This window comes from Schistosoma haematobium, chromosome 2 (genome assembly GCF_000699445.3).
Source record: "Schistosoma haematobium chromosome 2, whole genome shotgun sequence".
Taxonomy (NCBI): Eukaryota; Metazoa; Platyhelminthes; class Trematoda; order Strigeidida; family Schistosomatidae; genus Schistosoma; species Schistosoma haematobium.
Window position 1 is genome coordinate 4,590,400 of NC_067197.1, and position 72,089 is coordinate 4,662,488.

The 72,089-nt window shown below is 35.9% G+C and overlaps 2 protein-coding genes across 5 annotated transcripts; one reads left to right on the forward strand and one right to left on the reverse strand.

Annotated features, from left to right (window-relative positions):
• Positions 1–3,778: 3,778 nt before the first annotated feature.
• DDX56_1 (putative ATP-dependent RNA helicase ddx56) lies at positions 3,779–19,588 on the forward strand (the record flags this gene model as incomplete). 2 transcript variants are annotated; one of them, XM_012938706.3, is made up of 12 exons in its annotated part: positions 3,823–3,876; positions 3,913–4,074; positions 4,105–4,259; positions 4,292–4,481; positions 6,136–6,278; positions 6,775–6,879; positions 9,606–9,794; positions 11,794–12,053; positions 13,131–13,207; positions 13,315–13,507; positions 15,752–15,909; positions 18,380–19,588. In XM_012938706.3, 12 exons carry the CDS (start codon positions 3,823–3,825, stop codon positions 18,434–18,436), a joined length of 1,743 nt encoding a protein of 580 aa, XP_012794160.1. In that variant the 3' UTR covers positions 18,437–19,588. The 2 variants fall into 2 exon arrangements, with proteins under 2 accessions (XP_051067310.1, XP_012794160.1); XM_051214164.1 differs by having other exon boundaries at positions 3,779–3,876; positions 6,775–12,053.
• Positions 19,589–21,235: 1,647 nt separating this feature from the next.
• WDR27_1 (WD repeat-containing protein 27) lies at positions 21,236–53,119 on the reverse strand. 3 transcript variants are annotated; one of them, XM_051208076.1, is made up of 18 exons: positions 50,422–53,119; positions 50,356–50,385; positions 50,240–50,315; positions 50,092–50,200; positions 49,831–50,061; positions 49,686–49,797; positions 49,521–49,650; positions 48,035–48,194; positions 46,042–46,175; positions 40,885–41,058; positions 39,247–39,327; positions 37,279–37,385; positions 34,246–34,577; positions 28,217–28,365; positions 26,053–26,150; positions 24,586–24,707; positions 23,133–23,525; positions 21,236–21,530 (listed from the first exon to the last, which is right to left on the reverse strand). In XM_051208076.1, exons 5-18 carry the CDS (start codon positions 50,035–50,037, stop codon positions 21,456–21,458), a joined length of 2,274 nt encoding a protein of 757 aa, XP_051067312.1. In that variant the 5' UTR covers positions 50,038–50,061; positions 50,092–50,200; positions 50,240–50,315; positions 50,356–50,385; positions 50,422–53,119; the 3' UTR covers positions 21,236–21,455. The 3 variants fall into 3 exon arrangements, with proteins under 3 accessions (XP_051067312.1, XP_051067313.1, XP_051067311.1); XM_051208077.1 differs by having other exon boundaries at positions 46,151–46,175; positions 50,240–50,385; XM_051208075.1 differs by lacking the exon at positions 34,246–34,577 and having other exon boundaries at positions 46,151–46,175; positions 50,092–50,385.
• Between the last annotated feature and the right edge of the window lie 18,970 nt (positions 53,120–72,089).

Below are 72,089 nucleotides of genomic sequence, written 5' to 3' on the forward strand. Positions count from 1 at the left end.
AGACTACTCTTATAACACATAAAAATCCTATTTTTTATTGGCCCCACGGATCATCATTATGCTTACATTTTAACTTTATACAATTCATTAATGTTAAATATACACTTGTATATACATGATATGAAACGTTTCAACCCACAAGCTGTTATTACAATTTTACGCTTACCCATCATATTGAGTTGTACTTTCATTTTAAAAACAGTTCCGTTCTTTATCTCTTTGTCGAACATAGATGTTAATCCAATTTTTTTTTGGTACATAAAAACATCAATGTTCTGGATGGGAGCTTATGTGGCAAGCCCATTTGGCCACTGTATCATCTGTCTATTCATTGTAACTCAGACTCTTAATTCACGATGTTAATTTCGGTGTGTATGACCGAAAGTATGTCTGTACATTACCGCTTAAGCTATCTTCCTATTGGTCTCAATGTTCAGATAATCGATAATCTATCCACACCCGATTAACTCTCAAATATATATGGATTTTTAACAGACTCACACACACTCTCTCTGTTTCATCGTGTGCTTGCTCACCGTACGCTTGTGGATTATTATTATTCATTATCAATAAACTATCTCTATAACTGGTGTTCAGGCTTTTTAATAATCTCGAGTAAATTCGCAATTCTACTAGGAGATTAAGCCTACCTAAAATACTCAGTTACGGGATATTATTATTTGGAGTCAGATATTGAGGACATCATCCTCAACAAATACCCATTGAAATTTATCCAGAAATGTTCAAAAAGCAATCCTCGCACAAAATACGATGGAGTAGAAAGGAAAACTTGCTTCTTACACTTACGTTTCAAAGGTGGTGAAATTGCTGGAATAATTAATCACAGAGTAAACTCTGCGTTGAAAGTCACCTACCCATCAGCAAAACTCATGACAGTATGGCAAACGAACTGCTCACTTCAACAAACAAAAATCGACAAGCTCTCTTTTCTTAGTAGCTCCAACTGCATCTACCAATTCAAATGTACGTGCCAAAGTACATACATTGGAAGAACTGAGAGAAGAGTGCATGTCCGCATTTCTGAGCAGGTTCCAAGAAACTTGAGGCTGCGAGGGAATAAGGCCTTCAACAGAGCGATAGCTCGACATCTACTTGACACCGGACACACCATCGACATTCCGCATGCCTTCACAATTATCAATAGACGAAGAAGTACGACCACCCTCCATTTTGCTGGAGCCATCATGATAAAAAAACTTAAACCTGACTTATGCATCCAAAAAGAGACTTTAATTAACTTATCACTACCCTGGTAACCTTTTTTTAATTTTATTTTTATTTATTTATTTTAAAATATTTATAATCCTCCCCTATTAAATAATTCTTAAACCACATTATTATTCACACATTTCCACCACTTGATCCTCTTAAATTATCTTAACTTTTAAAATTCTATTTAATTATTATTACTTAACCTATCTTGTGACTATTCAATTCCATTATTACACCACGCAGCCTGAATTATTTCCTTCTGACCTCTGACCTGTTCTAGCATATATATATAGTTATTACTGTAACCCAGTTATTTACACTCATCTATGTCAATTGTTTTCACTCTATCTCAATGTAAAAATTCTATCACATTTTTGGTTTGTAAGCAGCTGACGATAAACCTTGAAATAATATTAATTCATACTATTCTGCACCAATATTCGTTCTTGCTTTATTTAAAATCATTAGTTTATTCAAGCACCACAGCTTTTTTCTCTTAGCTGGATGGTTAGACCGTGGAGCTTTCATCGTTATTCTGTACGACGTCATCAGTACAAACTTCAGTTGCGGTTGATATTTTTCAGAAGAACGATGAAAGCCCCATGACCAAACCATAGTGCTCAGAGAGCCAGAATGACTTCTTTCTAATCTTGTGCACGCATACGGTACATGTGTCATATTTCTGGCTCTAAGCAGATTATACTTGATATTCTCAAGGGCATATGTGTCCGGTATATTGAGCACAACTGCATTGCTAGATTGTCTTATTCTTTCAAATACCTTTGGAGCAACACGATCTAGGAAATTATTTATGTCGTTTATTTGCTCCGAAACCTCTTCAAGGTTGGGGTTGGTGAGATATTCAGGCGAATTAAGAAACTTCCTTATATCATCCATATGATTGCAATCGTGATTATCATCATTGTTTACCAACAGAGTCTTCGGTATGTCTGGAATGGAGACAACTACTATTAGCTTGTCTGAAGATGAACGGAGTAGCTCGTCTCGTTGAAACTGTCAGAAGTCGTGTCGGTAGTAGTGTTACATAGTGTCATTTTCTTACATTTCACTGAACGCCTACAAGCAGGGGCCCTCATTTTTTGTGGCATGATAAGAAAGTGATAAGTAGCAGTTAGAGTGAAAAGTGTTGAAATGGGTGAAAAAATTAAGGCCAAGGGCTCAAGATAGTCTAAATCAAAACCTATGTTTGAAACAATAGTGGATGTATCATGAGGATGAGTGGTGTCAAAAACAAGACGGGAGAATGGCAGGAAGATCGTAGTAGAGATTTAGTATGTATGTCAGTACATGTGTGGAGGCAAAATAGGACATAAATCTGCTTATTGTGTAAATTTTAACATATGTATTACACGGAAAGATAGCCTTATATGATGATTTAATTTAGAACTGTCGATAATTAGTATCAAACAATCAAAGTGGGTGTGGTATGCGGCACATACATAAACTGAAAGCCTATATTAATTAAAATTGGGGGATGCAGAGATAAGTAGTTTCGAAGATTATTACCATATAAGATTATTATGATGCTTTACGCTTTATGGTGGAGTTATCGTGTGCATGAAAGACACCTCAACCATACGAACTGTCGAAACAATGACACACGACTTAGGGCCATGCGAACTGGCACGTTGCAGGCTGAAATATAAACGGCAAGATACTGAATTAGTTGTAGTGTAGCACAGTCAAGAACGTGTAGAAGATGACTTCCCCCTTAGCAAACTTAAGTCCTGGTGAAATAGAGGTAAAAGCCTCATAACAGACGACTTTGAGGCATCGTATATAAATTGGGTAAACTTAGAAGTAGGGTAATCAACAACGTTATTTGATTTTAAATCATTAGAAACCACAATCTCCCTAACCTAAAAAAACTCGTCTCCTTTGAACCTAATTTTCGTATACGGTGATAACGTTAGTTAAATAACTTCCCTCCCACCTCTACGGAGAAGGGATCATACGGTCACCTCGTTCAAGTTCATTTCTGAGGGGGCACGTTCAACTGCTGCACCAACCCGTCCTAACATATGGAAGGTAGATATGAAAGCTATCAACTCTGCACCATCGACCAAAAACTGGATGATTAACTCAGGGGAATCAGTAGAAAAGGCATGGACCCATTTCAGGCATATATATACCCTGGAGAGGGGTTTGACAAACACAGAGTGGTTTTAGAATCCAGACCTATTTACTCTGTCCAAACTCAGATTGAAAGGCTATCTGATTTTGAAGTATAGAATACTAAGGGATGATTTTGAACCTAATATATCCCCTCTTCTTCTTCCAAACAGATAAGGATATCTCAGAGGACATAGCAGGGGAGTAGAAAAGCCAAGAAGGAATAAAATACCCGTGGCATACAGATTTTCACACCGGGTTATCAATTCTTGGAACCTGTTATCTGAGGCAATGGTGTCCGCACCTCTGATTGACTCATTCAAGAGGAGATTAGGGACTTACAGGAACATACTATAAAAGGAATAACATAGACCATAGGCCTTCTGTCCTTACCACACAAATCTGAATCTATTGGACGTTGTAGACGGTGATTTGTACGTTGCGTTATATTTGGGCATGGAAAGCGTAGATGAGTTTCACCAGCTGAACCTCGACCAGAGAATCTTGAAGGTGATGGAATAATTAGTCGTGTATAATTTTTCATAGGCTATTTCTGATTTGAACTGGATAAAACCTACTGATATACAGCAGGTCGTTATACCGCTGGTTTTCGCCAAAAAGTGTTTGATAGTTCACGCGAAAACAGGATCTGGAAAGACTGCTGCATTTGCGATTCCGATTCTAAATGACCTTTTGCAGGAGAAACAGGTAGCACTACATTGTTTTTAACCTTCTTAGTTTGCTTTGTGCCAATCCACTTCAGTCGTTGTTCTTGCTCCAACAAAAGAGTTATGTTCGCAAGTTGCCAGTAATATCAAATGCCTTTGTAAATATGCTGCGAAGAGTATTTCATCGGTTGACATATCGACTGGTCATGACATTGATCAAATAAAGTAAATCAATTCATAGACATGTGTTCGTATAGGCCTCTCATATTAGAGAACCCTGATATAATTATCGGAACACCGTCTAGACTAATGAAAGTCTTACGTTCAGGCATCCTATCACTGAAGGACCTGCGGTGCATCGTCGTAGACGAGGCTGACCTTATATTTACATTTGGTTATGAAGCTGAGATACGTGATCTGAGATCTTATCTTCCTGCGAAGGTTCAAGTAAGTTCTTATTGTACAAAATACCTAATATAATGAAATCCACTTGTTTTGATAGTGAGTACGGACTTGAATATTTATACTGCTGGGATGCATCCGTATGTGTATACGTAGTCGGATAGGGGTAGCAGCAATAGGTTGCGTGGCATTTGAAGTGATGTTATTTAATTAATCCTTAGAACCTATAAAAATTTATTATTTGTTTATTCAAACACATAAAAGTTAGTACAAGGATGCACCGAATATATATGTGCCACAAAAATCATTTTATGTGTATGAGGGCTGTGACACGGTCCGGGGGCTCAAACCGAAGCAGGTAGTTTTCTTAAGGGGCACTGTCCTAGCCTTTGACCTAGAAGTCTAATCCACAAGGCGGTGAAGTGTCGTTAGGAGATTCAGTACCGTGGTAGCCGGTTACCAACAACAGGTTCGCACGCCATTTGTTTCTTTAAGATTCTGGAGTCCCTGTGCACCATCGGTTTGGAATCAGGGTTTTCCAACTTCCCCATGCGGATCCTCCATATCCATCAACCCGGTTAAAGCGCCGGACACTCTTTTTGCCCCTTCAATGGGAAGGCAGTGAGTAGTATACGCATGGCCACTTGAGAGTATTTCGAGAGGGAGAGCTGACTCTCCCCACTCTCGGCCGTACTAGGGCATTTAGGGGCGAACCTATAAGAAACCATTAGGGGTTTAAGTGAAAAGGTTAGTTTGTGTACTCTTGAATACTAGGCTTTTGGTTTTTAAAACACTGCACTGATTTCAAAAAATCTAAAAAGTCCTAAATATATGCATTCGGACTACTGGGATTGATTTCAGACTGACGTTTAAGATCTATAACTACCGTCTATCTTTGGTATTTGTCGTACCACTCAGAGCCAGTAGTTATCTTCAAAGAAAAGGGATAAAAGCTTCATCAGTTATGTAGATTTACTGTTCAGAAACGAATCCAGCCATTCACCTTATAATTGGTATTTGCCAAGAAGGAATAACAAGAAAAGTTGGTTACTCAAGGTTCCCATTATGCTGTTCCTGACTTCGACAAAGGTTTGCCTAGTCTAAATATTGTTATTCTTTTTGGATTGTAGTGGTTTTAGTAGCTGTAGGAATTCTGAAGGAAACGACATTGGGATACTTTTATTAGTGATTAACGTATTTATACTTATCATATTTCTTGGATATATGATTTGGAGTGAGGGATCATCTAGTTCGGTATATGGTCTGACAATAGTTATAGGATTTTCGTGTTGATTGGCTGTTTCGTATGTGTGTTACTATCTACCTACACTGCGTGATCGATATAGATCTGGTTTTGTATTACATACAAATCCTGTGGTTTAAAAGTTTTATCTCTAGCGTCCTAGTGATCTCTCTTACGGCTAGTTTATCCTGCAATATAATCATCCAAAGAACTATGTAGTTTTGCTTTGTGAAGTCGTTTGGATAGTCCATATTTTGAGCTCAGAAAATTTGTGAAGTTTTAAGCGTGAATTAGTTAGGTAAACAAAAGGTTTAATGATCGTACTTACTGTAAGTGTAGCCATCTGTTTCCGTATAATAATGAATTCGTAAGTGTAGGCGTAAACAAATAAGAAGTTTCTTACATGGGATGTATTTCCGGAGTAAACTGTAACATGATTTCTTGCTTTTTTTACAGGCCATTTTGATGTCTGCTACTCTGGATGACACATCTAAAGTCATAAGACGGTATTTGGTGAAAAATGCTGACTGGGTTCGTGTAGAGTTACCCGATGAAGCTTTTTTACCAGGAGACAGCCAACTAACACAATATATTATCAGGTATGTCGTCAGTTTGATTCCAATGTTTTTATTTTTTTCTTTATATTCACTGGAAAGCGTTTATGGTTGCTTTTCAAGTATCTTTTTTCTTGAAATTGTCTTCATAAAATCGGAGTTAACTTACATGTGGATAGTAAACATCACACATTACTAGCAATAAAATAAATCCGTGTGATCTATGAGCATAACCTGATACGTTTTGTTTGGAAAGATATTTATTCACGTGCTTACTCACATTTGTTTAAGAGAAAAGATGTGATATGCATCAGTCCTATTTGGTGTTGTACACCATGACGAGTAATTATGTTTTTCTGTACAAAGTAATGACAATTGACATCATTTTTATCCGCATCTAACCAATTTGGTGCACATAAACGTTCCATGCACAAAAGTATCGGCCGAAGCCGAGTACTTCTTACTTGTTTCAAACTGTTTATTAACTTTTCATACTCTGAATTTGTATACATTCACGTTAATATGTTCCCTTCTTTATAAGTGCTGAAGACAAGGACAAATATGCCATTTTAATTGCTTTATTCAAATTGAGGATAGTTCGTGGAAAAACACTGGTTTTCACTAACTCTGTTGACCGATGTTACAAGTAAGTTAATTAAATTATTATCTTTTAAATGGTTGTTTCGTAAGCTCTGTTTTACTTTCCTATCGAATCGTGAAGTAATTTGTTTTAAATGCTCTGAAATATAAACTATCAATAGTAATGTATTACTCATTTACTGTTTTTCCCAGAAGCTTTGTACACCATATACAGGTAAAGTTGTTTCTCTACCTTAATAATATTCAAAAGCAGTTGTTATTCAAATACTAGGATACTTTTTGTCAAATATGAGTACAATCAGTCAACAAGTATTGGTGTAAGAAAAGCTGGTATTATAGTTTATGTTGCAAAACTACTTTTTTATAGAATAAACGGTTAATATTAGTTGTAAAGGAACGTGCGTCTTAGCCAGCATAGCAAAAAGGGATCCAGGAAATGTATAAGTGGTAAAAAAGCAATAGTTATGTGTTTTAAAATGTCTATGTTGTAAGACGTATATTGTATTACTACTATTTCATTTGTACTAGTTGTTTACATCTTTACATTGATATTTAGAACTGAGATTGATCAGTTCCTTCTGGCGTATGCATTGAAACAATTATTAACATAGAATGCGGAATTATTAGCTTAGCGATCTTATGTATCAGTAGACCAATTTTCTACGTTACTGATGATGCTTTTCGATTTTCCGTACAAAAGTAGACCATGTGGGCTTAAATCTTTGATATAAAGGTTGGAAATCAAGTTCGTCCCCACTTCACCTACTGTAGTCCGAGAAAAGCAGTAACATCACTAGCCTTCAGACAAGACGTGTAACCGAAAGCCGAATTTACGGACTTATAATCAGTTATCGGATTTCACTAAGTTAAACTGAATCTGGTAAGAGTCAAATAATTAGACAATAGGTGATAACTTTTAAGTCACAGTAAACAAAGATGTTCATTTTGGATGACTACTGTAAGTGCACACCGAGTTATATACAAAATAGGAAAGATCGGTTCGGTGAATGCATTTTCAAAACTGTAGAATCGCAAATATATACTCATTCTTAACAATAATAATTATTATAGTAGTGATAATCAAACTCGGTTAAACATGGCAATAATAAGGTAAAGGAAGTAAAGGCATTAAAACGTTATTTTTTGACAAGGAAATTAATAATAGTTTTGTCGTTATGGGCTTGAATATTCATCATGTAGGGTTAAGAAAGGAAGGCTCAGCATGATAACATAAAATGTTGAAATTGAGATGAACTGTAATAAGGAGGACCATAGAAACTGAGAAGCCAGTTGGAGATGTGTGGTAGTGAGAGTGAAATATGACTTTCAGTTTGAGGTTGTAGAGATTGCTGAATTCAATTGAAATCATGAACTGATCTATGTTAGACCACCATTAAACACTTGGAAGCACTGGACAGCCGTTTCATCCCAGTGTAGAGCTCCTCAGTAGTGCATATCCACGATCCCGATCACTAGTAACTAGCTTCGAGAGGGAATTCTCAGAGTTCTAGTGAGGATCCGTGACCAGTGGAATTCAACCGTGTCGGGTATGAGGTAGTTAACCACCGATGACAATAGATGGTCGAGCGACATCGTGGGTTAGTTGAAGTTAGATATCAATACCGTTAGATGCCAGGTCAGTGACCCAGAGGTTAAGCGTTCGAGTGTGAAACCGAAGGTCCTAGGTTCAAATTCCGCGTGTGGAATCATGAATGCGCACTTTTGAGAAGTCCTATACTAGGATAAAACGGTTGTCCAGTAGTGCTTCCAGATGTTTAGTGGTGGTCTAACATTGATCGGTTCATGAATTCAATAAAATATGATTGGTCATCGAACGCAGAATAACACGCACTTAGCCTACGGACTATTGAATATTTGATTTCCTTATTGATTTCTACTCCGGACTGATTGAGAGTGCTTGTAATTGAGATGAATAAAGTATTGTCTAGTTTATACTCTGGGCCATGAATATGGATCTGATATAACGTGACTAGTCTTATTATCGTAGTAACGTATCATCGTAGTATTACTGAGAAAAAAATATTTAAAACTGTCATATCAGTCTATAGGGAAGATAGAAGGGATGCAAATAACTGTGAAGGAAGAGAAGTATGAAGGGAGAAGAATACGTGAGGTTAAAACTATGGTAGAATAAGAGATTATACCAGTTATTTTGAACACATAATTCTGGTTTTTCCAGATGTATGGCTAGTGCTTCGGAAATGTCCAAGACCACAACAACAAAACTATTATTAGTTTCCTTGTCAAAAAATAACGTTTTAATGCCTTTACTTCCTTTACCTTATTATTGCCATGTTTAACCGAGTTTGATTATCACTACTATAATAATTATTATTGTTAAGAATGAGTATATATTTGCGATTCAACAGTTTTGAAAATGCATTAGCCGAAGAGAGAACTCTTCACCTAACTAATCTTTCTTATTTAATGTCTGAGTGGGCTTATTTAGTTTATATACAAGGTCTTTAATGGTCTTCTGCAATATGTTAAAAACTAACTGAAAAATTTTCCACTAATTTTTTATCCCAACATTACGTCTGTATGAGGAGTTTGGTGTAAAGTCCACTCAGGAATTCGTAAAGTTCAGTATTTCATGGTTATCTGTGATATTGAGTACTTAGTTCCGGAATCTTAACGGTAAGTAATTATGTGTCTATTATAGAATAAACAATTCCAGCAAATTATTTTTTAAAATTCAAAATCATAATGAATTCCAGTTTACCAATTGCATTACAAGTGTCCTTTTTTCAGGCTCCGTTTATTTTTGGAAGAGTTTGGAATTAGAGCAGCACTGTTAAATTCAGAGCTACCAGTCAAGTCACGTTCTCATGTTATCGATCAGTTTAACAGAGGGCTATACGACTATTTATTAGCGACAGATGAGTCGCAAGCAGATTATAGTACTTCAAATAATGAAGGTGGTAAAAAGTCATTAAAAAAGTAAGTCTTGGTTAAATTTACTCATTAAAATCCATTCTTAATTTTCCTTTCTCACTACAATGATAACTTAAAAACATAAGTGTGGAGTACTAAGTAAAGATTACAGACGAGTTATCTTTCACGTATGGTCACTCCCGACTGTTGTTGCTACCTTGACGTGGTGGTCGAGCTTGCCTATTGTGATAAACCAATCGAGCTATACTGGCTGGAACAATCATTCCTCAAGGTCCTACCATGCCAGACAGGTCAGTTAAAGAGCGGTAGGACCAAAAGCAGCAAACCCAAGATCCGAAGGCGAAGTGGTACTGTTGACTTTACAGAGGTGTGACAGCAGTAAGGTGTTTTCTTCAGACAATCAGCATGACAGCGATGCTGCCTTCCAACAAGGAAGGATGCGGTTAGAAAAGGTTCACCCTAAAAATGCACACCTCGCCCTATCCCACGGATATCCGTCTCTGGCGGTTAGGTCTCAACTTTGACTGACTGACTGATATATGGTCACTTACCGTATACCTCGGTACACAATAATGTCTATCATATGAGTAGGTTGGAATTTAGTTAGGGTCGAGCAAATAAAGACATGGTTTCAGTTGTTGAGGTCAATGACCGTTGTTTTAAGTCGTTTTGGGTGTAAATTTCCTGTTTGGGGTTCACACTAACTATGGTGAGCGTTTGTGTACCTTGAGTGATATGGCTTAGGATTTACATCCCTTTGTCTTTCTCTTGATCTTGAGTTTCAATATTACTTTTCATTTTCGTTTCCGTACTTAATTTGTTCTTTTTACGCTATGTTCACCACTTTTAATTTTTACTACCATTTTTACAATTACAATTAAGGTTCCTTTACACTTCATTTGGTTAGTTTCCACTTTCGCTGTGTCGATGTGGTAAATAGTAACTTGGGTCGATCCACATATGTAAAATCTCATACTGCTTATGCAAGAATGATCGCTCTATTAGTTCGAATTATTGGTTTTTTCACCTGCGGAAATTCGAAGGAAGAACAAGGAAAAGAGCTAGAGTAAATTAGAAGTATTAAATTCGGGTTTTGGTGTTGCGACTATGCAGACCGATACCTTCAAGTATACACAGCGCTAAGGTCATGTCGGGTGCAGAGAGTGGTTGCAGTATTATATTCCAATTTTTCTGAGAAAAACAAATGGCCTTTAGGTATAGTGCAGAGAGCGAGCTGAAACTACAACCATCATAAAAAGTACAAGTATTTATAATCAATTGTGTTCACAAAATAATCAGTGTCCGTTAACCGTATACTATCAGCAAAATCCTATTGTGAGAGAGAACAAAGCAGCTTCCATCTAAAGAGGAATTTGTGAAGACACGATGGAGGTGGATAGGACATACATTTCGAAAATTACCAAACTGCATCACGGGACAAGTGCTAACTTGAAATCCTGAAAAGAAAAAAGAAGACTAAAGAACACAATGCACCGGGAATTGGAAGCAGACATGAAAAAATATAAATAGCAACTGGAAAGGATCGTCCAGGACAGAGTTCCGTGGGGAATCCTTGTGGGCGGCCTATGCTCCTCCACGAGAGGTAACAGGTGTAAGTAAGTACCACTAAGGTCAACCAGTGTCTATATGTGTCGTGTTTTATTACCTACACTCGTAATTATCGTCATTTAACTAATTCGAAAAATGAGATTACACTTTTCATTTACTGTAAGTTGTTACCGAGAGCATAGTCCTTTTCATCTTCGCACACTGCTGTTTCCGATGTAGTGGGACTACCATTCACTGGCGTGGACGATGTTTTACTTCCAATATGGTTTGATTCCACCTATCTAGTCTCACGACGAATTCATTTCAAAGTTATACGCTTTCTTGTTACATTGCTCTTTTCACTGTATTATAATATTCACTTCAAATTTACTCGTTTTGAATGCATTTTTCATGTTCTTGTCTTCATTTCCAAAGTTTATGTAGTTTTCTCCTATTTCTATACGCGGTATAGCATAAAATGTCCCTTTTTTACTAGATCACGATGTCGTGATGTTGAATATGGTGTATCTAGAGGAATCGATTTTCAATTGGTCAGTAATGTAATCAATTTCGACTTTCCACCAACACCTATCCTTTATGTACATCGCGTCGGACGGACAGCTCGAGCTGATCAAATGGGAACTGCTCTTTCATTTGTCAGTAAATTGGAAGAAAGTCGTTTAGCTGATGTTGAAGCGTTACTAAATCCGGCTGGTGCAGCTGCTGCAGTAAAATCAGGTGTAGCCAGTGAGAAAAGTGTGTTACTTTCTATTTAATTTTGTTGTTGTCACAGTTAATAGAAATAAATGAAAAAATTCATTCGATAATATTACCATTTACCAGTTGGCTTAATTAATCTTACTTTATTTAATCGATATTTTGCACATGGCTAATTAACAATTGGGATTGGTTATACTTAAAGGAACTGAAATATCTTTAAGTAGTATTCTTCATAAAATGTCTCGATTTTGTAGGATCATCACTATTCTGGTTGAGAATTGTCGTAATGATTTTCAGAGTTGTTTTTATTTTGAATAGACCAGTAAATTTAGCTACTGTTCTGTTTTAAAGTGGCTAGCTTTGTAGTAATATTCAATTCGTAAAAAGATCCAACTTTCTACAGCCTTGAATCACATAATCACTTAACATGAAAATGATTTGTGCTGTGATTTTGGATTATTTATATTAATGAGTACATGGAATCTGATCGATGAAACTCAATCAACATCAAGGATTAGATACAAATGTGACATTACGTACTATCCACCGATTGGTTATTGCGTTTCCTTCCCGACTACATCTCTGAGCTGTACCGGGTTCACACCATACGGGGAGCATCAGTTTCCATAATACTGTAGATACTGTTGATTTTGAGATGGTGAAGAAGATTTGTAGCTCAGGTCGATGGTTTTGATGGAGTTTTGTTCTCTGAGCTGGATGGTTTGGTCGTGGAGCTTTCATCGTTCTTCTGAACGACATCATCAGCACAAACTTCAGATAGATGTGATGATATCACTCAGAAGAACGATGAAAGCCCCACGACCAAACCATCCAGCTCAGAGAACAAAACTCCATCAAAATCGTCCACCTGAGCTACAAATCTTCACTGTAGATACTGTTTTCTAATAACTAACACGAAAACTAGATTCACAGTGTCCTCCCGATCGACTCACTCACATTAGATTTAATCGATATATTTTTATCAGCTCTATAGATTAAACAACATAACATCGATTTATTATCAACAACCAATCATCATAAACACTTGATCGTTTTTATAACATTATATATTATTACTGCATTGCTTAAATATTCTTCTCCCCTTAATTACAGAAGATTTTGCTTCGTCTATCTTCAGACCTTATCAGTTTCGTCTTTCTGAAGTAGATGGTTTCAGATATAGAGCAGCTGTAAGTTTCATATAAATGCATAATTGACATGCATTTCATTTTTTCTGGAAATTCTAAGTTTAGAGAAAGAATATAATACATTGTATTTGTTTGTTTGTTTATTGTAGGATGTGATGCGCCATATAACTCGTAAAGTTGTAAGAGAAGCACGTTTGAAAGAAATCAAACTTGAACTACTCAATTCTGAACGTTTGAAAGGTTACTTTCAAGATCATATACCCGATTTAGAGGCGCTTCGTCATGACAAACCACTCAAACATGTTGCTCAACCACATCTCAAAGATGTACCAGATTATCTAGGTAAGGTTCCAAATATAGCAGTTTGTGGATAATAATATACTGAGTTATTTGATCTACCAAACCAAATTAGATGGAGTGTCGTGTTTAGAAAGTTCAACCTAATGGTTTAAATTTGAACACTGATCACTTGACTGCTGGCTCGTTTTATATAGTCCAGGTCATTCGAACGGGGGCAATATTAAAGATCACGATTATGGTCCATAGCAAATCGGATAAAGAAATAATGTAAGAAAAGAGGGAATCAACCGTTTGTTACTGTTGGAGAACAAAGCAATTGTGTTATTGAAGCTAAAAAAATAACTGTTGTAGTTAAGATACACTAGCACATGAAATGAAACAAATCATAGGGAGTATCCTCAGACATTTCAAGTGATCATTTAAACATACTTGGAACAGTACCATAAAACAGTCCGGTAAAACTAACAAGTTCTTCAGTTTTATCACTGATTGCAGGTAATTACATGGAACAACAATAATACTGACTTCATCCTTCTAATCTAATGATCTACGATGAATGTGACTATCGTATGGTGAGTCGTAGAGACCACAGGTGTTTGCAGTTGGTAAAGATTGACGCTACTAATAAAATTGATTCTGCTTCTAGGATTTTAAGCGTTGAATATATTTAGTTAGGTGTGATCAAATTTCATCACAAAGAATGTAGTTACTTACAACAATAATGTAAGCTTTGCTGTTAAACCACTGAACTCGATAGCATCAAACGCCCTCACCTAAGTTACGCATTTTCTTTATTATTACAAAGCTAAACTATGCAATATGATTATTCAAACTAAAAATATAATATTCCATATACCTATTATCAAGTGGATTTCACTGTGTACTAGTAAAACTTAATTATTGCATTGACACCATGTATTGGCAGTCAAAACATTCATTTTTCAATTACTAATCAACATATCCGGACTCTGTTTCACGCACTTAAACTCGGTTATTTGAGTAGTAGTAGCAGTTTTACTAGTTCTTACACACAAGGTATGGCTCAGAGCTAGATACACAAACTTGTACTCGGTTACACTAGTGTTTTGTTAATGACATGTACAGTTTTTAGATCGGTTTCACGCGTACTGAAGGCTTTGTGATGTTAACTCATTTTTAATGAGCTATGGGATTAAATAATAAGAAATTAACACTTGGTCTTCAATAACAAGGGTACTGGTTCAAACTCTATCAACTTGATTTTGTGCAGTTGGTTAACATCAGTGACCTTTACACCCAAAGTATAACTTTATACTATATGGTGGTAAATAAACTATTTCAGTATACGAAACTATAAAGCTTCCTGCTAGTGACAGTACTTCCACATATATTACGGAATGCAAGAAACATGTCATACTTCATGAAGATTGAAATAGTGAATTTGAATCTTAATCGGTGTTTAAATCATAGTTTCTGTATTAATATATGCCTGGAAAATGGATACATGTATAAAGAATGAAGTATATATAATGTAATCAGATGACTACCCTCTTCAGTAATTCGAGTCGAAATTGATTCAAGCAATTCTGTTTTTTGACGTAAATACCATCGGTAAATATACATATGATTTTGTACGAGCCTTCTACATCTCCACACTTCTCTCGATTTTGATATAGAGGAAAAATAGGATTTTTAGGCATTCATTACTAAATGCAATCCTACTGTTGGAACACTAGGTTTCAGATACGAAATAGTACGACTCAGCAGGATCAATTGGACTTGGTCGTCAGACAATACAGTAGTTATTAAACTGGACACTAAACAGCCATTTAGATCACGTGTGTACAGATACTCAAAGTCCAACCAATGATTGAAAACCAGATTACACTGGGTGATAGTTTATTGATATAGATTACAAACAGTCAACATATGATGAAAACTGAGTAGAAATCAACAGTGAAGGGAAGTTACGGTATTATATAGTCTCATATGTTTAGCTTAGTCGTGTGTTGATCTTCTCTTATTAGCCAGTCATGTGTAATCTTCACCGAAACATCGGATTTACTGTCCTGTCTCAACAGTAGTTAGGATTTCTCTCCTAGTTGCAATCGTTTAGTTCACACTTGACCTTGTATTATTTAGTTCGTTATGAGTAATCAAATCAATCTTTCCGTTTAACTTAAACTATGGTGTTAGTAGTCTTTGTTCTACTTGTTTCTTTTTCGCTTGTATACGGTTCACTGTAATGTGCTTTTTTTTGCATGAAATATTTCATTGGATATATCATTTTATCATTCTTATTTTTAGTTCCTCAATCCTTAAAAGCTCTTATGCCAGGCAGCTGTCATAGTCGAAAAGCTACGCAAAGATGGAAAAGAAGAAATTTACACACTGATGATAAATCTAACACTTCATTTGTCGATCTTAAAAAGCGTTTACAAATTAAACATAAACAAGCTAAAAAAGTGAGTTGGTTTAGTCCATAGTTTAATCAACCTGCGTTTATTCAGTTGTTACGTCGTTTTTCATGTGTAAGGACCTTAAGCTATTCTGGTAATTCGTAACATTGCCTGTGGTTATAGAATATATCATGTTCTGATAATGATCATACACATGAATTCCAGAAATAATATCGAACACGAAAGTTAACACTGGAATAAGTTGCTTATGTACTGATGGTAGAAGAGTAGAGCATAGTAGATGTTCATTGATAGCAGACAGTCTTAGCGCATTAAACAAAACTACATACAAATTAACAAAATAATACTAAAACCTAAAGAATAAAAATGTTTGTCGAAGTTGTGTTAGTCAGTAGATTAATTGAAGGTAAGGATCATTTGATATTCCACCTGAGATACACATACGCTTGATATACCCGTTTCTTAGTGTTTAGCATAATTTTATTTATTTATTTTAACACATAGATATTGGTACTAAGAGGCACCAAATACATATGCGCCACACAAATCTCATTTGATATGTGTGAGGGCTGTGATACTGCCCGGGTGCCCAAACCGAAGCGGGTGGTTTTCTTAGAGGGCCACTCTCCGAGCCTTCGACCTGAAGGTTTGACCCACAAGGCAGTGGAGCATCGTAAGGAGATGCAGTCCCATGGAAGCCGGTGACCAACAATTGGTTCATACGCCATTTGTTCCCTCAGGATACTGGGGCCCATGCGCACCATTGGTTTGGAATCCGGTCAAAGCGCCGGACATTCGCTTTTCGTCCTCTCATTTTCGTAAACAACACCCCCGCCACGAAAAGGCAGTGAGTAGTACTTCCCTGGCAGAGGCTATATACGCGTGGCCGTGTGAGAGTATTTCGAGAGGGAGAGCGGACTCTCCCCACTCTCGGCCGTACCAGGGCATTCGGGGGCTTAGTATAATTTAGGAGAAAGTAATGATTAGTTTTTGGTAAATTGATCAGCAACAAATAATGTATATCATTGATCAAATGTAGTGATCAGTGCAAAGTCGAAAACCAACCTAGTTATTCTGATGAGTAATGACAAGCAGTAGAACGGACTGTTGTCACATAGTCATTCAAATTCCAGTGTTGATATATTCTTTTCCTTCGAACAGAAAAGTAAATTTTTTCGATAAATTGGTGCATCAGTGATTTATTTATTTCTAAGAAGTAGGTTTTATAAGTACTACCACCAACCGATATTTTTCCTTGAAATTATCTTTGATCCTTCCGTTGGTTTAGGCTTTTCTACGAAAATTTACTTATCAGCTGCTAAGTAAAGTGTGTAACGTATGACTTTTAAAGTTCTCTGACCTTTTTGTTGCTTTTCGAGATTTCAATATCTTCACAGTTTAGACGTTTGAGTCCGTTCAGGATCATCTGGCACAATAACGAAAAGTCTCATCAACCCATAATTATTCAAATTAAAGAAAAAGATCAATTAAATATCATCTAAAAACTATAGAGGTCATATCTATGGGAAAAACTACATTGAATAGAATAACTACCTTTTATCTTTGTTGATATGATTAACTAGCTATTGGATATCACGACATATTTCCACTCATATCAATACATATTTACAACTGTAGTACACAAATTCGACAGGGAAAATGTTGAAATTCTAATTAGAGTAGACTTAAAAAGGTTGAGGAGAACTTGTAAGAAACTTGGCACAGCAATCAACAGATAGATTGAAATGAACTCAATCTATCAATCAATGATGACTAACTGCTAGGTTGGAGATTAATTAATTTAAAGAAAAATGGTAATTAAAATATCCATGAGATAACGACGGGAAAAGCTATGGAGAAGTGCTAATAGCTCATATTCTACTGAATTCATTGGTACTGATGTTATTTATAAAGGGAATGAAAGATTGTTGACTAAGTTGTAGTGTGGCTTCGAGTCGCGGTTGACTATGATCACCACTACAGGAAGACTACGTGCCAGTTAACCGATAAGATCCCCCGTAAGCCAAATATCAGAAGGCAGTTGGTGGCCGTAGTCGAAATGTATTTGTTAGTGATCTCGTGGTATGGAAAGAATACCGAGATCGTGCCAAAGGAGTACAAGTGTGGTTACTGAGCGTAACCGAATTCGTGCAAGGTCACAATCAACGGAAGGAAGAATGTCAAACAAACAAGTACAATAAAACAATCACTGGTACAATTGGTTATAACAATAATTGTTTCCATTAAACCAATCGCGTTCTCTTGATAAAAGTAGGTCACTACAAAGTCATCTAAATGATAGAAGACTCTGTTATTAAAGTATCAAATTAGCTCTGGTAGTAAACGACTAGTAAGCAAATATGAAAAAATATATATATACTGTTTGTTTGGATCATAGTGCATATGTAGTAAAAGAAAAAAAACCGACGTAAAGCACTGTTTTCATTACTGGAAAGAACGTATTCATATAGAAGTTCACTTTTCATTATCTTTAATTGTTATCCTCTCCTTTCAGCGTAAATCTCAAAACCCATTATTTTCATTTGGACGAAAAAAATCTAAAGTTGGCTAACGCATTTAATGACTTTTCAATAATTATTCAATGAATACGAAAAAAACCCAGAAAAGAATCCATTATTTGTATTGTGAATCAATTGTTTCATTATTCTAAAGAATCAAATTATTTGACATTACTGTGTAATTGTTATTACTTTTACTAGTATGTATGATTGTAAATAATTATTGATGCATAATCATATATTTTTTTGTTTAAATGAAGTGGATTTTATGGAGACTGTTTTAATTTATAGTATACGCCACTAGCTGATCTTAGTTGATGGTACCGCCCCCAAATGCTGTGGTACAGCCGAGAGCGGGGAGAATCAACTCTTCCTCTCGAAATGCTCTCACATGGTCACGTGCATACAACCACTGCCAGGGAATTCCGACTCACTGCATTCTCGCGGCGGGGATGCTGTTTACAAAATTGAAAGGACGAAAAGCGAAACTGGAGCTTTAATCGGGTTGGTGGACACGGAGAGTCCACCTAGGGCAGTTGGAAAACTCTCATTCCAAACCAATGGTGCACATGGGCTCCAGTATCCTGAAGGAACAAATGGCGTATGAACCTATTGTTGGTCACCGGCTACCATGGGACTGCATCTCCTGACGTTGCTCCACTGCCTTGTGGATTAGACTTTTAGGTTGAAGACTCCGGTTGTGGCGTTCTAAGAAAACCATCTATTTCGGTTTGGGCGCCCAGGCAGTATCGCAATCCCCACACAAATCGAATGGTTTATGTGGCGCATATCTGTTTGGTGCCTCCGTGTACCAACGTTTATGTGTTTAAATAAATAAAACCGCTAACAAAACTAAGAAGTACTGGATGGCTATCTCATAATAATATAATATTTCTCAACTGAAATCATTCTGTGATGAATATCAACTACATCTTTGCTTATAATGATTGTGAATTAAGGAAATATTGAGGCGATCCGCACAGGATAGCCATATGCCAATATGAAACTGATCATTTACAGTTCTAAACATCGATAGGAATGAATTAAAACATCACCCCATTGCACAAGCTAGTGGCTATCTGTACTCAATAGCTAGGTGGATAAGACGATGGCGTCTGAACCGAATGGTGTTGGGTTCGAGTTTCGTAGTAAACATCAACTCTCCGATGCAGGTTGATTACCTCAAGTGGTGTTCGTCAGGGCTGTCCACTCTCCCCATTCTTGTTCAACTTTGTGGTCGACGTACTTTCAGAGATAACACTCTCCTCATCGAAATTTCCAGGGGTTGAACTTCTACCAGGAGGTTCACTTGTTGACTTAGAATATGCTGATGACATAGTTTTATTTGGCAAAGACGCTGACAAAATGCAGAGTCTTCTGACCACTCTAAGCAACAATGCAAGCATGTTCGGCATGCAATTATCCCCCTCGAAATGCAAAATGTTGCTTCAGGATTGGGTTACATCGACACCCGAACTAATGATAGGGAGTGAAGTAGTTGAGTGTGTCGACCGCTTCACTTATCTTGGAAGTCTCATCAGCCCTTGTGGTCTGGTGTGACGAAATCTCAGCACGGATACAGAAGGCTCGACTAGCTTTTGCCAACTTGCGTGATTTATGGCGTAGGCGAGATATCCGTCTACCAACCAAAGGACGGGTTTACTGCGCAGCAGTTCGTCCCGTCCTACTTTATGGCAGTGAAACATGGCCGGTAGGAGTAGAGGATATTCGTAGGTTACTAGTATTTGATCATAGGTGTCTTCGAAATATTGCTCGTATATCCTGGGACCATCGAGTAAGTAATGCAGTCGTTAAGAAACGTGTACTAGGTAAGGATGGCAAATCAATTGATGAAGTAGTGAAACTTCAGTTGAGATGGCTGGGACACGTGTTACGTATGCCCAACGACCGACTACCTCGACGTACTATGTTCAGTGGTATAGGAGTAGGTTGGAAGAAAGCTAGGGGCGGCCAGATCAAAACATGGCACAAATCCATGAAGTCATTAACAAGTGGACTGAGCCATGTTGGTAGGTGTAGACTACCTGGTTGGGGACCACGAGATGATAGCAACCGATGGTTAGAGACCCTGAATGACATGGCTCAAAATCGTTTGCAATGGCGCAGGTGCATCCACTCTTTGTGTTCTCCCAAATTCTAATCTTCTGAATTCTTCATGTCCCTTTTTTCCTCTTTCCAAATTTATTTCACTGGATTATACTCTTTAAATAACATCTCCAAACCCTAAACTTCCCGATTACTGCTTATACTCTTATTACCTCTACCACTACGGGATTTGAATCGACAACTGCATCTCTGTGCTAATGTGGTGTGGCAACTCGAACTGATGTACGTACGTACGAAGTTCTACGTTGTTACTGACTGACTGACTGCGATGCAGGTGCATCCAGATGATGAGTCTCAAATAGGACGAAACACTTGTTTTAGATTCCACTGGTAGTCACCATCCATCTTTGCTTATAAAGTATGAAAAGAGTTCAAAATACATATTCACTTGTAGGATTTATAAACATGTTAGTTCAAATATTTGAGAACTGTTAGTATAATTGATAGATTAGTTAAATCATTAGTTTTTTTCGTTTACCCTCAAAAGTTTAAAATCAGTATGTGTTATTGAGTTGTTTCTATTCCTGATATTAAACAATATACTCACATAAAATCTTGATTTTAATGACTATCCTTCAGTATCATAAATTCCACTGTCAATACGTGACAACCTAATAAAATATCCAGGATATAATGTATTTTTAAATAAACATCTACAAGAGCATGCATACTGTGAAAGTATACAACAACTATGTAGCATGTAAGAACTAGTCAATATACAAAGAGTACTATCGTTTCTATGATGAACTGTAGTTATCGAATGTTGATGATTACTTAAAATTGATATAAGATGAAGTTAAATTTCATGCATTCGACAATGAGTATGATACATATATACATATATTTCGATTCAAAAAGATATTTATTGATAACATTGTTATAAAACATTGGCCGGAAGGAAATTAAGTTTATGAAATAAGTTATAAAGCAATAAGAGTTTGTAAATTATGTCGTATCTTTGACTTTCGTTCTGTGAATTCCGTAGATTGAGAGTATACCATCATGAGATCCAGTAGATACCTATGGGTAAAAAAAAAGGAAAAGACTGCAATTTATGCTAAATTGTGACAATACTTTTGGTTTTTAAGCCTGTTTCAATTCTTCGTAGTGCTCCAACTAACGATACCTTCAAACAAGTGAGGAACTTAAGAAATTTCTTAGTGGAGTTTTGTTCTCTGAGCTGGACGGTTTGGTCGTGGAGCTTTCATTGCTTTTCTGAACGACATCATAATCAGTATTTCAATGTAGTTGTATGGAGAGAAATGTTTGTAAGGATGTGGTATTCTGTATTGAGTTAATCTCACTGTTCTAAGAACCATATCATAGGAGCAAATCCAATTAGAATTCAAACCATGCCTTTTCCTAATAGACAACTTGATTTTTTATAGTACTGTAAGCTCAGATAATTGTGTTTCCTTTAACTCATTATGTAAAATACTCTTTATAGAAGTTATTCGTAATAATTTTAAGAATATACAGCAAGTAGTTGTTATCATCAGATAAATGTACTGGTAAGTATTTCTTGTCGGGAAATAAAGCAATGGAGAAGATTCGCAGCTCAGGTGGGTGCTTTTGGTGGTGTTATGTTCAATGGACTGCATGGTTTAATAGAATAAGGTCTGGGTACCCGGGCAGTATCCCAGCCCTCACACAAATCGAATGATTTATGTGGCGCATATCTATTTGGTGCCTCCTTGTACCAATGTTTATGTGTTTAAATAAATAAATGTGGAGATTGTTAAGTTTTGAGTGAGACCATGAATCAGTCAATGTTAGACCACCGTTGACAACTTGGAAGCATTACATGGTTTAATTGTTAAGCTTTCATTGTCATTCTTGACATCTTCAGAGTCTACTTCATGTATAAGTGAGCTTTCCAGTTATTTCATAAACATTACATTAGTTTGTTCTGATGGAATTGTTTATGATCGACTGTTTTCGTACATTTTGTCAGCATTCATTTTCGCATTCATGTTGACTGTCTTGGTGCGTTGACTTCTGGCCGCTAGACTGATTGATCCTATCAAGTAATTTCTCGAAGCATGACATTCAGCAAAATTAACAGTCAATAGCCACGTTGACATAGAGCGAGCCTGTAAGCTCATATTGAGGAGATCAGTCAATCATGACGAAGCGAATAATTCAATTACGAGTGAAAATTTGTTAACTTGGTTTCGAATTACATTCTAAGTGTGAGAGATAATGTCACTACCAGATTGTTTAAATCGAATTATGTGAAGCGAGGTTCGAATCTACAAATTGAAAATTTAACGCCCTAACCACCAAGCCACTGGTGTGGACGTTAACCGACAAAGACAATCAACATAAATGTAAAAATGGGTGGTGACAACAAAATATACAAAGACAGTCGATCACAAGCAATTCCATCAGAACAAACTGATGTAATGTTTATGGAATAACTGGAACACTCATTTCTACATGAAGTAGACTCTGAAGATGTCGAGAATGACAATGAAAACTTAACAGTTAAACCACGCGCACCTCAGAAAATAAAACAAACAGAAATATCGAAGTGTTAAGGTTTAGAAATCGCGGTGTTTATCTGTGTTTCTAAATAAAAATACACAAAGACTTCACTATGACTTAATTATAAACTCTTACTTCAGGCTTTGACGGATGCCAATCCACTACGGTAGCTGGGCTATTATGAATTCGCAGTTCGTGGTTTAATATAGTCAGAGGATGTGAACAAGCTTTTCGTACATCATATATAACAGGTGATGATTGATTCACATCCATTGTACCTCCTACTAACAATTTTGTTCCACACGGACTAAACACTGCTGTTACAGGTGGAATAAGAGTATTTCTACTTGATCCACTTGAGTAGATTTCAGATGAAAGTTTGGTCAATTTCATTACAGGATGTCGACTTTCCCTAAGGTCCCATATTTGTACACAATCCTTTGGTGCCACTGTTGCATATACTGTATATCCCGTACCAAGTGTTGTAGTATTTTGTATTGAATCATTGAAGCTTGAATACAGCGATCCCTAAATATGATATTTATATAGATTCAGTTTATGATAAATGTAAAAGTAACCAAAAAATTAGCAAAGAGTAATAGTGTCGGTAGTGATATAAACAGCGAATCAATTAGTCACAAAGAAATAGGATATAATGGGTTTCAGATGCACAGAATTCCGACCAGTTATCTGATTTGGCTCAGGGCTGAAACATTGAGGTTTCCAGTATTTTGTTAGAAGTGTGATTCCTAGGTATCAGAAATAATAGTTCCTAAGTCCTATTTATGAACAGTGATTGTATATATGGAAGAGAACGAAGGTCAGGAAGCGTTGTCGACAAGACTATAAGAAAGTGTTAAGATGGACTTAAGTTTTCCTGGAAGTGTGTGGTTGGTTAATACCATCCGGTTGACAACACAGTCGAAAGATATGTTTTGAGGACTTCATTCAGAAACTGGGTTGATAACATAGATGCAGAATTTTATGAATGGCTCTTTGAACCTAACCATTCACCACCTTTATGCAAGTAGTGTTTAATTCTTTAGTTCTGTAATTTTTAAAGCATATTACCGTCTTTATAAAGCTATAGGACTATGGGCGTGTGGTATTTTTCAAGTTAACCTTATCTAAACACTTCCATTTCTAGGAAAACAAGATCGATGCAGATGTCCTTATCCGTGGAAAACAATCTGAATCCACTAAAGCCCAGAATAACAAGAAGCTTGACTTCGCTCGCGAAACTGGAAGCAGTTGGCTTTTAGTTTCATCGTTAAACTGTGGACTCTCATGATATAGTTAATATATCAAAAGGTAAAGTGTTCTAATCAAAAGAATTTGGTTGGTTCATCACGTTAGGCAAACCTGACCGCTCTTGTAAAGGTAGCAACAACAACCTGAGAATAGATAGATATACTGAACCCTAGTTTCGGTAATATGGAAAATTCTATGTTTTCTGATTTAACTGTTTTTTTTCACAGTATTTTATTGTATTTTGGTCAAGTGAATGATTCCAAAGAAAAATCTTGATACAGAATATTTAGTAAAAGTCTAAGCCAAGTATTGTTTATTGAATGAATATGATGTTTACCTGATTTAATGCAATTCCTGTTATACACTTAGTATGTGCAGATTGAATTTCCTGAATAACCTGTCCACAGTTTAAGTCTAAAATGGATAAACGTCGATCTGATCCGGCACACACCAACAAGTCTGTGATATCAAAAAAATACAAAAACGTTTCATATGTGGTTAAAAATAGGAGTAGGACTTTCATCCCCGTAAAAGTCTTTTTAACAATGGCCACCAGCGATCACATATGAAATCGAATCCATGATCATCAAGTTAAGTAGTGAGCACAATTTGATATACCTTGGTCCCTATATATATATAGCGTTATTGATGAGTCACTATTCCAACTACTAACTTCGTTAGTGTTTATCATCTGATTTAATTTCTTCAGTAAAAAACTGGATGCTCAGAAAGATTCACTATCAAGCATATATAAGAAATATAAGGAGATTTCACAGTTTCTCAAAACAGGTTTATATAACAAGTCACAAAAAGAAAACAAAGACAAGAAACAGTAAGACTACTTCTTGACAAACTAGTTTTCTTTTCCATTGTAGCTAGTATTGTATGGATTAGAAAAAAAACCTTATTATTAATTTCTAGCAATTTAAGCTCTATACATTAGATAGATGTATGGGGAAAAAACTTGGAGAACTACGAAAGCCATCATCCAGAAAATACAGGTGTTTATTAGTAGTTGTCTACGCAAAATACTTCGGATCCGTTGGCCGGATAATATTAGCAACAACCTACTATGGAAGAGAACAAACCAGATCCCAGAGGAGGAAGAAATCAGGAAGAAGCACTGGAAGTGGATAGGACACACATTGGGGAAAGCACCCAACTGCGTCACAAGACAAACCCTCACATGGAATCTTCAAGGCCAAAGAACACATTACGCCAGGAAATGGAAATAGACATGAGAAAAATGAACAAGAATTGGATGGAACTAGAAAAGAAGGCCCATGACAGAGTGGGTTGGAGAATGCTGGTCTGCGGCCTATGCTTCATTAGGAGTAATAGGCGTAAGTAAGTACATTAGATAGAGTGTACATAGGGTAGGAAATATGTAAATCTAGAAACGTATTCCACTATAGGAAACTACTATGTAACATCTGATTTACGGAGATAATTTTTAAGATTGCTAATAATTGGTAGTTCGGTGACTAGAAAGTTATGTGGATAAGATACGTTATTTACCTATATATGCAAGTGCTAAATTCTTTGGTTCGAATGGTATAATTTTATCATAACTCTCTAGTTGAGCTAAACTTGTGGTGAAACACTTCCTGAATTCCACCTCTCAGTTATGTCCTTTTTTATTCAATCATATATTAGATTAGTTGTAGGCTAAACAAAGAGATCTATGCATTTAGTTTAATTTACTATCTAACAGAAAATTGATAAAGTTTTATATCATTAACAATTAGTAGTACTATAATCCAACTTTTATTTTGATAAACAACTTTCTAAGTAGGTTGCTTACATGAATAGAAAATGTTTACAGATGCCACAGAAGTTAACTGATTACAAGTGGATATTGGAAATTCACCAACTAATTTATAACTGTTATTGGCACAACTTCTATAAATTAAAACAAGAATAAACAAACAGTTAAATGAAACCAATATGATAATTAGGTATTATTAAAAAAAATGTAATGGAAAACCAGCATCTAATTTGATAGCTTACTTAGATACTTATGCCTGTTACCGCTCGTGAAGGAGCATAGGCCGTTCACCAACATTCTTTATCCAACTCTGTCCTGAGTAATCCTTCCCAGTTCTTTCTAGTTGCTATTCATCCTTTTCATGTCTGTTTCTGATTCGCGACGCAATGTGTTCTTTGGTCTTCCTTCCGGTGGATTGAATGGAGCTGGCCTATTCAAGAGTTCTTCGAAGTGTTCCACCCATCTGTTACTCTGTACTTGAATCTTGGTGATTGTATTGCATTCTTTGTCTTTAACTGGTCTCTCTGGTTTATTATATTTCTCTATCAGTTTCTTCGTTGTGTCATATAGTTGTTTCATATTTCCTCCTCATCCAGTTTTTTCCCCTGTCGTTGTTAGGTGTCTTCCATATATTTCTGCTTGCCAACTCTAATGCTCCTCTTCACTTGCATGTTTGCCTTTGTGTATTCATAATTTGATAAGAATATATATATAACTTCATCACTAGGACTGAGATTTAGTGTTATTAATTTTACTACTCTTTACTTGATCTGCCTGGTACGGTGAGATCTTGAGGAACAAGTATCCCAGACAGTACAGCTCAGTAAGATCATCACAGTGGTTAAACACAGTTGTCACATCATAGTAATAGTTAGTCGAGGAAGTGACAAGTAAAAACAGGAGATCCTTGGTTGTTTTGTCAGCTTTACTTCCACCTCCGGTTGACCTTGACCTTTTCTAGTCTTTATTATTACAGTAGGATTATATCAATCAAGCACCAGTGTGACCAATAGACTAATTGATTATAGATATCATGCCGCATTTTGTTTGATATTTGATAACCGGTGGACATTGATATGAAACGCTTAAGCTTCATGCTAGTTGGTACTTGTCAGCAATGTAAGTATTCGATTTCAGCTCAGTTTCTGACATTGGGTAACACGAATTCGAATACAACCGGGAGCCTCAATTACATAAAGAATACAGGTATTAGTAACTGACAAGTGAGTACCAACCAATATGGGACTCGGGTCAAGCAAAGGATCCTTCTGATTGTCTCCTTAACCAACTAATATCAATGATAATCTATAAACTATAATAATTATTTCATAGTTTACATCACGGAAAAGTCTCAGACAATTATTGAAAACCAGAAAACATTGAACAACTGTTTCTTCTTAGCATAGGACTCCTCAACAGTGCATATCCAAGACCTTACTGGGGACTAAACGTAGAACCCTCAAGCCTCAGGGTAAGCGCTGGCATCTAGTACTTTAGATATCTAAATCTAATCAACTTTAAACATTCTGTAATTATTTTTCAACGCCATTCATGGGAGTTACCGCCTCATATCTTAAATGGTTGTCCAGCATTAGCTCATTTTTAATAGTTATCTAATCAAAACCGATCTGTTATATAAACTATGAAATTCAAAGACTTCCATAACTTCTGTACAATAATATCATTGTGATTAACGTACATAATTACTGCTTAACACAATAAAATAAGATCACTAATAATTCAGTCAGTCAGTCAGCTACAACGAAGGACCAGGCACATACATGCATCAGTCCAAGTTGCCATAACTCATTAACACAACAAGATAAACACCGAATCTATAGAACTAGTTAATTCAGAGGTGGCAATATATAAAAGAAAGATTGCAATAAGGATATAGTACAGGAAGAAAGAATTAGTTCGTAGAAAAAAAGATATAAAGCGATTTTAATCTCTTAGTTTAAGGGAAGACAGAGAGTGTATACACCGACGCCATTGTGATCGATTCTGAGCCATGTCACCAAGAGTCTTCAACCATTGGTTACGATAGTCACGCGGACCCCAACCAAGTAGTCTGCATCTACTACCATGGCTCAGACTACAAGTTAGTGACTTCAAGCACTGATGTCACGTTTTGGTTTGGCCGCCCCTAACTTTCTTCCAACCATCTCCAACACTAATAATTAAATATTGTTGAGCTTACTTTTTTAGAATATTCTCATTATTTGACAATGTATATGTGTATAAACGTATTATATTTTTACTAATCAAATATACAAATGAATCCATGTAATGAAAGTTCCCAATAGATATATTATCTTCAAATGGTACATAACCATAAGTATTCTTCTTCTAGAACAGATAAAAAAGAAAGAGAAGGTGAATCCTACATTTTATTCATTCAAATAAAAGTATATAGAATTTATATGATATTTGATCAGATTGAACGAATTGTTATCATTGTTTATTATTTCACAATTTTCAAATCAATCACATTAACTACTAATGAAATGATGATTGTCAGTTAGTGTTATAACGGTTGGTTTTCCACGTATGGGACGCTAATTTGCCTTAGACGAATATCTACACTAGATTCTCCTCCCAGTATCTATTCTACAGGACTTCAACACAAATCAGATGATCAAAAACATGTGATTAGCCTGACCACAACGTGTTATGACCTTGCGTCTCCCAATTATTTTGTTTTTGCCAAAATCCCCGTCGCCAATTGTTATGACCTTGGATGTCTTGTTTTGCTACCACGCGACCTATCGACCAATCCGAATACGACTTATACGAATCTTCGCACTAGGCCAACCAATGACGTTCAACCGGTGTGGGCAGTTTAGTGTCCTTATTGGTCCTATGTCCTACGAGCCCTTCCACTTGAGTCCAGAACAAGATACCAGCTTCCGAATCAGAGCAGATCAGACCAGAATCAGAGCAGATCGTTTATTTCAGGCATACTTAGTTTATATATCAATCACACAGACCGCAACGTACCATAAAATAGGAAATAATATTTGTACACAAATAAGCCCAAAAAGTGGCTGTGAATGTGGGAGGCAGTAGTTAGTAAACTGAACATAACTTAAGAACCGTAAATCGTACAATAATAAATTATAGGCCAAAATAAAGCTTGTCATAAGAGGGATATAAATATACATAGTGTAATTGTTGAGTAGTTATACAATAAGAATATCAGTCCATGAATAGTCCTCGGAAGTTACCTGTAACTTAATCTCCACTCGGATATAACACAACGTAAATATATTTCCATACCAAAACCCGACACAATCCAACAACAATGAACAATCAATAATAAGTGAGTAATAATAATAAGAACAGGGGAATATATCATTCATCTGAAACCTGTCAGACTATCTACCAACCACTATCATTCTCGCCCACACATCAGTTAGCGTAGTGGAAATTTAAAAGTCAATGAGAAGATAGTGATGATAATAGTTAAAATCATTTGTATGTTTTGCAGTACTGCAACGTAATGATGTTCATATTTTGTTGAATGAAAAATGTTTGAACATAAGAACTGAAATAATCAATGGTGTTGATCAGTTATTTTACGATATAAATCCGACATGAAGGGTATGTGACTAAAGGAGTCTTAACAGTGAATTTGATTATCGATGTCTACGAAGCATTGTTCATGTACGGTCGGATCGCCGAGTGATTATCCTTACGGTTTAAAATAACGTTTTTTTGTACAGGTCGTAGATCGATTGAAGAGTTTGTGAAGTTTTATCACCTTTGGTGGTTAAGACATATGTCAGGCACGTTTTACTACCACCCATCTGGACGCTCTCCATTGGATTGCACAAGAGTTAGGTGTGTGAGAAAAGAATGGTCTTGATAGAGTTTTGTTCTCTTCTCATCGTTCTTCTGAACGATGAAAGCCCCACGATCAAACCATCCAGCTCAGAGGGCAAAACTCCATCAAAATCATGCACCTGAGCCACAAATCTTTTCCACCATATCAAAATCATATGAGTGTAGTACGCTTCTCGTTGTTCGAAAGTGGGAGGATTTCGCCAAAAGACAGGCTTCTACTCAAGAACAACTGTATTTTCTCCACAAGTGTCTTCGTCAGCATGTTCTAAAAATAAGTATAAGATACAGACCTCCAATCAATTGCTCATTGGAATGGAGAATAGCTGAGCAAAGTGGAAGAAAAATGTTACACATAAAGAACGGTCAAACTAAGTTGTAGTGTAAATCCACGTAGTTATTTACCGTTGAAGTAAGATATTTCAAAGATGTAGGCTTTTCAGAGTAGGCCGGAAATGTAACCAACTTGGAGAGATTAAAGTGTTTTGAGCAGTTTTTAAATGCTCAGTCATTCACGATTTACGTATATTTCAGATGTGAAATAAACAAAGCTTCAAAATTATCATCACTGATCCTGGTATCTCAAATGATGAGGTGATTCACTTTCAGTGATGTAGATTAGATAGATGTTTATAACGGATGAGTTGTTTTCTCACTTCAAATCTACAAATACACTATTTAATCATTCCACTTTGGGATATTGTTCATATTTTGTCTGATTGAGAATGGTAACTGGTGAATTTTTTTTTTTTAAGTTCCCTGCTTAGATTTTGAAGCATAACAGGAGTTTGTTTAGATCTTGTTAAGGTTAACTAGTGTATTCGATTTATAGCTAGTGAAAGTAAGATGTGATTTGTCACTGAGCGTAAACTGACACGCACAGTTTACCGACTATTTAATCTGCGATTCTCTTTCCCATTACTGATTTGTACTCTGAACTTATCGAGCATAAACTGCTTGTAATTGTGTTTAACAAAGTATTGAGTAAAACATCTCCTGGTTTTCGATATTTGCTTGCCTTATCTTTGGGAATAAAATTCTGCGACATAAATGAAAAAGTTAACAAAATCAACACACATGTTCAATTCGAAAACTTAATCAAACAAACAAATGGTCTTAATCCAATTTCTGATCAAGAATTCCAACGTTTCAAATCTACTCTTCTTGACAGCTGCAACCAATATATTAGCACAAAAGTAACAGGCAAAAGTCTACTAACAAAAGAACATAGAAATCAGATAAAACTACTTAGAAATAATAAAGACTTGATCATAACACGTCCAGATAAAGGTGCTGGTTTAGTGCTGCTAGATCGCAAGGATTATGTTGAAAAAATGGCAACGTTGTTATCAGATGACACTGAATTCTCAAAACCCAACAATGAGAAAAACAAGACTGAAATTATAGAAAAGCAACTAATTGACGTCCTTAAGAAAATGAAAAAAGAGCAGTTAATCAACGAACAGGTATTTGAGCACATGAGACCAACAGCATCGATAATACCGCGATTATACGGTTTGCCAAAAATACACAAACCTGGCCTACCTCTTAGACCGATTCTCGATATGTCTGGATCCCCTTACCACCCTATAGCAAAGTGGTTGGCGAATCTCTTAGAACCCGTTAGAAAACTCATTTGTAAACATTCTGTACGTGATACTTTTGAATTTATCGAGCACATAAAAGAAGTGAATGTAAGTGGCAAAATTATGCTATCTCTGGATGTGGAATCATTATTCACTAATGTTACACTTACAGAGACCAATAATTTTATCCGCAAGTACATATATAATAATGAGATAAACATCGGAATACCGGATGTTTATTAGAAGAAACTATTACTACGTTGCACTTGCAATGTACAGTTCACATTCAACAACGTAATTTATAGACAGAAGGATGGTATAGCAATGGGATCCCCGCTTGGTCCATTACTGGCAGATTGCTTCATGGCCAGTTTAGAAAACAACCAACTTAAAAGAATTATAGAAAACCTCCACTTATATAAAAGGTATATGGATGATATCTTTATCATTTGTGATAACAAATGTAACTTAAGTGATCTCCTAAATACATTTAATAATTGTCACCCATCAATAAAATTCACAATTGAAGTTGAAAGCAAACAAAATATTCACTTCCTTGATGTAGATATAACAAGGAAACAAGATGGTACTTTAAAAAGACCTATCTACAGGAAACCCATGTGGAATGGCCAACTATCAAATTTCCACAGTTGGGTTCCCATCAGCCGAAAAAGAAACTTAATAATAACTCTCGCCACAAGAATACGAAGAATCTGTAGCCCTGAGGTCGTAGAGGAAGAATTGAGTTTTTTAAAAGAGATACTTATCAAAAACGGATATCCTTCTATATTCATTGGTAAGGACATGAAACCGAAAATGCCAAGACCACAAACAACTGCAGTAGAAAAGAAAATTTTATACATGAACATCGACTTCAAAGGTGATAGAGCCGCATATATCTTAAAGAGGAGAATTTCAGATTCTTTAAAAAGAACATTCTTCGCAGCAACATCGCGAATATTATTCTCCAGCCGATCACTGTTCGCCAATAATCTGAAAGATAAATTATCGCATCTGACCAATTCAATGTGCATTTACCAATTTACCTGCTCTTGTGGAGCTAGGTATATAGGTCGTTCGATGCGTACTTTATCCAAAAGAATTCAAGAACATTGTCCGGCGTGGCTAAGAAGAGGAGGCAGCGGCTCAATAAGAAGTTCTATAGTCGAACACCTTGTGAACACAGGTCACTCAATCAAGACAGACTCTGCGTTCAAAGTCATCTACAAGGTAAGTAGAAGCCTTCCTAAGACAATTAGACTACATCTCCTTTGCATTGCCGAGGCAATAGCCATACATTTTGAAAAACCAGAATTATGTGTACAAAAGAGACTGGTACAACCTCTTCTTTTACCGTGGTCTTAATGTATTAAAATTTTTTCTTTTTCTCATTACTCTTGTTCTTTTACAGCCACCTGCTTCACCTTCCATCTTCCCTTCAAATCTTGTACCCCCAACCGGTTTGTTTTTATTTCAACGATCATTCCGATTACATTTCATCTCTGTTTCAACATTTTATGTTATTTTATCATGCTGAGCTACTCTTACCCGATGAATATCTAAGCCATTAACTATCAAACTTTCCTTGTTTTTTAAAAAAAAATTTTTTCTAATAGCTTTGTTTATTTAACCTCACCGTCACCATGTATATCATAAGTTTATTATCAGTATTATTATCACCCTGTAAAAATAAGTATATATATTTGCGATTGTACAGCTTTGAAAATGAATTCGCCGAAAAGAGAACTCTTCGCTGAACTAATCTTTCTTTCTTATTTAATCGTGTATTTGTTGTAACGTGATCCAGAGTTTGTATAGAGGGTATCGATCGGGTATTCATTCTGGTGGTAGTGAGATCTCGGTCACTGGTCGTAAAATCGTAGAATAGTAGTTAAAGCAAAAAATATTTTTATTTGTCTGTTATAATAGTATTGTTTTCAGGTATTTTTCACTATTTCAACGAAGAACTGAGCAAAACAGGAATATATTAACGAAATTTTTATATTACTTTTCTGTGAATGACTTTGCCATAAATCTATAAATTACTAGGTTGAAATCATGAGTCGATTGAAGCTAGACCACCATGGGAAACCTGGAAGCACTAGACGGTTTTCCATGGTGGTCTGGCTTCAATCGACTCATGATTTCAACCTATGAAATTTCTAAAAAAACTCTCCACAAAACTCATTCTGACTATAAATTACTTTGTATCTTTCTCCAAAAAGTCACAAGTTAGAGAAACCATAAGGAATTTAAGAAATATTAAATGTTATAGTTTGCGTCACGGATTGACTTTAGTCAAACAAACATAAAAATCAAGAAGTACTGGACGAGTGTTTCGTCTTAGCTTGGAAGAGAGAGAGGCAGTTCTCGGAGTTATAGTGAGTAGCTATAATCAGTAGAAATCAGTCGTATTCAGCAACATATATTACCGATAAAAGGTGATAATAGTTGTGTAACGTCAGTGATAGATTGAACTTGAGAATGTGAACCATGAGATGATCTAAAGTCTAAGCGCTTGCTCGAACCTGAAGGTCCTAGGATAAACCTCATATGGAGTGGTAGATGAGTACTATAGTGATTCATATACCAAGGTGAACCAGTTGTTTAGTGATTGCTAGTTTTCAGTCGTTGCTCAGTCAGTCTGTAATATGAACTGCAAACTGGATTTTTAAAATCTATTCTGTCATATTTAAGTTAACCTACCATACATAAATCAATATATAAAATAGTTGGTTATTAAAATTTATTTGTGGTTTTGTAGCAAATTTTCTGTTAGAAAAAATAAAAACTAACAGACCTTCAGGCTAACTTTTTCTCCGTAATCATTTGTAGCTCCTTTGTGTATTGAATCGAATATAAGTTGAGTTACTGACCCGATTTTAGTGGTCACGTTTTTATTCAATCCTTTTACACCTATTCTCCAAATACGCGCAGTTCGGTCCGACGAACAAGTTAGCAACAAACAACTATCCGTCGACCAAGAAGCCCAGAGAAGAGGACCTAAATGGCCACGTAATGCTTCAGCTGAAGGAAATAACTTCTTTCGTTTTTCTTCCAATGTGTTTTGATCACGTCGAGTAATCAGACAAATCCCATTACCCAAACATGATGCCAAGCTACTGCCATTAGCTTTAACATTAAGTAAATGAGAGGAGAAAGATCGAAATGTGCTATCGTTTCGGACTGAAAATTGATAAAAGCTGAAGAGTAATAATTCAATTTTTAATGGCTTGGGTTATTCCATTGTTGATATTTCGACTAGAATTTAGTAAGTCTTGTTTGAAATACGTACATCCTGTGTAGATTGTTTCAATATGGTCATTGACACGTTTGTATAGAATAGAAGGAATGAAGCTAGCAGTGGATTGCAAGATGGGTTCTTATTAGTGACTTGTGCCTGCAACCCAGAATTGATGTACTTTCCGGGACTCAACCCAGTACCGTTCAATTCAAACGTCTCGGAAGCAAACCCAATCGACGTGTCGGAACATGGATTTCACTGCTAGCTACATCCCATCTATTATATAAACTTGACGAGTATGTTAGGGAAAAAACCACCTGTAGTTCTTCTCGGGTCACAACCGGTCCCAAGAACGGATAAAACTTTGGGGATGGGTTTAGCAACTTCATTCCGTAGAAGGGTGCCTCTCTAGAAAAACGCCAACTGGAGAGAAAGAAGGGTCGTACCATACTTGTTTATGATGAGGAAACTGATTCCGCACGAGAATTCGAGTAACACTAATCAACAATCATCTACTTCTTGTAGATGAGAGTAATTAATCAAAGCAAAATATGTCGACTAATCATAGATAACCTAAGATCTGCCACGAATGTTTATCTAATAAGGTTGCTACACATATCTGTATAACGAACAAGAAAACTAATAATATAAGAAATAGAGTGGGCAATAATATCACTTAGTCATATACATTGTATATACACATATATTAAAGTTGTAACACAATATCAGCGCAGTGACGTGGACTTATCAAGATAAATGCCAGAGTAGAAGAGAAAGTAACAGTATCAGGGGTAGTAGGAAAGACTAGAAGTAGACTATATAATTTGAGAATAATGAGTTTAGGCGATAAAAAGTATACATATTTTAAGACAAAGAATTAATGTATCTTTGCCATTGAGATCTGCTCCTCTGAAAATGCATTGAATGGTCTAGCGCCTTTAAGTGTATCTCATTCCACAAGTGATATTTTAGGAACCTTAAATGTTTAGCCATCTTTATTAGTGAATTCCCTTAGTAAAACCACCCACTTGATGTCAATATGTTAACACCGCCCCTAGCAATTTTAACTAATTTGAATAACATAAACAGTATATCACTGTGTCACATGACACACGCATTTAGGTAGACCGGATTGATATATTTTGGTAATTACTGCTTTGTTGTTCCGTGCTCTCTGTTTTCGTTTTAATTTCTCTAGTTGTAGATAATTATCATTATTTCGATCTGGCACACGAATTGACCTTAATTACACCGTTCATAAATCAACAGGCTGTCCATTTAAGAAATATTAAAAATTCCCGGCTGATGCATTGGATCGCTGTAATATATGTACTACTTAAACAACTACTGAACTAGTATACTTAAAACTTTCTTTTATCACATGTTTGTTCTGCACGTCTAACGTTATTATTTATATAAAATTGATCATGCCTGTAAACTGGCGTGAATTCTGTAATTATTATTTTTCAGAATATAAAATTGTTATTATTATTATTCTGAGCTGTGTAACACTTCGTGTCTAGCCACTGATCACAGTTATCACGAGAACCTTACCCAGGTAGTCTGGACCTACCAAGATGGTTCAGTCTAACAGTTAGTGACTTCATGAACTGGCGACAAATCTTGGTTTGGTTGCCACTTGCTTTCTTTGAACCTGCTGCTACTACACCAGCAAACCGCATTGAAAAATTGAGCAAGAGATATACAGTTGACAGAGAGGAAAAATAAAATTAGAAAATGAGAAGTATAGAATAGCACTATAGATTAGAATTTCCAAAGATAGAGAGTGAATAAGGCCGTGTGACTGCAGTTGATTTTATGATATATCATCCGACGTGTTCAATTGTAGGTCACATTTATTGCTATGGTTTTAAGAAGTACGTGAGAATCATAAATACAGAAATCGACAACAATTAAAGTTAAATATCCGCTCGGAGTATGAGACGAAGCTACTAACTGTCGATCATAGTAATGCCATGTAATCTGCACATTAGGTACCAAGCATATGATAGATACACTTACAACTAAACAGTTGTCTTGATCTTTTAGATATCTGACTACCAAATCCTGATGCTTAGTTGATATTGCTATAATAACAGATGATAATAATAATAATAATGTTTTGTCGATTCTCTCGACATTTGTGACAACTGTTATAATGAATATGGAGATAACGAACTGATCTATGTTAGACAGTTATTGAAAACCTGTAAGTACCAGACAACCATTTCTTCCTAGTACAGGTCTTTTCAACAACGGACATCCACGATCTTTTCACCGGAAATCGCACCCAAAACAGGCCCTGCACCCCAACACCTTAACTTCCAGACCTTCGAGTCAAGATTCAGTGGTGTACAAGTCTAAATTCAATCAGTCTGTGATATTGCTTAACCACAACCCTTTGTCTTCGATGGATACATTTTCTAACATCCGGCACGGTTGAAATCTACAACCCTCGTACTGTAATAATATATCTAGACATACATTATTGTTTGAAAATGTTGCACAAAATAATCTTCATATAATATTTTTCCGCTTGACTGTGTGTATTAGTTGAAATTACACTTAGTTTTCAAGTAAATTACTCACGTGAATAGGCAACTTTATAGATTGGTGTAGTACAAGAGTCGACATATCCACTTATTTGAAGAACATTTGGAAGTTCATCAGTATTCGGATAAGATTTAGTTAATTTTCTGTTTTGAGTAAAAGAAATATAGAGAAATTGTACACTTTGTAAACTATACAGAACAATATACTTTTATGAAGAACAACATTTTGAAGTGATTATAATGGGATTGTAATAAATTGAATGTCTTCAGTGAAAAACAAAATGTTTTGTTTAATTTTAAAGTTTTTTTTCAACATCATCTCAATTTCTATGTAGAATGAATTGTGTCGGGTAAATGAGGAGATGTAAGATTACAAATAGCGACAGTGGTTTAAATTTGACAACAAATGACATGAATTGACTCTATTTAAAGTTAGTTCACTTAATTCTCAATGACATGAACAATATCGAAATTTAGAATCAGTTCATCTAGTATTATATCTGGTACCTAGATGCGCCATATTGACTTTCTAACCACATTTTGGTCCCCCGAGAAATATCCCACACTCAAGACCAAAACAGAAGACAAAATGCCAAAAGAATGGACGGGAGCTCTGTTTACAATGTCAAATTAGGTATAGAACACAAGGATACATACATGTTTGTGTAACCTTGGTGTTCGAGAAGCTTCCGAAAACATGCTAAATTTAATAACAAGGTCCATAACTATCCAATCAGAGCATAACACTTAACCCAGTGTTTTTCGACAAGGTCTCTAGGAAATTCCCATTCAACGCTGATTTTCAACTTTTCCTCAGCTTCTGAGGATTTTGACGGGGAGTCCTCGAGGGTTCCAATACTAAAAAGGTATATTTATCATACAATAACTGATATGAAAGGATAAGATGACATTGTGTAGGTCAATATTTTTCGTATGAATTCCAGCCAGGGTGACAAGTGAGAACTTTGTTCAGTGTAACGTTTTGAGATCAATATTTTCTGATATCAATTCGGTACAAACTCTGTTCTATATGGCAAGTGTGAACTCTCATTCATCGTGACACCTTTATTCCTTGTATTGAGAGTCAGATGAACTATATTTATTGTTTTTTTTACAGTAACTATAACTATTCTCGCCACATGTGATGCCACAAAGGGTGCTTGAAATGTGGTATATAAATGATTGTATTGTAGGCTAATGATGATATGATTTTGGGACTTGTTTTTAAGGAGTCAATAGATTTTCATTGCATCAGTTTTTCATGTTCTCACTTTGCATTGTGGGAACCGTAATGGTCTCCGTTTACCAGTATAAGCGGTAAAATCGAGGGATTGGAGTGGTTTCTGATCGTTAAGTAGAAGCAATAAGGATGGGGACTCGACAGAGTTGATACGTTAATAGCAGTGACAATTCATCAAATATAACAGTTTGTTACCCAATTACAACAGTGCCGATAAACCCAATTTACTAGTCATATTAGTAGCGATTCTGGGATATAACAGTAACATCATCTGAAGACGAGGAGTCGCTTGATAATACTGGCCTAATAATTCCAAGTCATAGCTTATGAAGCTAACTAAGCTGGAATTTTGATTATTATCTACCGATAATATTGGATTGTAGAGACTTTATGCTCCAAATTGTCTGTAGTTAAACTTCGAAATTTCAGTATAAATGGTGATTAGTATCTTGTTCTTTAGAAAATCTGGACGTATTATTGAGTTTGTGCGTGGGCTTCCAAATAATCCAAACTATAAAAATAGCTGTCCAGTTCTAACTAGTTCTTAATAGTTTGCCAACTTGAGAAGTATTGTTATGGAACAGATTTCATTCATAGTTTATTTACTACAACAATCAAGACACATGAGAAAGTGGAGATGGGTAATATCGATTTCTTTTTATACATTAATTCTTTTGTATCAAAATTCATTAAAAAAAAATAACAAACTTATAAGTTCATTTTAATGACTAGTAACAGAGGATTAAGAAAAAGGAGAAAACTTACGTAAGCTTCTCTTCATTCCCTAAGTTTAAAGCATTTCTTTGTTTTGAACGTTCATAAATCAAGGGATGAAACATTTTACGCCTAAAAGAAGAAGTTTTACCGCTAGATCTCAATCATCTTTTAATTGTTTAGTATTTAAATGAATGTTTATATTGAAGTACTCACTTTTTACGAAAACTATTCAAGAGGAATTATTGTCGTATGTAGAAAAGTTCAAGTAAACAATCTTAGTTAAAATCCATAAAAAACAGACAGCAGTCACATCTAACTTGAGTCTATAATTTGCAGTTAAAATATTCAAACATTGCCTACTTCAATGTGTACTATATGTAAGTGCAGAAGTAGGTTAGAAGAAAACTAGGAGTGGCCCAATCTAAAACGTAGCCTCAATCTATGAAGTCAGTAACTGTCAGATTGCACAATGATCGTAGATGCAAACTACTAGATTGAGATTCAAGCGATTATTGTAATCAGTAGTTGAAAACGTTGGATGATATAAAACATAATCAGTCGAAATGATGAAAATACCTACGGTGTATGTGAAAACTGAACATTTGCATTTTTCATAGTGAGAAATCTTTGTGTATTATTGTCATTTTCTGTTGAGATGATATAAACAGATACTGATTATAGCTCGATGCAAGCACGCAAGATAAATACTGTTGGCAGATTTAGATTTATTTCACCATTGAAATACAAAACTTTCGGTCATAAAAATGATAAATCTTCTGACTAACTGCTTGAATCGGTTTCTTAAGCTCTTCTGATAACCTCAGGCTAAATTTACACAACTTGAACATGAGAGGAAAGGAGTGTATTATGGAAAAAACGCTTTACTCCAAGGTTAGTTTATGCACAGAGAACTGAGTGTATTTATAGCACTACAGATGGCCTTGGGCTTCTGGAACCCTGCCAAACATAGAAGCACGACTGATAATCATCCAATCAGAAGTGTGACACGTGACGCATTACTTCCTAGATGCTCCTGAGAAACTTCTTCTCAATGCTGATTCGGTAAAATGTTTTTCAGCGTTTTCAGGGGGACTTTTGGCTCTTCCCGAGGAATTTCCTGGGTTTCCCCGACAAGCAAATACACTTACATGTGTAGTTTTCGTGCACTGATTTTTTCTGAACAAATCTCACATTAAATCAATGTTAGCGAATTTCTTACGAAGCAGGGGGTGTCATACTGGATTAGTACATGACCTCACTATTTATTCATTACTAACACCTATCTCTTTTATAAAAAAAATAGGTCCTGAGTATAAATGGTTAGAAGATATAGACGTGATATGACCATTTATAAGGAAGTATGTTGGAAGAATGGTCAGGACGGTTAAACCATTACTTAGCATCATTCGACGAAGTCATTGACTGTTGAACTGAACTGCGTCAAGAGAAATAGACTTCCGGATTGTGATTTCATACCTTTTACCCTTAATTTGAGTTGTTCTTTTCAAACCCCATGTTTAGATAGCTAGTATTATAGGTATTGTTATTTCTGCTTGGCTATTTTTAATTTGGTTAGTGTGCTTATGTATAGTGTGATAATTTTTGGCCGATACAAATATACACCTAGTCCTATTTTATTTCTAATTGGCCACTATAGGAAATATTGCGAGCGATAATAAGACTTACATTGGTTCTTGTTTCGCATAACCAGAAGATTTGATTTTATGTCCAAATGTGACTGGTTTGTCTAATGTTTTATTTAATGTTGAAAATTGACTTTTATTTCTGTTACTGCCATTATTTTGAAAGAGCTGATGTTTGTTGCAAGTATTCAACACGGAATTCGTTAACAGATCATATCTGTAAATAATGATGCATATAAAAAATACCTCATGGAGGAAGGAAACTTGTTTCTGGAATATGTTTTGGCAATATAAACATAAAATGCAGTTGATATTATAGACTAGGTTTTACTAAGCAGCCATTCAAAACCAACAGTTATTAGAAAACTGGTTCGTTTTAGTGTGGGACCCATATCAGTGGGCACCAACGACCCCGTTAGATGTTGAATCAATATTTTCAGGCCCAGTGACTAGAAGGTCACATTTAGACTACTGAATTAGTATCCAATAATCTAAATTTATGATAATAGTCAATTCGTAAAATGGTGTATGATCCTCGTCCATGGTTATTGGTGATATATGTCCCACGTTAGACGTAACTGGACTCCATTAGTTAGTGTAGTATCGTGGTGTGTGCTACTTGTATCGATATAAGTAGTATATAACGTTAATAATAGAATGCCTGGCTGCAGAAGGATGATAAAATCGAAGAGGAAAGAAAGGGAATAGAAAGTAATTGGTATGGAAGTGAAGGGATAATGAAGTGTGAGAGAATTAATGAACATTTTGTAAATGAAGTATTGGAGTATGGTTTTTACATTTTACCAAGTAACTGTAATTTTGTGCTAAATATAACCTGCTGTCCTTGCCTGTGTTCTCATTCACTACTGTATCAAGTGCGATTATACTAATGGGACTATATGAAATCTGACGTGATGAATGTAGTATTTGATGTTATTACGCTGAATTTTCCTGTCTACACGAATGGTAGGTTAATTTACGTTAGATGGATGTTTGCACTAGATATCCTTCTAGTGTCTATTGTACAGGACTTCAACATACTCAAATCAAGAGCACGTGACTAGTTTGACTAGAACGTAAGTATATTTCCACACCAAAGACCAACAACAAAACCAATAATAATGAGGGTAGGAAAATATATAATTCATCTAATGCATGTCAGACTAGCTACTGGTCTGATTAAATAAAGGAATAATATTGTCCGACCGGCCATTTTTTTTTAAAAAAAATTTTCCACCCCCAAATTATAATATTTTTCATCCCGTGTTTCGTCCAATGAAATGGCTAGTTTCAAAAATTAGATTTAATTGGTTAGTTATGTCTTGAAAATTGTTATAAATTATCAGTACTTGTCGACGAAGCACAATTTCAATCGTCATTATGGAGCAGGGTAACGTGCTGAGTACAAGCGCTGGTGTTTCTCACGTAACGGAAGTGGAGGAAGTCTTTTTGACTACCTTGTTTCTGGTTGCGTTTCCATCGGTTGAAGCGTTAAAGACCACTATCACAAATTTTGAAAGATCGACTTACAGTCATTATGTGAGAGAGTCGCATATTGGCAGAGATCAAAAATCGTACATTAAATTTGTGTGTTGGCGAAATGGGCGTATAAGATCTCGCGGTTCGTCACAACGTATTGGACGGAGGGGGTAATTTGGTAAACTGTTTTATAATTTTTTTAACGAAGGGCTTCTATGAACACCCAATGTCCGGCCTTTATGTTTTGTAAGATTATAGACGGCTATTGGACTGTTGTACGTGGATATGTACATCACAATCACGAGTGCAATTCCCTGAGGTACCAAGGTAATTCATGGGTGCGCAGGTTAACGGATGGGGAGTTTGAAACTGTGAGACCGCTGCTGATTTCCGGTACCGCTGCATTCCACATAAAGAATTTTGCTTACCAATCTTATGGGAAATGTCTGACCGACCAAGATGTCTGTAATATGCGGTACAAAGTGTTCTCACACGCGAACCTTCCTGGTACGGAATTTGCCAATTCATAATGTACACTATAGGTGATTACGGGAAATTGAAAGCTCACATAACATCCTTGGGTGGGCTTTGCGAATACGAATTGGACGATGAGAACTGTCTATCGTATTTCTTCTTCATGACTGCTGAGCAAGTGAATTTGGCCGGTCACTTTTGTGACGTAATTGGTTTTGACGGGACGTACAAAACGAATAACGAGAACGTCCATTTATATCAAGTCGTTGCCCTGGATATGAATTTTAAGGCAATACCCATGTGCATTGCCTTTTTAAGTCGCGAAACGTCAACATTCATTTCTGCATTCCTGCGTTTTTTCCAACGGTGTACCAACAGTCGACAGCTGGTAGGCATTGTGACCGATGATTCACCTGCAATTGCTGCTGCTATTACGCAGGTGTATCCGGATGCACACCATATTCTGTGTCGCGTACACCTTGTTCGAAATGTGATAAAGAGGGTAAGTGTTTCGTTCATTAACATTAACCCAGTAACCGTTATTGTAGAGGGTGCGATCAGAAATTGTACAACTGTTCTTTCGCCTCATGCTCACTCGAACGGTTGGAAGGTAAATCAAAATCTACATAACATGATTTTGTTGTTTTAACAACGTACTTTCGTTAATCGAAATGTCGGACGGGACGTTTGGCAGATACGTCAGAGACCACCTTCTACCATGGAAACACAAATGGTCCACTGCTTTTCGACCGCCATCCACTCTCTTTGAACTGAACAATACGAACTTCGTCGAGACCAGTCACCGAGTCTTGAAGATGTATCACCTTAATCGAAAAACACCGGTTCTCAGATCCATTTTCAATGTGTTGCTTCGTACTGGATATTGGATGGAAGCAAGATTACATAAATATTCAATGGATTGTCGGGGGAACGACTGACACCAGTTGCCTGTCAACTACTGAAGCGACACCTTCGCATTCCTATAACGTAGTCTGCATTGTCGGAAGATTTATTCACCGCTATGGACGCCACAGGGACGTACTACGTACACGTCGATACTAGCTGGTGCTCGTGTTCATTCTTCATTGAAAACGGATTACCATGCCGTCACATATTGGCTTACTGCACACACAGTAATAGTGATGCAGTTCACTTCATGACTTCATAGTTCACGGTAGACTACCAAGAACATCAGTAAACTTGCATGGAGAACAGCAATGTTTCACACCTTCTGTGCCTACGACCCATCGCCGAACGTACGAGCAGTGCACTGTCCTATCTGTGGCGCCATTACAAACTAATAGTGACGACGTCCGACCGCGAGAACGAGTGAAGGCCCTTTTGAGGGCCACCCACAATTTGATTTCCATTATTTTGTTCATTGATACAGTTGACCTTATTCATATTTATACGTTTAAAGTCGATAGATATTTGTTGAGTCAGTCAGACGACGTAGGCTTGTTCATTTACACTTCATGAAACTGATATTTCAAATGCTTGTCAAAAATGGTTACATTCGTTATGTCTAGATATAGTTCAGGTTTCATATTACGGCGGTTAACAATATTCACACATGACTGATTAAACACACTAGTTCTTATTACGACCAAATAATTAATTTTAAAATAAAGAACTACAAATAATTTACAAGTGAAAATAATGAACCGTTTCAATGGATTTCCAAATTAACCACATTCAACTCTAACGTTGTCTAATTCTCATTATGAATGAACATTTACAAAATAATCGTTTACTAAATATTAAGTGTCTATTTCGGAAAATTTATTACTACTTTCATGTACTGTCAAAGTCAGTTCATTAAATGATGGTCTATGGTTGCTTCACCTGAATTATACATATTTTGCAACCAGTAAGTTATCATAATGATTTATTGATATGTTGATTTCTTTTTCCCATTAACACACCATGTGTTACCAAAAAACCTATGCATACACTTTAGTGATAATTTGTTTATTAATTTGGTATTAAATATTTGACTACCGACCTCATTCAGTAATCACTATTATCAAATATTCAAACCGATTTTCAGTTCCCTTTTTCACCCAACTTTCTTTTACTGAGATACATATAATTATTCGTGTTAAGATAACTAACGACTTCAATTCAAGGTATACTTGATCGGAAAACAAAAATTGATCCCAATACACATTCACTAACAGTAGGATTGCACGGTAATGCAATTAAGTTGGTGTTTTTTTCTATAAATGTCTAAATTTTTTACAAGACTAAGATTACACAAAAAGGATTATTCATTATCATTAAATTTCAAATGTAAAAATCAAAATTCTGACATCCAATCACAACTCTAGATACGATTTCAATTTCAACTAATCAGATTACAAAGATGAACAGTTTACGTCCAATTACAAAATTATTAAAGGTAACAAAATGTTTGTTCATTATCACTTGAGCACACACTTGCAAAACAAGTCCACCAATCAACGATACCTAAATTTTTCATTCACACCCCACAATTTTTTTAAAAGGGGTGGTAAGGAATCATATAGGCCGGTCACTTAATGACAACCTAAATAAAGAACCATTATTTTTCTCACCCACACATCAATTAATGAAGATGGTTTTCTATAAAAATAGCTCTGAAAACTTAAGCTGCACATTTGAAAACAGTTTTGATAAGATAAAAAATATACTTCTTTTACTCAATTAGTTACAAATATGAGTGTTTTACGACAAATAGAATTTCGAAACGACACTGAGCTCAGGTACATGATTGTATGATGATGTTCTTCAGAACAACGATTAGAATGACATAATTAAACCGTTCACCTCAGAGAATATAAACATTCACAACGGTAAGTGTTTGGATCTTCCTGTTGTTGATGCTGTAGACTACAATTGATCAGCCTTTTTCGGCATACTTGCATCTTATGTGGATCGCTTCAACATTGTCATATAATTGCAAGTCTTAAAGTTGGAACAGTGGATAGCAGTGGATTCAGGGACGCAAGTTTCGTTCAATTTGTGGCTCATCGGACGGTATATCCAACTGGTGAGTCTAAAATAGGTTGAGACACTCGTCCTGGATCCAACTGCTAGCTACTATTCCAATTTTAATTAAAAAAGAACTGTTGTCGAGCAACATGAATTTTGAGTGTTTTGTTCTCTGAGTTGGATGGTTTAGTCGTGAAACCTTAAGTGTCCTTCTTGACAACATCAGCAAGATGAAAAATTCAATGATCAAATGACACCAAAACAGTTAAACTACTTGGCAATAAATGATAGATATGGAGAACTGTTTGAAATATTTTCATATACATTTGTTGCAGAAACATTTTCGAACGGAATGGTAAAAAATCCAACAGAGTCATTCTTACCACGAATCCAAAAGTTTACAGCACCCTTGGAAAATAAAACGGAAGAAATAAATCAAGTTTATATAAATCAATGGAACTTTTTCCACAGGATGATTTAAAAGATGGTTACGTGTAACTGTTAAAACAGCTTTATTGGTGATAAGTATCAAACAAGTAACTAAGATAACACTCAAGAGTATTTTTACGAGAAGATTAAAGTCAGTCAGCGTTTTGTGGGCTGTACTCTAAGTCTAGAAAACCTTTTGACCAAATATAGATGGGTAATGTTGTTAACTTGGATGAAGACCTTGATATTACACTATACAGTCAATTATTTATGAGACAAATCTAAATTTGTATCCAGTACTAAAGAATCATATGGAACGTGCCGACCGGGAAGCCTGAAGATCATCTGTTTAGCGTTAAATACTGGTAAAATTAACAGCGTAAAGTTCAGCGGTTATCGTATTATTCTCCGATTAGTAATAATTTGTCAGTTCTGCTAATTGTTGAACGATTATTTCATTTATAATTCTAAAATTGAAGAAGGAAGAAAGCATAGTGACAACGGAAATACTAGACAGAAAAATGTATGTCGATTGTCGAATTCATTAAGATGAATCTACCGTATTTTATGGAGCTAATGAAATAAAGTACGATGCTAGCATTCAACTGTGTTCTATAAATAAAACAAAAAGCACCCATACTAGTGTATGATAACAAGTGATATAAACTGACAGGAGTCTTTCAAAAGTTTTGAGTGATAATGTTTCGGATGGATTTTCTTCTCTATATGCAAGATGTTGTTCAAAATTGATATATATCAATGTCCAGTACAAACATAAAAAGTGATGAGGTTGAGAAAAGCAGGAACTTCGCTTTTTCTGGTAGTCACATCAGCCACCTTAACTTGTCGGTTGACGACAAAACCATGGCATGAATGCGTGAGCTCTCTTGATATTTGGTGGCTTTCATAACCTTATGGCACGAGAGAGATACCCGTTTGTCATACAAATAACGAGTATATTGTATCTTAATTCACTGCTTTCCTCTACAAGTGGGAAACAACCTATGATAGTAGAACAAACAAAGTTTAAAAATAACTAGTAACGAATATTTTTGAAGCACTAATCGTATATGAAGGGACTAGTGAGTGATGCTGAGCTTAGATGTAAGTTCTTAAGTACAAATGGAATGTCTGTTGATAAATTTGAACATCCATTTACTGAGGTGTCCATGACATCTATGAGGGATTCCTGGTCATCAGTTACTGTGAAGTTTAGTTCTGATTAAGATGAATTCTATTGACAAATTGACAGGGGAAGTCAGATCAATAAATGACATCAGTTTTTAAAGTTTTTGAATATCGGCTTAATGAGAAATGTACTTGTTTGTCAGACCATAATTTATAGCTAGAGACCTCTGGTAGTTTGATTTGCAAAAAGTCACCTTTGAGTACATATTTCATTTTCTATCCTTTATTAAATATCAAAATACATACTTTCTTAATTATAGTTTTATTTATTTATTTTGGATTACACTTCTCAAGTTCAGTTCGTCATTGTTATAGCACCTAATAACTTGACTCTTTTGACCTTCACGTGGTTAATTTTGTTACAATGTACTGATGAGAAGTGTGGTAATTTGACCTAATACCTATTTTTGCCAGACAATATTTTTTCTAAACCTACATTACTAACAAATAATGAGGCTCGGGAAATAGAACTAGTGTGTAATTATAATGCAGTATCCCACCCTCTAGATCTGTAAAATACACAAAATATGGTTCATAGGTTTTCAAGCTTATTTTCTTAACATACTTAGAGTGGACAGGCAAAAGCTTCTAGGCTTTTTAGATGACGGGATTTCATTTTTGAAATAAGGCACTTTTTAGGAGTTACTTACTGAAGTACTAGTAATTTCTGCATTGTATATGTAGTTCCAGTTAGAAAGCTTAAGATCCATCCAACTCCAGCTAGCCATAACATTATGATTGGACATATCCAGTATGTATAATCTAGCGCGTGACAGGATGATTGATAAAGTGGACCTCAGTCCAGAAGTCCTTAAAAAAGAAAATTATTTGGTATTTGCAAGTTGGAAATATTATTAGATCAGAGAGAGGTGGAGAATAAGTGATTATTAATGAGTAGATTATGAAAACGGATTCGAAACTTTACAAAACATTTCTTGCAATGAACATGATTTCGTTTTGGTTGGTTTTTGGTGAGCATACGGTGGTAATTCAGAAAACCAAGCAAACGCCAATACTGAGTTATACCGTTACGATCAAAATTTTTCTGTTAACAACTAAAAGATTTATCTAAAGAAAAAATATAATGTTCAATCATATACTCAAAATGGTATTCAGGTCTTCAATAGTTTATTATTCGGGAATTCAAACTAACTATAGATCTCTATGCAACTTGAAATATATTTAGTGATCATTTAGTCATAACCAATTAAGTCATTAGTTTGGCCTAATTTTAAGAAGCTCATGTATTCTTGCAATAATGATGTCAAACATCATGAAGCTTTAACAGTTTAGTGGGCCGTTGATCTGACTGAAATTTGAATGAACGAATATGCTATGAACATAAATCTTCCGTTTAATTCTGTATAATACACTTAGGTTAACTCTGTTTGAGCGACAGGGGCAATTAGATGCCAAATACAGATTGAGCTTGACGAGTTTATTTAATCTATTTGATTACTCGAATAGACATTAAGATGAGAAGTAGAAAAGCAAAGCGAATTGAAGAGAGAAAGAATACCATCTCACTTTGATATGACGCGACCTACTATTTATAGCTAGACAAAAATAAGCTAAGGGTATGTGGTGATTAGGGTGCACGATACATACATACGCCCAAATAAAAGCACTTAAGGTTATAGGCGAATGACTGGCAAGGTCAGAATATGACTGAAGGAGAATAAATTAATTAATATTCCCGAAAGCTAGAATAACCCATGTGGCCGTGATATACTATTTGAAAATACAGCATCTACAACTTGAATTTAAAATATGGTGAATGTAGTTGTGGAGAGTGGATTAAGTCATTGAGGGTCCAAAATGAGATCGTTGGTGCGAATCAGCATTATTTTCGACTACAGATACATACTAATCTATATTTTAAAACGTTAACAACATTTGAAGTAACTTATCTGCCTGATCCATTAATAATACCTTAGGTTCAATAACCAACCGACATTACTTACATGAGTATCACAGGAGGAAATTATACTGCTGTTGAGATGGATGGGGATGAGTTTAGGCTCATAACAGACATCCATGAATGTATGAATTTATAGGGAGTTAGGAATAAATTCTTTGAAAAGAAAGTGTTATTTGTAAAACAAATGTTATGAAAAGTCAAAATGTCAAGCGTACCTGGGTACATCATTGTCAGAGTGAAGAGATATCAAATCCACTGTTGTGAAGGCAACTATTTCATTTGAAAACTCTATAGAAATGGATGGATTAAAGGCGGCAATTTTTGACCATGACGGCCTTTCACTTGCTAAAACAAGTATAAAGTATGAAATTTAGCATTACTTGGGTGGATAATCGAACTAGTCTTTCGGAGTTCAACACCACTTTTGACTACAGGCTCAGGAAGTGCGCACAACTGAATGCATTGGAAAGAATGAGGGCAGAAAGATAAGATCTAAGTTTTTATTTATGGATACAAAAGCCTTACCTGGCCATCTTTTGTGCCTAGCGGAATACAATTATTGATCAAACTCGAACTGAATGCAGTGATTTTTTGGGGACTTATAGTATGTATTAGTTTGCAAGCGTGTACATCCCAAATTCTGCACGAAAGGTCATCAATAAGTACAAAAGCATATTGTGGAACAGAGTTATGGAAATCGATGTCTTTAATATTGGCTGGTTGCAATCCCATTGACACTACAATGTTTTGAGTTTCCTGGAAAGATTATTCAGAAGAAAAAGAAACCTTGAGATGCCATGCTTTCAATTGCTTTTCATCACCAATAATAACGCAAGAGAAAGATGGATCGATTCGTAGAACAGGAGGGCTTCGTGATACATATTCAATGAACTCTCTACAAAACTGTATAGAAGAGGATAATTTCAAAACTGACATCCTTTTTGGATACTTTAATGACTTGTGTGAGAACTGGAGAATTTCCAAAGCTTCAGCATTTGCGAGAACAATAACTACATCAGAACAGATTACTTGAACTTTTAGAAAAATTACGGAAGAACTAGATTTGTAAATAGAATGAAACTTATTAAATTAAATGTCAGTGTCAAGCAAACTCACTGATGGCAAGTCACAAATAAAACCAGTGCAAATCTTATCGAGAGCCGTTGTTGACGTATAACATACGACGTTCTCTACAATATCAACTAGACAGAGTCCGCTAGCAGCGAAAAAACCTAAACTTGGAGACTGAGAAACTGGCATTACAATATGTTCAGTTTCAAACTGACACTGTCAACAGTCGCTAACACAAACAATGCAGTGTTCAATAGCAGTTTAATTTTTAAAACAACAGGAGTCTAGGTGACCTGTGCTAGTTTTAACGTTCCTTTGAACCTTTTCCAAATGCGGTGAGACTGCATTTTATGGATGAATCAAACAGATTTACGATAAGAAGTCTTGCATTTCGGAGCAAAATTCACTCACCCATTTGGCCAAATAGCGTATTGACATTGTAGCTGATGTCAGTTCATGATGAAAAACCACTAGTCTAATTCCAAACCTTAGACATTAACTGTAAATAATAATCCTTATCCTTCAAACTGCTTTACAACCCTCATTTAGCCTTATTAATTAAGTAGACACTCTCAATGTCAATCTGGCGTCACTCAAAGATCGACCGCAAATTATAGTCTCACCAAACCGACTTCTATTGTGATGCGAAGCATGTTTGCAGTTACTTCTGTGTTCGACCCCAGAGCCTTAGATGCTGCTGCCATCCCACTCTTGGTATCTTTGTCGTACATCCCTGTTTCCTCGACTGTTGGTGGAGTGACATCTATAGGAAGGTCTGTGTGTGCTTCTTTGATGTCCGGCAGATTCAGTGGAGCTGATTTATTTGAGTTCCTCAAACTGTTATACACATCCGTTTCTCTGTTCTTTAATCTCAGTGATCAAATTTCCCTCGTGTCCTTGACTGGTCTCTGGTTTATTATATTTTCTGTCAGTTTCTTCGTCGTCTCATATAGTTGTTTCGTACTTCCTCCTCTTCCAGCCTTTTCCCCTGTCGTTGCTAGGTCTTACATATATTTCTGCTTATCGGCTCTAATGCTCCTGTTCACTTGCATGTTTGCTTCAGTGTATTCAGCTTTCATCTTAGCAACCACCGGGTGGTGATCTGAAATTATGTTAGCTCCTCTCCTGGTTGCCACGTCTCCGACGGATCTACCAAATTTCTAACTGGTACGAATATGATGGATCTGGTTCTCTGTAGTGTGGTCCTGTGAGGCATGTAGCTTTGTGTATGCGTTTGTGAGAGAATATTGTGACACCTATAACTATTGTGGGGGATAATGTAACGTCATGTGTCATATGAAACTCACACAATTTATTCCAGGTTCTGGATAAGCCAATCTATTCATTCTTCTTAAACCACATTTTGACCTTGTCACTTATTGGCTTGTTTATTCTGACTGTATTTAGATGAGTGTATATGTGTGCAGATCCTATCATACTCATCACATGTTTGTAGCTTATTTGTATCTGGCTATAAATATCGGTTAACGCTTGATTAAATCGACTTGGCTCACTTGCCCTCTGTAATCTGATTCGCTCTTCCCTTTTTGTTCCATCTCCCTGATTATCTATTCAAATCAATGAGTGCATGAAATATGCGTATTCAAAATTCATCCTCGTATTTGGCTTTTTTAATCCAATTATTCACAGACGCGAGTTAGGTTAATAATTATATACGAGAATAGATGACATATATTGTAAGAAGAATCACCGTAGGATCAGACCGGGGTCAGATATAGGGCCATAAAACCATTTTGTTGAGTGCACATAAATGTGCAGATCTGTCACCATTCACTTTTCTTTCTCCCAGGTGAGTCCGTGTTGGCTACGCCACATTTATTCATTATATTTCAAGCACATGTGTTTATTTGCAGGCATAGCGGGCCATATCACAGAACGAAATAATGATTGAGGATATCATGTTCAACAGAGATACTTTAGTGAGAAGTATGAAAATCAGACTTTCTACATCTCTGAGAAAAACATTTTGTAGAGTTGAACTTCACACTGTCCTTTCTAGTAAGTCTGTAATTCTTAGCTATGTGAGGGATGAACTCACGCTTTGGGCTGAATTTATTTGTGTCTTTCAGTTTACTCGCTTATGTGGGGGGGTTATATTGGTCGCACAAAGTGAACTCCTTCGGAACGCAACATCAGGCTTTCTAAAGAATCTCAGAAGTAAATTGAGGACCCGGTTTCAAAACATCTAGTTGATTGTGATCAGTCCCTATCACTAAAAGACTCCTTCAAAATCGTACATACCGTTAGAAGAGACGTCTCAAAACGAATGCAGATGAAAATGTATGTACAGCATACGCGATTGCTATCCACCAGTTTAAGCGTTATCCTTGCAAATATAGACGATATATTTAGTTTCTCATTCTTCCACAGTGTTAACATTTCTTTTTGTCTCTCAAAATCTGTTTTTTTCTGGTTGTTATATCGAACCCTTTCTAATTATTCTCAAAACTATTAGTTAGCCATAATCCTAAATCTTAATCATTTTTGTTTTTAATAGCTATCAGGTTGACAATTACCTTAATCTGAACATCTGTAGTGGCATTGGACAATAGCCACACAATCCACAAAGCTGTGAACATGAGACTACTCAGAAAATAGATATTCAATATTTAACGCGGAGAAATACCTAACGATGGAGAAGGCGTGAACAATGAATTGAATGGACTGGAGTTGATCGGATGGCATGGCTCGGCGATGCAGGCGTGGTCCATCTGAATGTTACCTTATATCTTCTATTCATGTTAAATATATTGTTCCTTCTGTAGTCTAACCTTGTTCTACATCATGTATTGGTAATTGATACGATACAGTGAGTTGGTGTAGTCGATGGTGTGACTTCCACGTAAGATCTTATAGATTAGGCAGTTATATCATGACAAATCTACAAATTTAGGATTAGGTCTATTATTAGAGCAGTACTAATATCATAGTAGACCATAATTCTACACACCTTTCACTAGTAAAAATTCCCATTTTGCCATTTGGTAAATAAGGAACGAATTGAGCAAAGAAATTTCTTTGCTCAATTCGTTCCTTATTTACTTTTCATTAGTTGGCTACTACACAACTTCGTTTCAATATCTGATTTTCGAAAATATTTTATGACAACACATCACTTCAAGTCTTTTGTTCATTTTACATTAGTTTGATTTTGTTAATATTTATTTCGTTATGTGGTCTTCCCTTACTGAATTCTTATTTCATGTACATTAAAACCACACTTTCACTCATACATTTCCATCCACTTAACTGTCTTAAATTATATAAACTGTTCAAATCCTGTCCAATTATTACTCAACCTATCTTATCAATTTATTAATTCCAGGAAACTTGTGTAAACACTTCATTGCCTCTAAAATCATCACACAATTTATCTTATCTGTCTCTGAACCTAACCCAACTAATGCATCACCCACTCCTCATGTCTTCTGATTCTAACACCAAATGGCCTCTGACTCGTACTTGCATATATATATATATATATATATATATATATATATATCATTCCAATTCCTTTTTTTCATTCGCTAACGTTAATTGTCTACACCATATCTTACCTCAATGCAAACTTAGAACGCATATTTGGTAGTAAGCAACTAATAAAAAACCATAAAATATAATGAATTCATATTATTCTGTATCCATGTTTCAACAGTCCCTGCATCAGTAGGACTCAGCATACACAAAGGGAAAACTAAGGTCCTCAAATTCAAAACGGAGAACAGCAATCCTATCACTCTTGATGGCGAAACTCTGGAAGATGTAGAATCCTTCACATACCTGGGAAGCATCATCGATAAACAAGGAGGTTCAGATGCAGACGTAAAGGCGAGGATTGGCAAAGCAAGGACAGCATTTCTACAGTTGAAGAACATATGGAATTCAAAACAACTTTCAACCAATATCAAAGTGAGAATCTTCAATACCAACGTCAAGACAGTTCTACAGTATGGAGTGGAAACTTGTAGAACTACAACAACCACAATCAAGAAAGTACAAGTATTTATAAATAGCTGTCTACGCAAGATACTCAACATCCATTGGCCGGATACCATCAGCAATAGCCTTCTGTGGGAGAGAACAAACCAACTTCCAGCTGAAGAAGAAATTAGGAAAAGACGATAGAAATGGATACTACATACATTGAGGAAATCACCGAAGTGCATCACGAGGCAAGCCCTAACTTGGAATCCTGATGGGAAGCGAAAAAGAGGAAGGCCAAAGAACACATTACGCCGGGAAATAAAAGCAGATATGAAAAGGATGAATAACAACTGGGATGAGCTGGAAAAGATTACTCAGGACAGAGTTGGATGGAGAGTGTTGTTAGGCGGCTTATGATCCTCCTCGAGGAGTAACAGGCATAAGTAAGTAAGTAAGTAAGTAAGTAAGTAAGTAAGTAAGTGTATCCATTTTTGTTCTGGTCTTATTTAAAACCATTCCGTTATACTGTAGACTACTATTTTAGCAAACGGGATAAATTACAAATGCAACTGTACAGCTAAAGTAAATGAAATTGTCAAACTTCCTTCTCTAGACTGTTTTCTATCTTCTTTAATGATACTGTGGTGGACCAAGAATATATCATCTACAAAAATAATGATAAAGCTATTACGTCCAAAAATTAATATATTGATATATTAAATGTAGTCTATACATACAAGAAAAATATACAGGACGTTGGATATGTATACTCAGATAAAGTATATAATGAGAATATCACTATGATCTATAAAAGTAGAAAGCGAATATACTAGAGTTCTTTTATCACAACAGCATGTAATTGAGAACAAGAGGCATATATGTGCAATTGTATATACACTACATACAATAAAATAGATATTTTTCGTCACTAATTCTTTAGTCAAATAAATTGATAAATGACAATTAATACTAAATATTATTTGGTCACTGACCGTGAGTATATTCTTGAAATGATAATTACTTCATTCCTATCTATATCCTCTGCATAAATACATTAATTATAAAAGAAAAAGTAAGTCACACACTTACTGCTTTGTTCTTTATTTAGGAAACCTCAATCATTAATTCCTCCCAGCTTTTATTCAATCTTATTTTCAACTATGAATATATATATATATCCTTAACTTAAGCTACTGACCTTATCAATAATAATGGAAATCCATTGACTTGTGACAGATGAGATTTGACGGCAGATAAGTAAATGAACAAATGTAAAAGTACTCGCATATTGTATGAGTGTGTGTGTGTATGTACGTTCACCTACTTCAAGAGTTCAAATAACTGGCCAGAAAATTAGATCATAGTTTTATTATTAATTTATGCATATTTCATTAATACAAACTTTGAGTAAATTCATATGATCTAAAACTTCAATGATTTCATAAACTATTCATGCTTAATGTGTAGCGTGGTGTCGAGTCGAGACTGGCTATAAACACCGCTACAGAGAAACAGGTGCCAAATAATCCATAAAATCCCCCAGAAGCCAAATATCAGAAGGCAGTTAATGGACCAAGTCGAGATATATTTACTGGCGATCTCGTGGTATCGAAAGGATACCGAGATCGTGCCAGGATACAAGCTTGGTTACAGAACGTAACCGAATTCGCGCGAAGTCACAATCAAAGTGTGTGTATAATGGATGCTTTTTAGCACAATTAAACAAAAGCACATTAAAACAGTCACTGGTACAATTGGTTACAATAATAATTGTTTTCAATAAACCAATCGTGTTCTCGTGATAAAGATGAGTCACTACAAATGCATACTTGTGTACATTTTTGGTTTATACCTTTTTTCAGTCCTTGGAAGAAATACCATGACTTTGAAACAATATTGTACTCGTTACTCATGTTCGATTGTTGAATTTTCTGTTACAAGAAAAGAGATAAAGTTCATAAACGAAAACTACCATGCATTCAGATCTGCACATTGATTGATGTGACTTTGAAAATCACACATGAAATATGAGTTTCCTCACTTTCAGTATAAGCTATACTGACGAATTCCAACTAACAGGCAACACTCAATCGAGCTGTAATATTTTGGAGAAGTACAAATTCTTGCGTCGTATTGAGGTCAGTTTGGTCGAACGGTTTATTATGAGAACAGTTGAACTATCAAGCTCGATTATTGACATCTTCGTTCAAAGTGACTAGTCAACTGGTTATTCAGTGTTCAGAAGAATTATTTGTGCAAATGGACGTGAGTATTTTATATATTTGTAGCTAGATGACAGGATATTTTAAATTCAGTCTATTTGTGTTAGCTTGTGTTTGACAGCACAAAAAGTTGAAGCGAATCGATAATATTTCTTCCCCAACAATTATCTTACTGATGAGTGTCAGCTAACTTATAAATGTAATCACGGGATTCTTACCGATTGTCTACAACTACCTAATATTTAAGTGTACTGTACACTTAGTTTATCCGATTTCATCTAATTCATGGGAAACTGATCAATAATAACCGCCCAGTATCGATTGTTGTTCAATACTGAATGATCGATAATTAGTGTATTACAGTAATATTGTATTACTTCATGACATTATCATAAACTATATATTATGGATAAGCAATTGTCAATTTCTTATATTGTCATTTTTATTCACTACAAAACAGCTTTTCTTCTGTAACAAAAATACTCAGTTCTTTTAGTTATTCAATATGTTTTTAACGTGTTTTCATCATTCTCACTAAGTAGACTACTCTGGGAAGTATTAATTGCAGTAATTACTAGTATGGTATTAAGTTACACAACAACGAGCAAGAAAAATATATCATATTATAGTAGTAGAATTATCGTATGAACTAGGAATTCCAGGATTAACGCAATTGAATTAAGAAGACACAGGCACAACGAATGTACTGTATTTAGAATTCGAAATCGAGCATTCAACAAGTACAAAAGAATCATTAGTTAATTCAAACACCACATCCGCCACAGCTTAAATAGAAGTATAAGTGTTTGTAATCGGTTGTACGTCTTCTTGTTAAGTTCATCCTGAGTCTGTCCGACATTGTATAAGATAAAAACTTTGTAGTATCTAGAAAGTGCTCATTAGTATTGGAATTACCAAACGAAATCGGAACAGACTCACCTGGAATTGTATACAACCAGCATGTCGGTTTTGTAATGAGATCATTAATATCTAGAATTCGAACCATAGATTTTTCAACACTATCCCCCCCACGAAATAATGTTGGATCTTTATATCCTCAAGTTATGAATAATGTGGCTTCATTTAAAACATATTTCTCACATTGTTTAGAGTAAACATTAGAACTGTTTTTGTGATAAGAGTAAACAGCAGTTGATATGAAATCATCCGAAATATAATAAAACTCGAGGTCACTTAGTACTCGTGCTTCGCATTGGGCAGGTTTTTCACAAGGATCAAATACATTATGAGGATAGGTAATATATGATATGACATCAGGATTTGATTCTTCTGAAATATTCTCATGAAATTCATCAGGACTGTCATTGCAGAGCGTAGGATCGTTAGAAAAATCAGCATCTATCCAAACCACATCAGGTTTTCGATCATGATTAGGTTCATTTAACATATTTTCCTCAGAATTGCAAGTAATTTCATTAGAAATATGTGAATCATTAGGAAAAGTCATACTTGGTACAATAGCATGAGAATTCTGATAAATCGGTTGATTAGGAACTGTTGTCTCACAAGAATTCTGGATTTCATTTAACTCTGAACTGCCATATGACTCTGCACTGTCTTTTGAAATCGTTGATAAAGATAAATGATCATCATGAATACTCGACTCAGTAGAATCAGAATTACAAGACTTAATATTAGTTGCAGTAAGATGAACATTAGCATTACAAACTGACTGAACTTTTCCAATATCACGACATTTGAAGCATTTAGAATTATGAAATTTACATGAATTAGAAGAGTGGAACTTGCAACAGGACAAACACTGACCAAACTTGTCCCCATCCTCGTGAACTGCATCCAAATTCAATGAATTGTCTGCATAACCTTGAGTATGCACTAGGTTGAGATGACGTAGTAGTGTAGTGGAATTTTTTATATCCTCATTAATCATTTTACGAAATCTTCCTCCTTTACGACATTTGAAATTTGTATACTGAGCATAGTCTAGCAGTAGATCCTTGAGAGCTGTATAAGAAAGCGAAATGGGTTTTTCCGGCATAGCCAGAGTTCTTAATAAGCTGTATGCTTCTTTTCCAATGAATGTGAGGAAGTGTGCCACAATATTAACATCCTCATCATCTTCCTTGGTCATAGCCCAGATTTCGAACCTTTCAAAGTAATCTTCAAAAGCTTCTGAAGTTGAATGAATATCTAACTTTTCCATTGCAGGCTCCATCGCGACGCCAATATAGTATTCTAATTGTCGTATGAATTAGGAATTCCAGGATTAACGCAATTGAATTAAGAAGACACAGGCACAACGAATGTACTGTATTTAGAATTCGAAATCGAGCATTCAACAAGTACAAAAGAATCATTAGTTAATTCAAACACCACACATATATTCAAAACAGTGAAAGAAATTGATAATTCAAAATTGTGGCTTTATACAATCGCGGCCATTTAAATCGTCGACCATATCTCGTCGTTACTGTAGTTTCCTCTCGTCGTTTCATTTCCGTCGTTGATGTTTGAGACTCATGTTTCGGTGATATGACGGTCTTTGAAGAATACAAGCATTTCGGTTGATGATCACTTTCAGTGAAAGCTGGTTTAGCTCAGTCGATACTGACTACATCTGTCTTTCTAGCTTTTTCTGCTGTAACTTTTTTATGTCTTCTCACAATAACGTTAAACGTAGCATAATAATTCTGCTGCAAAGCTGGTTGTACATTATTTTGTAGATTACTAACGTAGATGATCTGTGTTGAATGACTGGGGGCCTACTCAAGTCAGACCAACTCACTAACGTCAAAGCCACACCTCACGGTTAATAACTAACTTGGATTACCCTTTCGTCGTATCCAGGTATTATGACTGTTTTGACTACCGTACAACACAAACGACGTTATAACAGAAATATATTAGTCAGAGTAGGTGCAATGAAGAGCGTGCGACTACCACCACATGTAGCTAGTCCGTGGCGCTGAATTAACTGATGCGCTTTGATTGTCCTTGATCTTGACGAGCACCGATGAACTGTATGACATTCAGTGACCCAACAAACGGATGATCTGGCTAGGACCAAGTGAAATTTCAAATGAACGCATACGTTCCATTATGCAGTTGCTGAGGTAAGAATACTCGTCATTGTTCTTGTCTGTGAAGCATTATTCTTAAATCGTTCATATGCTTCTTAAGGCGTTGTGCGCAGTTGGCTACATCAGTCAGAAAACTTTGATCTGAAGCATGCTTGAGACGCCTAATTTTTCCATTGTTTTTTCGGGTCCATATGCAGTGGCAGCACTCAAAGGCTGCTCAGAGGCCTTACAATGTCTACCACCGTCAACCTATCGAATTCCTGATTTGCTACTTTTAATAGTTTTATGTCCAACCTTCGTGATCTTGCATTAGCTGATGGCCTGTTCGTTACAATGTGATATTGAACAGAGTGCTTGAGATCTGCATTATTGTTTTTTATCTTCGTAAGCTCGGCATATTCTGTTGATGAAGATGTATATGGATCACCATGGTTTTTATCTACCATTGAATTAATGGAAACAGAGTCATTAATTACTCCTCTTATTGTAATAGTATGGCCACCGTTTGCAAACCAGTGCTAGTAAACCGGAGTTTTCTAGAAAATCAATGTCTATTATGGGTACAGACACATCTATTATAACAAAGTCCCAGAGATATGAAGCACCTTGACCAAAATTCAGAGTCGATTTATGCTTGCGGTATCTGACTTATTCTCTGCTATTAGTACTAGTGACGTATTAACGTTTCGTCTTTTCATCGCTTATGCGAGGTAGAATGCTAATTTCTGCCTCTGTATCAACTAAAAACTGAGCGCTCATCGTTCGGTCTTGTATGTAAGACAAAAGACCGTTTGTAGAAGTAACACCAGCTGACGCAGCTGTGATCAGGCGATTATTTCCCTGTCACATTAAATCTACAAGGTTGTCTGCACTTTCTAGCTCTGTAGCCGTATGTTTGGTGATACCAGCATGTAGATGGAGCTAGACGTCTTCTGGAAGATGATCGGTTTCTGTTGCATGAGACATCCCGCGAATATCTTCGTGGCCTTCCATTCTATGTCAACTCTCCCAGCCTGTGGCACAAAACACTTATTTCGTTTTGCAGCGTATTGATCCTGTCATCTGCCGTCGGGTTATGCAGCTGAGGACTCATTTGCTTAGTTCTTTCGCATATCCTATCAGCTATTTTCTCTATACTGTCCATGTCAGTATCAGTATCTCCGATGGCTAGGATCCGCTGTTCACTCAACGGGAGCCGATGGAGCCACAGTTGATAAAATAGGTTGTTGTCCACTTTCCTGTCACCTAGTTAACTTTTCACATAAATTTTTTAGCTGTGAATGAATTCTATCCCCCATCTGTACTTGATTAAGAATCTGATCAACAGCTTGTTGGTCGATCAAAGAGCCAGATTTAATCCGACTTGTTTTAATGAGTCATATGGCCTCTCGAAGTCCAGTTTAACTGAAACCTCTCGTATTCTATACGCCACTTCGTCTGAAAAGAGTGTGTTTGAGTGGCCTTAATTGTATTGTTTCAGATTATTACAGTTAGTCAAAAAATATTTTCCAAGTCTGATGAACCAAAGTTGGGAGTTAGTGGTTTTAGAAGATGGAATAGAAAGATTGAAGGACTTCACGGACCTTGTTTGGGGTATACTTAATGTATGGTCTTCCGAAGACATGTTTTTTAAGAGAATGAATAGTACACGAATAAAAATATGTGAATGTGAAAAAGAGAAATGAACTAGTAACAACAATGATAATAATAGATGATACAATGTTATAACATAAAACAGACTTATATTTATATATATACATGGGACTCGGCAGTGCGCGTCTACAACCCCGCCTCGCAAGACTCGAAGCCAGGGCCTGTCAGCTTCGCGCGCGAGCGCTTAACCACTATACAACTGAGCCGGCATCTAACGGTGTTAATGTCTAAATTCAACCAATGCTATTGTTCGAATAATATTGTTTATTAAGTAATTTAATTAAAAGGTTCAACCAAATTGACCGTAAACAAGCATAATTGTAGGAGAAGTGTTATAGCATTTTGGGGAAAATGGTCAACAACATGTTGACAATATTAATCTAATAATCATTACTTTTTATTCAAGAGTTAAGTTACACGTTCATATAGAAAAAAAGATTCTGATATTTATTTGTTTACTTCATTAAATTTATTTGTGTATGAGTTCGTTAACTGAACCGTATCAATAATCCTTTGGAGAAGAAAAACAAAACAAACTTTATATACAAAGATGGATAGTGGCTAACAGTGAAATGCAGGACGCGCATTTCGTCCTATTTGGGACTCTTCATCTGGATATGCCTGAATATCAGAGTTGATGTTCACTCTGGGATTCAAACCCAGTACTGTTCGCTTCAAACGCCACCGCGTCCTGGATTCCACTGTTAGCCACTATTCATCTTTGCATATAATGCTTGTGAATTAAGGCAATATCGAGGCAATAAGCACAGTATACACATATGCCAATAAGAGATTGATCAATTACAGTCCTAAAAACCAATGGGAAGATTCAAGTAAACAATACCAAGTGAATTTAGTCCCAGTGGCTGTGAATCTGACCCCAATTGGATTGTATGCTGATTGTCATTGAAGTACACATGTCTCCTATCCTTGTATGTTTAATCGACTTAGATCGCGTTAGTCAATAACAGAACTAAATAAGTCGAATGCGAAAATGGATTTCTGAATACATATATTTTGTACACTCATTGATCTGGACAGAAAACAGGAGGGATGAAACGAATAGAAGAAAGCGAAGCGAAATGACACGCGGTGGTAAAAAGACATCTGAGCCAACTCGATTTAGCCATGTGTTAATCAATATTTATAGTCACACAAAAATAAGCTACAGACATGTGATGAATAGGATAAAACTATTAGAAAGTCTGAAAATGTTTACCTAACTAAATCGTAAAAATATGATATCTATGGTAGCTCACGTGAAATTGAGTTTGTTCACATTTAATTTGGTTAAACCCTTTTATTAACTTATTTAACGGATAGAGTCATTCGTACAATTACAGCTTATCTATAACATTTTACCTTATTATTGTTACACTTGTATGAATATGTATGGCTGATCATTGCTTACTACCTACGCATATATTCGCTCTGCTAGCATTATTATTAGTTGCTAAATTGATTTGATGATTCACTCATTCCACTATATATATATATGTACTTTTTATTCGCGTTGATTGTACTCGCTTACTCGTAATCGTATTCGTTGACTCGTTAGCTTGCGTGCTAGCTTTTTGGTACCATTCTTTCATGATTGCTTAACATACCTGTAATTTGGATATCTGTGTGTGGTGCAATAATAAACGTAATCAACATTTAGATGGTGGTTGGAGGTAGTCAACAGGAAACCCTGGACCCGGGTTTCGTGCTACTTGGCACTCGTCAGCAAGGTGTACCTGTAATCTTGAGGGAACTGGTGCTCCCTGGCGGATTCGATCTCGTGTCACCCAGCTTCACAGTCAGAGACGTTACCACTGAGCTATCCGAGCCGTGACTAACCTCCTGTAGGACTGAGATGTAATCACAATTGATTGATCACTGGGTGGTGATCAATCTCATGCTTGTCTAGTCCCTATTAGTGCATTTCGTATTCGCCTTCTGATTAGTAGTGACGGTTATCAAGACGTACTATATATGAAGTTTAAGGATTGTATAGAATATCAACCACAACATATCCTTCAATCGATGATCCGTTTAAACTTCGGGGTCATCAATTTTTCAAAAGTACTTTAGTTATTCTGAAGTTTATTGTTTCAGTTCTGTTTTAGTTTAGTATTTATCACGACCAATTACATCTATGTTTACTCTTTTACAAAATGTTCCCAGTTCATGTATAGAATCAAACTACTAAGAAACAGAATTGTCATCACAATATTTCGTATATTTAGTTGATGAAACGAGGTATCTTAATGGGATCGAGACTGGGTCATAAATATTTACGGAGGAATATGACTATCAAGTAATCTCATGTTATATGTTCTATGCATATAATGTTAATATTCATATGATCTATACTTATAAAACAGAATTGGATATTTTATACATACTTCAGATATATGGGACAGAATAAAGTGAATATTATTATTCTTATTATTACTAGTAATTATCTTAATGGTAATGGTTTTCTGAATATCTAGTGTTGTAGTGAACGGGAACACAAGTGGGGACAACCAAATGTATATGTACATGAAATTATAGAACGCCTTGGTAAAATCTCAGAACCATACAGTAAATAGTTCATTTGCAAAATGTTCATTAATCGTCTCAGGTTTCATTGTACCTGCATTTCCATATCAATTGCTTTTTGTTCCTATTCTTTCCTCCTCGATCTTCTCAACGTTTTGCTGACAGACATTCAATTCCTGACTAGCGTTATACACTACTTATATCGACATAATTAGCACACACCATAATGTTACTTAATAATGTCTGTAGGTGAAATGGAGTGCATATTTAGTCTATCCATTATATATACAATAATATTAACAACATTCCATTTGCGAAGCTACTGGGATCTATTAGTTTTGAGATTATAATACTGATTTAATTATATAATGTATTATTACTTAGTAAGAAAAACAACTACAAGAGGACCTAACAGATCATTATGGTATAAATGAGTGCTGAAAATCATCGGGTCTATCTTCCCAATGGAAAATAATGATTCAAATCAAAATAATTGTTTACACTTTATGCCTTTCATTTTATTTAGTTTCAATGATCATTTCTATTATTACTATTATCTTATTCAGTACTATTATTATTGTTTAAGGGATGTCTAACATTAGGAATATAATCGATATTTAGTTTAGTTCTACTATCGCACATGCAACAGCAAATTCAGGAGAAGACTACCAGTGTAACAGCAGCTTCACCAGCAATAGGTCTCAACATACACAAAGGGAAAAGTAAGATTCTCTGATTAAACACAACATGCAACAATTAAGTCACACTTTATGGAGAAGCTTTGGGGCATATAAAAACCTTTATATATTCAGGCAGCATCATTGATGAACACGGTGGATCTGATACAGATGTGAAGGCGCAGATTGGCAAAGCAAGAGCAGCATATCTATAATTGAAGAATGTCTAGAACTCAAAACAACTATCAACCAACATCAAAATCAGAATTTTCAATACAAATGTCAAGACAGTTTTACTGTATGGGGCAGAAACTTGGTGAACTACGAAAGCCATCATCCAGAAGATTCAAGTGTTTATTAACAGTTGTCTACTTCGGATCCTTTGACCAGACACTATCAGCAACAAATTACTGTGGGAGAAACTAAACCAGATACCAGCGTGGAAAGAAATTATGAAGAAGTGCTGGAAGTGGATAAGACACACATTGAGGGAAGCACCCAATTGCATCACATGGCAAGCCCTCACATGGAGTCCTCGAGGCCAAAGGAGAAGATCAAAGAACAAAATACACCGCAAAATGGAGACAGATATCAGAAAACTGAACAAGAATTGGACAGAACTAGAAAGGAAGGCCGAGGACAGAGTGGGTTGGAGAATGCTGGCCGGCGGCCTACGCTCCATTGTGAGTAACAGGTGGAAGAAAACTTCTAAGCTTGTGAATGTAACCAGTGGGGTCATACAAGTCAGTGTGATTGGTCCATTACTCTTTCTTCTTTTCATAGATGATGTATGTTCCTCTTTCAATATGGTAAACCTTTCATTTTTTGCCGAAAACCTAAAAGTGGTTTATTCGTTCTCTTCTTCCACCAAAGAAAGCTATATTTCAGCGGTAATCCAAGAAGAAGTAAACAAGTTGTTCGAATGGACTGTTTCGAGGAATCTGCCACCTAATGTTGACAAAAGTGGATTTATTCACATTGGCTGCTGCCTTAACCTATATACAAACATACATATACGGCGGTTAAACCAGACCTAAGACCTCTTTGCGGCGCTGCTTGATAGTAGGGGCAACGTTGCTAGTTAACTTGTGCGATCGATGGAGATCGGACTGATCACTCAATCTGTTGTATACTTGATCAACTTGCATTTCAACCTGAGGCTCAATTAACCGTGCCAGGCTATCTGATATGTATGCTTATGTAGATGAATTGCAGAAGTCATTGGGCCTTTGTAGTTCATGTATATAGGTAAATGCAAAAGGTGTGTGTGTGGTGTCGTACAAAGGAAATGTAAGCTGAAATATTTTTTGCATTGTGAATAAAAAAAATCAGTGGCCTAATCTATCAATTAGAAGACATAACAAAAAGAAAAGATAACAAATAATAGGGCGAGGCAACCGACAACCCGTGGGAGAATGCTTATGAAGTGAAGTGTCTGACGGCAGTAGTTTAAGAAGATCGAAGAGAAGAAAATGAGAACAGAGAGTGATTGATGTGGAAGCGTAGGAACAGTGAAGTTTGAGACTGTTGATTGACATTTTTAAATGAATTATTTGCTGTGTGGTTCTAAAGTTTTACTAAGAGATTTTTTAATTTTGTGTTGAAATACATTTAGTTGTCCCAGCTTATGTTCTAGTTCGCTACAATATGCATATAATGTGTAAGGGACAGTCTACTACAACAAGAAGCGGTGAAAATCTGCCTCACCAACTGGGTGAATAAACCTATGTGTATGCTATGGGATGCATGGGATAAATCTTGTGTGTTGCCAGTGTTCATGTAACGTATATTTATTCACAGGGTAGGTATACCTGTATGTATACCAAGGAATATTGGGCTGAAAGTCCATGTGTTACCTAGTATACATATAGACTATACATATCCAAAGTAAGTAAAAACTTCAGAAATCCTTTACTTGTTCTTCATACGATAGCATGATACACACAAAGACTTGCTGGGCCACAGTTCCCCACAAAACCACATATACGCAGTGGGTTTGTGAGCCTAGAAAACATGGAATCCATTTTAGAAGAGCCTACATAGGCTTCATCAAAAAAGATTTTACCAACTAATCTGGCCGGAATACCACCATATATATTGTAGATGGGAAATTAGTTTGAATGGTTTTATCTCATAATTGATTTACTGAAAGTTATTGAAGGATGTTTTTCATGATCAGAGTCTTTAAATTATGTTTACTGGTCATTAAGTAATTGAATTGAATTGGGATATTTATTTTCTTTATGGAATAGATTCATAAAATGTATATATTGTTATAATAAAGTGTTTGCAGTCATTCTTTAATGTTAAGAATATTCAGCTGGTCATTATATAATAGTTTATTTGGAAATGATTTATATAATAGCTGTCTAAACTGTCCACTAAAACCATCAATCGGTTTATTAACCAAAACTGAAACAGAATTAAAAAATAAATTAGACTTCAGGAGGGGTTTTGTGGAGATTGTAGTAATTTCAACAGCTGAGATCATGAACCGATTGCTGTTAGGCCACCATAGAAAACCTGGGAGCACTGGACGGCCATTTCGTCCTATTGTGGGACTCGTTAGCAGTTGGATGCCGGCTCAGTGGTCTAATTGGTTAAGCACCTGGCGCGAGACTGATAGGTCCTTGGTTCGAATCCCGCAAGGCCGGGTCGTAGATGCCCACTGCTGAAGAGTCCTGCAATAGGACAAAACGGCCGTTCAGTGCTTCCAGGTTTTCCATGGTGATCGAGCTTCAAATGACTCATGATCTCAACTGTTGAAATTAGACTTGATTGTAAGGAAGAAATACAATACAGTCGATTAAAATCAAACCACCATGAAAAACTTGCAAGTACCTGATGGTCGTTTTATTCGAGTATTGTACTGTTCAGTACGTGATATTGGTGCTTGAAGTCATTAATTTCTAGTTTGAGCTATGTTGACAGATGCAGATGACTTGGTTGAGGTTCATGTGAATATTGTAACCAATGGTTGGAGACTCTTGGTGATATGGCTCAGAATCAATCACAATAGCGTTGACGTATACATTCTTTGTCTGCCCTTAAACTATGAGATTAAAATTGATTTATATCTTTGTTTCTACCAACCAATTCTTTTTTCCTGTACTACATCCTTTCATAAAATCTTTCTTTTGTGTATTATCACCATTGAATGAACTACTTCTATGAATTTGGTGTTGATCTTGTTGTGCTAATGTGGTATGACAACTTGGACCGATGCACATATGTACTTGGTCCTACGTTGTAGCTGACTGATTGACTGAATAAATGAATTGAACAATCCTTGCAAAGTGATTGTAACAGACATTATAAGAAAGTACCTTTGTGACAATTTTTGGTAATTCAGTGTTTGGTTTTTAACTGGTGGTTGTTTGTATAGAAGAAGTGAGAGAATTATCATGAATATTATTGAGTGATCTTTGTATTGTATCTAAAATTCAAATCAGCTGGAAACTGTAACTAACAGAATTAATTTTAATAATTTGAGAGTATTATATATATCATGAAACATTCAGGTTCCAGGCATACTTTGAAGCAGTGTCTAAGGGGTCCACTATTAAAAAATATACACATAGAGTGCAGCAGATGTTCTGTTCATTATAAGTTATCCAACCACTGTCATTTTGTGTTCAAGTGGATAAACTTCAACGACTTCCGACCATTGTAGAAAAATTTATTCTTAGTTTACTGTCATTATTAATGAATTTTCCTCTGAGGACCACCATCTACAGACATGTTACCTTTGCAGAGTTGAAGGAGGGAGTTCGAAAACATCAGGAAGGAAAACAATGTATTTCACCTCATCCGACAGACTTCTTTATTTGGACGTAAGGCCTTCATAAAGCGGAGATAACTCATCTGAAACGTCTTCGATGAGAGTCTATGTTTAACGGGTTCTGACATCCCGTTTCCATGATATCAAGACTACATTTGATTCAATTATTATTTTCAGATGCATAAAGAAGTGTTGTTTCGTGGTGAAATCAACTCGGAAACATTCAAATAGCTAAACACCTCTAAAATAAAACAAAGTCAACCTCTTATATTCAACTTAAAATTACCTTAATAATCTTGTGATTACTAGGAAAACATAATTTATGGTAAATTTTCTAGAATTGTTTCACAAATTCATTATCAAGTTGATAAACTCTAAACAAATTATACGTAATATCTTCTTAATTAATTATTGGATTCAGTTTGTTTTAAGCATAAACCTTTGCCTATTCTGAATACTTGGAATCACTCCTTCGAAAAAGTTTGAACTCAACATCTAACATAGTGATAAGTCTTGCAAATTGAACGCTATATTCGTTTCCTAATCTATTCTGTAATCCCTAAGCTGTAACTATACAGCGACCCAAACACGAGAGAGAAGACGCGAAGTATACGAGAAGTGCTTTGCTCCAAGGTCCATTTCAATACAGAAAATATAGGGTTTTTATAATATTTTAGATGTCCTTGGGTTGCTCGAAGATTCTGAAATGCTACTAAACATAGTAGCAGTATAGCAATCAACCAATCGGAACCTCTACATTTGACGTTTCAGTTCCTTGATATTTCTAGCTAAAACTTCAAATGAACGCTGATTCAATGAAACGCATCTTAGTGTTTCCTGATCCTTGGTTGTCTTTTGCGAGAGATTTTCTGGATCACCCCAACACATAGGCTTGATTAAAATAACTTTAATGTTTCATCAAGTTTTAGTCAACTAAACTGCCTGATGATTATTGATCTAATCTTATATTAGTAATAAAATCATCGGTACAAAAGTAATCAGTAATCCCTTATACAGAAAGGACAAGGTCAATCGGATTCAAATAATCACTAACGGAAAGGACAAAAAATTGTCATGTCATGCAGTCGTCTGAATACTGGCATCGATTTACGAGATTCCTATACTATGACTAGATCAGGTACTCAAGTGGTGATAATGAGAATGAAAAGCTTCATTAAAAAGTGACTTAGTGTATATTATATACATCAGAAAAAAGGTTATGTAGAGATTGTAGTAATTTAGTGGTTGAACTGATGAGTCGATTAAAGCTAGATGACTATTAAAAACCTGAAAGTCCTATTTTGGGACTCCTCAGCAGTGCGCATCCACGATCCCGCTCACGGAATTCGAACCCAGAACCTTCGGCTCAATGGTCTAGAGGTTAAGCGTTCGCATGCGAGACCGAAGGTGTTGGGTCCGAATCCCGTGAGGGGAATCGTGAATGCGAAATTGATATTAATTACTTGAATTTTCCCATTGACGTTTAAGACTGCAATTGATCAGCCTCTTATTAGCACATGCACATATTGGGCGTATTGCCTTGATATTGTCTTGATTCACGAGGATTCTAAGCAAAGATGGCTAGTGGCTAACGGTGGAACCCTATTTGGAACCGTTCATTGATTCCACTGCTTGCCACTATCCATCTTTGCTTATAAATTTAAATCTTAGCTTTGATAACAATCCCAAAGACTACATTATTCAAATATTGTACTACTCATATTAGTAGAAAAAACTAAAAATTTCATTTTTTCAATAAGGTTTTTTATATTTGATTGTTAAATTGTTAAGGATGTTCATCAAATGTTTAGTCAACTGAATAATATGCTTCAACGAACACTTCTGAATTATTTTGTCTTTGGAAATAAGAACAAAAATGAATTTCATTTTTTGATTAAGACCACGAACAGATTGGTGTTAGACCACCACTGAAAACCTGGCAGCAATGGATGGCCGTTTAGTACTATCGTGGGACTCCTCAGTAGTGCGCGCCCGCTCAGTCTTGCGCTCAAACGCTTAGTCTCTAAACCACATAGCCGACCAGTGTCCAACGGTGTCAATGTCTAACCTTAACCAATCCACGAAATCGCGCGACCATCTTCCATCGAACTGAGCTAGATACCTTTCTCTACCCAACACGGATTAGTTCTAGTGGTTATGGCTTCTCACTAGGACTCCGCGAATTCCTTCACGCAACTAGTCACTATTGAGCAACTGATAATTCTCAGAATGGGGTTGTGGAGATTACTAAGTTTTTGATTGAGATCATGAAATGATTGGTGTTAGACCACCATTGAAAACCTGAAATCACTGGATGACCGTTTCATCCTATTGCGCGGACTCCTCAGCAGTGTGCACCCACGATCCCGCCTCGCGAGATCCGAACTCAAGACCTATCGATCACGCGCAAACTTTTAACCTCTCAATGAAAAAATTGATAATCTCCACAACACCATACTGGTAATATCATTTTTGTAATATAGAATGAAAAAACTATTAATTTACTTATGAATGTGTTTAATAAAGTTGAATATTGGTTAGTGAAGTAGATCAGAATGTTAGTCTTATCTCTTCTGTACTTGAATCAAATATGTTTCACTTCAAATGCCAACGTAATATACAGTGAGCAACTGAGGTCAGATACTCACTAGGCTGTGTAATGTACATGAATCTTATTTTATTTATTTTTTAAAAGGTATGTATTTCCCTTTGGTTTATGATAAATGTCAGATTGCTCAGACTACACGAATATCATATATAGAACACTGACTACAATAACCTAACCGTTTAAAATCCACATAAACTTGACCTTAAACAACTGATAATAGGAAATATAGAATAAAATTAATAACAGTTACGTTTACCAGAAAAAGAACTATTTTTTTCGAGTTAGCGAGGAAGATTTGTAGCTCAGATGGATGATTTTGATGGAGTTTTATTCTCTGAGCTGGATGGTTTGGTCGTGGAACACCTGAAGTTTTTGCCGATGATGTTATTCCGAAGAACGATGAAAGCTTCATGACCAAATCATCCTGATCAGACAACAAAACTTCATCAGAAACTATTTTCTTACCCCACTAAATCTGATGAATTTTCGATGATTCATTAGCGAATATTGGTCGATATTAATTCCTACCATGGAATTAGACTAAACTGTGTAAAACAAGTTCTCCTAATAACATTAATTAGAAAATAAGGAGAACATTAAACAACTTTAGCAAATAACCAAAGATAGATTCAGGTACATCCGGCTAACGAGTTCCAAATAGGACGAAACATGCCCCGTGGATTCCACTGCTAGCCACTATCCATCTTCGCCTAGAATGCTTGTAAATTAAGGCAATCTCGAGGTAATACTATAGTGAACAAGAATACGGGTGGTGACAATCGGATGCACTTTACACAAATTTGCAGAGCATCCCAGTAAAATTTGAGAACTATATATTAAATCGTTAATTTGCAAAATGTCCACCAATTGTCTCAAAATGCCTCAGACTTCATTGTTCTTACATTCTCATACAAATTGCATTCTATTGCCGTTCTTACTTTCTTGCTCTTCCCTCATCTTCTGCTGCCAGACATTACATTCCTGACTCGCATAATATACTACTTATATCAATATAAGTAGCACGCACCACAATACGCACAGTACGTACATATGCCAATAAGAGACTGATCAATTGTATTCCTAAACATTAATGGGAATATTCAAGTAAAACAATACCAAGTGAATTAATCTTTAGCAAATGTCTTGATCTTTTATGAATGAATTTAAATTATACTTTACATTGTGTGTTTACGAATATGAGAGGACGAAAAGCGAATGTCCGGCGCTTTAACAGGATTC

What these genes read in the sequence shown, in the direction of transcription:
- WDR27_1 (XM_051208076.1), bottom strand. Translation starts at nt 50,037, where the DNA reads ATGGGATTGCAACCAGCCAATATTAAAGACATCGATTTCCATAACTCT. An exon ending in TATGCGAAACAAGAACCAAT is followed by an intron (nt 39,328 to 40,884) that starts GTAAGTCTTATT and finishes TTCTTCTTTTAG; the next exon opens with GCGTAAAATGTTTCATCCCT. An exon ending in CTATAAAGTTGCCTATTCAC is followed by an intron (nt 34,578 to 37,278) that starts GTGAGTAATTTA and finishes TTAATGTTAAAG; the next exon opens with CTAATGGCAGTAGCTTGGCA.